Genomic DNA, 72089 nt, shown 5'->3' on the forward strand with positions numbered 1-72089 from the left:
TTTCTGGCTGGGCTTAAAAGAAAAATCAGATCTGGCAACTCTGAGCCAGAGTTTCAAATAGCACCAGAAAACCAGAGCTGTGTCAGGACCCACCCTTTCAAAAGGAGGGAAGAAGAAATAAAGGGAGGAAGAAAGAAAGAAGAGAAGGACAGACAGAGATGGGGAGGGAGACAGAGTGCTGCTGAGAATGTGGAAGCAGAAGTATGGATTTGTGGCAGAGGGGATAATTTTTCTGTGGCCCATACTTGACTAACCAGCCAATCAAATGTATGCCCAGGCAAACTCCAAAAGTCCCATACCCCTGTTTTGCCCATAACAATGTTCAATAATTGTGTGTGAGATGAATAAGAACAGGAACAAAGAATTTTACCCCAGAAGAGATTATTTCATGGGTGATTTTACGAATGAAGAAGTAGGAGTCTGGAGAGGGCAAGTAATTTGCCTGAAGCAATTCTAACAGAAGCCTGTAGTGGTTTTCAGATTGTACGTAAGGCTCGAGGTAACATAACAGAGAGGAAATGCAACATGGAACAGCATAGTGGGCATCTGCTGTTTTACCAACACAGCAGCCATTCCTCTTATTTTTGGGGGGAGCCACCATTCCTCCTAATCCCGTGTGGTCCACCTGGTTTCTGAGATAGTATAAGACTTAAGCATGGCCCACCACACTCATCTTCCTAGAACAATTTAGAAAGAGACATAAGCCTTCCACTGGGGGCTACTGAAGAAGAAAAGATGCAATTCTGAATGATACTATTAGTACCCAACCTAAGATGGCATGATGTGACAAAAAGATGATAAGCTACATTTCTTTGAGTAAATTGCTTGACTATTCTGAACCTCAGCTACCACATCTGTAAATAGAAGTAACAATTCCTTACCTCAAAGGGCTGTAAAGAAATAATGTATGTAAAATGCCTGGCACACAGTAGGAACTCATTAATGCTGGCATTTTTCATTCCCTTCCAAATAATGTCAGATGGATGCAACATTACTGTAATTAAAATGTAAGAAGTGCATTGGCAGACTTTCCTTACAACATACTGAGAACAGTTTTTTCAGTAGCACCTTATGTGATTTCAGGGAATTGTGGAGGGAAAATAAAATAAAATGCAGTTTGCTTTCCTGGAACAATTCAAGCCACATCCAATGCTTGCCAAGTGTAGCCTTTAATTCTATGTCTGCATTCATCTATTATCTCACCTCTATTTAGATAAAGTGGTTTTCCTCCCCACTCACTGGCCTTTTTGCTTTTCAAATGGGAACTCTTTTCAATCCCTGGCAATCATTTAGCTGACAATTTGGATCATAATATAATAACAACATTAGTGAGCAGTTGTATGACACTTCCCACTTTTAAAGCACTTTACAAATCTGGGCTAATTAGCATGACTACTAACATGCCAGCTTTTTATGGATTAATATTGCCACCATACTTTGCTTTTTCAATAAAAATGCAGTGATCTTTTTTTTCACCAGAAATGGGAGAAAATGAAATGAATAAGCTATCAAGCTATCTCTCCAATAAATTCAAACACAATGTAGCAGAGATATGAGACAGACACTTGATTGATTGTTCCTCCAAAAACTCAGGAAAATTTACAGATATGGCAACTCCTGCTAATTCTGTTTTAGGATCAACAAAGGAAATAGAGTGTATTAATGAGGCACAGAAAGTTTGTAAACCCAAGACAAGTTTCCAGGCTTCAGAATACACTTTCCATTCATTTCTAGCCCTAAGCACCTCAAAGACATCAGAAATACCTGATTGTGATTTATTCTTAAACCAAGTGAGAAAATATCATAGTAACACAAAATACCCTATTCTTTCTGTGGTAAATGAAAATGTAACAGAGTAAGGGTAGAGTGGGAAAGACTTGTGTTGGAAACCCAGCTCTGGTACTCAACTATGTAACTATCTGAAACTTAGTTTCCTCATCTCTAAAATGAAAGTGACTATATTTATTTTATTTTATTTTATTTTAGGCCACACCTGCAGCATATGGAAGTTCCCAGGCTAGGGGTCGAAATCGGAGCTACAGCAGCTTGCCTATGCCACAGCCATAACAACACAGGATCCAAGCAGCGTCTGCAATCTACACCATAGCTCACAGCAACAACGGATCTTTAACCCACCAAGTAGGGCCAGGGATCGAACCTGCATCCTCATGGAGACTAGTCAGATTCGTTTCCTCCGTGCCACAATGGGAACTCCTATATATTTTTAATTTTTAAATTTTTTTTGTCTTTTTGCCTCTTATAGGGCCGCTCCCGCAGCATATGGAGATTCCCAGGCTAGGGGTCTAATCGGAGCTGTAGAGCACACAGCAACGCGGGATCCATTGCTCACGGCAATACTGGGTCCTTAACCCACTGAGCAAGGCCAGGGATCAAACCAGAACCTCATGGTTCCTAGTCAGATTTGTTAACCACTGAGCCACGATGGGAATTCCTCCTATATATTTTTAAATAAATAGTTAAATTTAAACAGTAGACCAGGCTTCGGGAGTGTATTCAACTGTGGGGTTATAGCCACTTCCTTGCAGGTAGGGTTGAGCTATACCCTTAAGGAGCCTCGTTCACATAAAGCCAGCAAACCAGGTGCATAGGCGCATGTGTGGGGAGGATTCATATTAGTCTCCCTGTTTAGGGAGGCCTTTATGCCTAAAGGCCTTGGGGCATATTGGAATTCTGTGCAGGACTTTCCTTCCTTCCATATATATTTTAATGCCTATTGATGCCTAATACTGGGCCAGAAAGACTTCAGTTCTGTATTATAGGAGACACTGTTCATATGGTATTTTGTGTCTAGGAGACATTTGATACCCTGTGTGTCCAGGTAGTACTACAAGGGTTCCTATCCCACTTGTTTTGTAAAGATCAATGAAAGGCATCTATATTCTACAGCTCTGACCATCTGGCCATGTCCATCTTTCTAACCTTGCTATTAATTACATCTAACAAATATCTTAGAAAGCCTACTCTGTGCCAAGCATGCCAATTACCACTGAGACTGGTCACAGGATAGGCCCTTTAGCAACAGGATAACTTAAGGATGGAGCACTATTCAGTTTCTGAGCACTGGATCTCTCTCTTTACAAAACTTTCTCTCCATCTTTGGCCACACAGTTGTATTACAGCTCCTCTTATGGCTTGAGTGCAAGGGTGCATTGGGGCCAACTCAGAATATTGTGGGAAGTGAATTCATTCCATTAATTGATTGATTCACTCATCAGTTCAATATTTATTGAGCACCAACTGTGTCAGACATCATGTTGAATGTTGATACCTTAAGGACTAGTCCAAAGACTAGCAGATACAGCCTTTGTCCTTAATGAATTCATAGTCAGATGGTGGAGGCAGAAAAATGAATTAACAGCTACAATAATGTGAATGATAGATGCTAAGGTAGAAGAATACATAAGGGTAATATTTAATTTCTTAAAAAGCCTTAAGTTCTTTGAGAGAAATGGTGTTTGTCTCTCACAGTTCCTAACAACACAATTTGTACAGGTAAACACTCAGTAAAGTGTCAAAAGGTCTGGATTTTGGTCCCAGTTCTGTCTTTGACTAGCTGTCCATCCTTCTCATTAGTCATCTCAACTTTCTGAGCTTCAGTTTATCTGCAAAGGGTGACTGATGTTATTGGTCCTGCTTATCTCACTGGGTTTTGGCGTTTTCTTTGTTTCTGTTTTTTTGGCCACACCCAGCGGCATGCGTAAATTCCTGCGCTATGGTCAAACTCTTGCCACAAGCTTCTGCAGCGACAACGCCGGGCCCTTAACCTGCTGTACCATAAGGAAACTCCCTCACCAGGTTATTGTGAAGATCAACGGTGATGAGTGATTTTTTAATTAACTGTAAAGATATCTACGAAATAAAATACACAATCCTAAGTTATATTCTAAACTCTTTCCTGAATATTAAAACAGATGTTCAGCATTTTTATAAGTGCTGAATGATTCTATTCTAAAAAATAAAAACCAGCAGATAAGGGTCGCTGTTGCCACTTTCACATTCAAAGTCCGTCTGGCTTGATCTTTTCAGCACTCCAGGTATTTAGTATAAACCCCATTTTACAAATTAGAGAAGCGAGGCGCCAAAGAATTTATCCAAGACCACAACGTCTTCAAAATCCAAGCCTGGGCCACTTGCCAAGGTCTTTACACGTCAACAAAAGTCAGAAGAATCCAGACCCAGGACGCTAATATCTTTTCCCCGAAAGCCCCGCTTCTTGAGCCTGGGAGGGGCCGGTCGACGCCTCAACTCCGCCCCGTGACGCACGCAGCCCCGCCTTCACGCCCTCCACCTCTCGCGGGATCTCTCGAGAGCACGGCTGGGGTCAGGTCCCATCATGGCGGCAGAAGAGGCGGATGTGGATGTCGAAGGGGACGTCATGCCAGCGGCGGCACAGTCTGGGTGAGACATAGAGACCGGGTTTTGCAGAGACGAGGAGGGGCGCGGATGTGAGAAGGGTACCCTAGAAAGGCTGGGGTTCCGGAAGGGTCCAGGGGAGCGAAAGACCATCCGCTGGGGCCGGGGTCTCCCAGAGGCCTGGGCGGCGCCGCGCCCATCCCGCCGCCCGGCTCTTCCAAAGCGCAGCCGGCGAGTACCTGAGACTTGGGGCGGACAGCGTTTTCTCCTTTTGCTTGGATGCTGTGAGGGCGCCGGTCGCCCCTAGCACATTGCGGGCTCTTAAGCAATTACTTCTTCCGTTAGTGTCACCCTAGAATCCGCCCCCTTGCCACCGCCCAATAATCATGAGAACAAGGGCTGTCCCTAGATGGGACCTGAGCGTAGGGATTCTGGTACCATCGCCTGCAAGCCCTGTGACCTTGGGTGTGTCGTTTTATCCCTACTCCCTATCGATTTTCTCTTCCACATAAGGATAGTTGTGAAAAACTTCCAGAGAGGTATCGTGACTTAAAGGAAAGGGCAGGACGTAGAGTTAGACAGCTTTGGGTTCTCTTGTAATGGCTGGTCCTGCGAGATACTAGTAGTGTGACCTTGGGCCAGACTTTTAATTTGTCTGAGCCTCAGACAGTTCGTGAGTAGGCTGACGATCATGTTAGGTACCTCGTATGATTATTGTGAAGAAAAAATGAAGTGATTATGGGATAGGTGCTCTGTAGATGTGTTCTTTACCGGCCCGTTATCCCTAGGGGTGGTATTGTGAGGACTGCGGCGGGGGGGTGTCACAATTTATTTAGTATCTCTACCTGCAGAGCAGGCCAGTGGGGTTTTAAACAATAACCTTCAGCTTGAGACATCTAGCCCTTTGACTCCTTGCTTGCAGGGAATGAAAGCAACCATTTTTAAAATATGCTTTCAGAATCTCCTTTTAGTAATGGAAAAGGCCCAGATGGGTCAGGAATTCTAAGACCTCAGTTCTAAACTCAGCTATGTTGCTTGTACCTATAAAGAACGTTCGAAGTCTCTAGAACCATGTGGATTTGCCAATCTTAGACGGTTTTGACCTATTAAAAAGCAATTTCACGTGGTCGAACCTAGTGATAGGGCCTCTGTAAATTTTGAAGTGTACTGGCCCTGCCCATGAGGAACTAAGATAGTGGGTTTAAAGTTCTTCTGAACCCTAAAGCACTGTGAAAATGAGTAACCAACTTCATGTAGTCATTCTCCCTCAAATCTTTAGGCAAAATAGTCCAAAGCTATACAAATGGATAGGAAGGGTTTACTAACAATCATTGTTCACATTTGTGTAGACCTCGTTAATCTTGCACAAGTGCTTTTGCATGTGTGATTTAATTTGCTTTTCACAAGTCTGTGAAATAAGTGGGAGGGATTCTTATCTGCAGCCCAGAGAGAAATGAATTGGCCTTGGAAACACCAAAGATCAGCTGAGAGCATTGGCTCTATCTATCCGTTTTCCATAGGTTCTTTATTTTTCTGATTGTATTTTATTTTTATCCCTTTTTCTCTCTCTCTTTTTTTTTTTATTATTTTGCTTGAGCCTCAGTTTTATTGGTGGCACCTGTGATCATCTTAGTCTCATGTAACCAGTAATAGGGTTATTGGTTCCTGATGGTTAGAGCCATTGCCTTACAGAACTTCAGGGAGCATCAGTAACATATCCTGGTGAAAATTGCTCCCTGGTGTTAGGGCTCCAATCACATAGAATTTCTTGTGAATAAACACTTGAATTGTGTAGTTACAGCTGATAGCATTTGTGGAAGCCTTGAGGATTAATTAAAAACATGTTTAGGTCTCGCTAAGTGCTAGTTACCAAAGTTAGAAGATGGCGTTGCAATGGTTTGATTTCCTTTCTACCTATCCTGCCTCTCTTTCTCATTCTTGTTTTCTTCTGCTTGTTCTTTAAATCTTAATGTTTTGAAATTCCCTCTGTGGCATAGTGGGTTAAGGATCTGGTGATGCTGCAGCTGTGGCTCAAATTTGACCCCTGGCCTGGGAACTTCCATATGCCACAAATGCAGGGAAACACACACAAACAAAAAAACCTTTAATGTTCCAAGGGATTTTTGTCATAAGACTTTTCACTAACCACACAGTCTGTCTCTCAGGATTTAAATTTATTTGTTAGGTTGGACAGTATGAAATTTTGCCAATGTCCCACCATTTTTGACCTACAAAAATGATGTTTCCCAAATTTGTCACCAACTCAAATCTCTCTCCTGAGTTTCAGGTCCATTTATACAATTTTCTGAATCTCTCTGCCCTTGGGTGTTCTGCAGTCTCAGCTTATAAACTTTCTTCATCCAACCTGCCTCTCCAAGTTCTCTAAGTTCAGTCCACCCAGTCACACAAGGCATAGACGTAGACTTTATTCCTTTTCCTTACTTCTCGCATTCTATTCAGTCATTTATTAAGAGTTTATCGATTTTGAATATCCTCTCATATGTGTTCATTCTTCCTATTCACACTGCTTGTTCTTCAAATCTAAGTTATCATTGCCTCTCTCAAGTATTTATATAATCACTCTTAACTGTTCCTTGTCTCCTTGGCCCCCTTTTATTCTTTCCTGAAGTTAGAGCAGTCTTTTCTTAACATGCAGATCTGATCATGTTATTCCCCTTAATCCTCAACTGGGGAAGGAGTTCCCGTTGTGGTTCAGCGGAAACGAATCTGACTAGCATCTGTGAGGACGCAGGTTCGATCCTTGGCCTCACTTAGTGGGTTAAGGATCTGGTGTTGCTGTGAGCTGTGGTGCAGGTTACAGATGTAGCTCGGATCTGGCGTTGTGGCTGTGGTGTAGGCCAGTGACTGCAACTCTGATTCGACCCCTAGCCTGGGAACTTTCATCTGCCGAAGGTGTGGCCCTAAAAAGACAAAAAAAAAAAAAAAAAAAGAATCCTCAATTGGCTTTATGATAAGAAATCTTTATCCCTTAAGTCCTAGAAACCTGTGTTTCTGCTCTACCTACTTTGTTCATTTAATCATTCAATGAATATCCGTTATTTTCTATATGCCAAGTCCCGGCATATAGAGTCCTTGTTCTCATACAACTAACATTCTTATTGGATGAGACAGACAGTACACCTTATGTGTGTCCCAGAGGGAGATAAACTTGTAGAGAAGTTTTTGCAGTCTTAAGAGCTACAAAATTCTTATCACTAGACTACGTCTGAGAAAGGTCAGTAGCTAAGAAACTTTATAACTTCAAAGTATACAGAAGCAAGTATTAACTTTAATTATAACATAGATTGGACTGTCCCAAACTTAACCATTCAGCCTTTTTTCATATGAAGTGAACACTGTGACTTTAGAGACTTTTTATTAGTGAAAGAAGTGGAAATTAAGTTTAATCACCAGTGGATGTAGAAGAGCCCCCAAATAACCCAAGCTAACTTTTTTTTAATTGTTATTAAAACATCACATTTCTTATCTCTGCATTGTACTGTCCTCCTTTGAGTATTTTCTTTTTGGTTCTTCCATCTGTTCTTATTTTTCTTTTGAGGAAGGTGCTGTTGATGGGTAGCTTTTATGCTTTAGATATAACCAAAACAATTAATTGTAAAATTGAATTCCTATATCCACATTCATATCCATCAAAGAAAATCAGAAGAGTTGGTTCATAGCCACAGGACATATTGTGGTTGTGGCTTTGGGGTATTTTTTTTCCTCAGGAAGTTGTTTATTCTTAGGAAACAAAAGAAGTGAACAGACTTGATCAAAATAGCGTGGCTTAAAGCCACTTATATATTTCATAGGCCAGACATAGAGTAGACATCTGCAATGTTAAATCTCTTAAGGGGAGAAAGGAACTAAATTATTTGCTTAAGATCTGAAGCCTACCAGTCATTGTACTGTGTAAATCACATTCATTAACTGGTATAATCTCACTCTTATACCCATTTTCTTTATTATTACAGAAGTGATGAAAATACAGCATCTGTTTTACAAGACCACTATCTTGATTCATCGTGGAGAACTGAGAATGGTCTTATTGTAAGTATTTTGTGAAATTATCAAGTCCAGTGCCTAGAGAACTTTTTTTTTTAAACTTGGTTCTAGTTCTCAGCACAGAAGTAATACATTGAAGTATTTTTTCATTAAAAATAGAATGAACTTACTTCTACCTCTTTTGACTTTGAAAAATGGTCTTTTGGAAACAACTTTGGAGCCAGCTAGATTTAAGTACACATCGGTGCTCTCCCACTTATCAGATTTGTGAACCTCAGTTGGTTCATCTTAAAAAAAATGGGATCATTGCATGGTTCATTTCTTCATTTAGCAGTTATTTATTAAGTACTTACTATGTGCCAGACATAATAGGCCAAATTTGGGGGATACAGCTCATCAAGACAGACATGATCCTGTTCTCAAGGTGCTTATATTCTAAAGAGGAGTCAGGTAGTAAACAGACAGACTAATTATAGATCATGTAGAACATAAGCAAGATGCTGACTGAGAGTATCAGGGTGGGGAACCTACTTTAGATAAAGTTTACCTCCTCTGTGAGATAAACTGAGGAGGTGACGTTTCAGTTGAAAAGTTAATAGGAGTAGATAAGTGAAGAGTTGAGGATAAACATTATAGGTAGAAAGAATAGAAGTAAGACTCTGGTTGAAACCCAGTGTCTGGAGCATGGTAGGAAAGGGGAGGGGATGACAGCTAAGACAAGGTTGGAGAAGCAAAGGACAGCTCTGTCATACCTGTAGGAAGAGGAGGGGAATCAAACTAGGCAGGAAACATTTGTACTAATCTAGACAAGATTTGGTGGTGGTTTGGCCTGAGGTTGTGGTAGAAGTTGGCAGATTTGAATTATGTTTTGGAGATGGCACTGCTTGGTGTACTGGATGTGGGGATTGAGGGGAAAGGAAAGAAATCCGGGATGATGCCTGGGTTTCTAGCTGGAATAGCTTGGTGACTGGAAGTGTTCTTTACAAAGTTGGGAAGGCAGGAGGAGAAGCAGGTGAAGGTATACGCTGGTGAGTTCTGCTTTGAATATGCTGAGAATAAGAAGTCTATTGGATATCCAAGTGGAAATTTTGAGTGGGTAGTTAAAATAGTCTAAAAAGAACTTGGAGAAGAGACCTGAGCTGAAAATTTTTAAGTTTTGAGAGTTGAAAAGGTGTATGATTGTTTAAGAAGAGATTGTGGGCTAAGGGAAAAAAAAAGAATTGTGAATTTTGGAAATAGGTGAAGTATCTAGCAAAATGCCTAATACTTCATAGTTCCTCAAACACGGTAGACAGTATTACTTTATCATCGGTAGGAGCCTGAGCTTTGGAATCTAAGCCTCAAGTCTCACCTTTTCCACTTGAAATGTTAGTGAATGCATCTATGGAAGTAATAATGCCTATCATGGCATTATTGTGGGAATCAAAGATAAGTTTGTGTGCTCACTAAGTGGTAGCTTTTTTAGTTGTAATCATTGCATTATTTAACAAGACAGAAGGTAATTTTAAAATGCAGAAAATAAAAACTATTCTTCCTTTTTTTAAATAGCCTTGGACTCTGGACAGCACCATCAGTGAAGAGAACAGAGCTGTCATTGAAAAAATGTTGTTGGAAGAAGAGTATCCTTTAATGATTATGAGGAAAGTAAAGATTTCAGGGTTAAAAATCTACACATGTGCAAAATTTACACATGAGACCATTGTTAGCTACTAGACAGATTTTATTTGGCCCCCAACTGCTAGTATATAATGCTTCTGCCTGTTTTGTTTTACCTTTAAGTCTGAGATCTGACTCCGTGTTTTTGAGCCAACTCTTTATACTGTTGAATAGAAATTAGAGTGTTAAGAAAAATCAGCTAGACTCTTTAGTCTAAGTCAAGTCATACAGTCCAAACCTCCATTTTCATTTATATAAGCTGAAACCCAGAGATGGTAATTTGTTCAAGGACAGAGAATTAGAATATGTAAAAGTTCTCACTTCTCACTCTGCCAATTTACAGGTGTTGAGTGGGAGGGAATCTAAGTAAAAAGCCAAAATTATAGAATGAAGATTTTTCCCATAGAAGTTGTAGGTCCTTATTCACAGCTCAGCAGCTTCTGGCTTCTTGTCCTTATTTCTTTCATCCATTTGCTGTCTTTGCAACTTAACTTTTTTGGGACTCTGTTTTCTTGTATATAAAATGAAGGGATTGAACAAAATGATTCCTGATTTTATTATTTATGAAGATTATTAATACTAGTCTGATAAGTAGTGGTTTATTAACCCATCTGTGTTGCATGCATTTTTACCTCTTTATTTATTTATTTATTTTTTGTCTTTTTGTCTTTTGTTGTTGCTATTTCTTGGGCCGCTCCCGCGGCATATGGAGATTCCCAGGCTAGGGGTTGAATCGGAGCTGTAGCCACCGGCCTACGCCAGAGCCACAGCAACGCGGGATCCGAGCCGCGTCTGAGACCTACACCACAGCTCACGGCAGCGCCGGATCGTTAACCCACTGAGCAAGGGCAGGGACCGAACCCGCAACCTCATGGTTCCTAGTCGGATTCATTAACCACTGCGCCACGACGGGAACTCCTTACCTCCTTTTTAAAGCCAGAATTTCTGTTCTTTTTATTCCCAGTTATTGCTGTGTTGTTTTCAGGGTTTCTGTGTATCTTTAATATCATAAGTTAAACCCTTTTTTAGGCTTTCCTGTTCTCAGACTCTCCCCAAACATTGCAGTTAAAGCCTAGATCATTGCTTTTCAGTAGAAAAATAGTGCAAGTCACATATATCATTTATAATTTTCTAGCAGTCACATTTAAAACAGGTGAAATTAATAACATTTTATTTAACCTAGTAAATTTAAAATACTAACCATTTCAACATTTAATCAGTATATAAATATTGAGGTATTTTGCTGTCTTTGTTTAGTACTCTTTGAAACCCAGTGCATTTTTTTGTACTTAGAGTACATCTCAGGTTGTGCTAACCACATTTCAAGTACTCAGTAACTACACATATGGCTATTGGCTAATGTATTGAACAGTGCAGTTCTAGATGAAGGAATACTTAAGTAGTCACTGGTTCATTTCCAGATTTGGAAACAAAATGCTGAGAGTAGTAGAAGCTGTATGAGCTCTTTGAGGACAGGGATAATGTTTTCTTCTATCTTTTTCTTCAGCATCTAGTACCTAGCGTAGCGGCTGATGCACACAACACACAGTCACTATTTAAGTGAAGAATATCTCCGACTAATCTAAGAGTGTATCCATATAGGCCAGTTTTAAGAAGTCTGAGAAGGAGGCTCCCTGGTAGATTTGACCTGAGTGTTTGTTATTTTTATTAGGGTAGAGAGTAACACTGAACTCCTCTGTTACCTTCAGATATATGAAAACAAATACTTCCAATTATCCTTGCCAACCAGTTAGATTCATCTGCTACATGTTAGAAAAAAGGATTGTAAAACTCTGAAAATATCTTCTCTTAGCCACTTCTAATAGGGAAGAGAAACTAGCATTTATACAGCACACATTCTGTGCAGGCTCTGTGTGTGACTTCAAGTGTAATGTTTAATCCATGTAACAACCCTGTGAAGTGTATGTAAACCTTTTTATGATAATTTTTGCAGACCTGGACAGTTTTTGAGAGGAATTGTTTCAGCTAGAATTCAAGTGTGACTTTCATGAGTATATAAGTGCCTACTTTAAGTCCCATAAGAATTATATGATTTACTGTTTTAAAAGTTTCTTTAATAATTACAAAGGTATTATTTATCCAAAAAGTCACTTCCAGGAAAATTCTGGCTTGATCAAAAGGAGGATGATAAGAAATATACGAAGAGGTAAAATCAATTTATAAAACTTTTTAAAGTCTGAATTGTATTTTAAAAACTTCTTCACAAGCTTCCTTATTTTTTTTTTTCATGTGGTGCAGTCTGCAGAAAACAGCAAAAATCATGTATGTACTTACATTTTATATTTTAAAATCCTTTTGGTTAGTTAAAAATTATGGGAAAATTAAACAAAAAGTTACAGTTGGCCTGTGGAAAAGCCCTCTTGACCTTGGGTTATATAAAAATATAAAATCAGAATTTCTTGTGCAGGTGTTGGAATGTCACAGGTAATTTTATGATATTATTTGTTTGTTGGAATTTCTTCATGGCCCTACAGAATTAATTCCTTTGGATTGTGGAAAAGATGTTTTTATGGGATTTGTGGTAAAATTAAAGCTGCTTTCTAATATATTAGAAATTGACTTGATTTCTCTTGCCCTGTCACTTAACTTTCAGTCATTTCAAACAAAAATTTGAATTGTCTAGAGAAATTAAGTATTAACTATTTTGTAAACATCCTTTCCCTGTAATAGAAAAAAATTTGATGTTTTTTAGTGTTTTCTAAACTTGCATGTTTATAGTCCCTTAAAGGTTGGGTTTGCAAATTTGCAATTGCTAACAGTTTGAGCAGTGAGCATGCTTTGGCATTTGCATTTTGCTAAACAAACAACAATAACCAAAATGTGAAGTCAGTGAAAAGATTAATGGTTTGCTTGAATTAAATTGATGAGCTTCATGACTTTTATTTTTAAATTCTTAATGTCCTGAACTTCAAAAGCAATAAATGTAATAATGTCTTAGTATTTTTACCTCTTTTCTGGCTTGATATTTACATTGATTAACAAAGAAGAATCAGAGAGATGATATTTATGGAGCCAAGTTTAAACTCTGACATGCCTCTCAGGATTTGGAAATGTATTAACATTTGCTGTTTTGTGTCCAGTCTAAGGAAGCCTATTTATCTATCATTGCATTGACTTCCTTTGATGTCTTTTAGTGTTACCTCCACTCAGACCCAAAGATTATGTCTTTTGAGGCTCCTATCATCCTGAGCTAGAGAAGTATACAAGTCAGGGTAAATCTGTTCCCCCAGGTAGAGGCTGTAGCCACCTTCTTCTTCTTTTTAATTCTTAGACTCAAGGTATTGAATTTAGCCCTTGGCTATCTATAACCTTTAGCTGTATAAATATAGAATGTTCCATTTCAGAAATTTTTTTTGCAATTCCTTTTTTTCCCCTCAGGGTACACTCTCCTACAAAACCAGCCAGTTACTCAGTAAAGTGGACGATAGAAGAAAAAGAGCTGTTTGAACAAGGGCTGGTAAATAGAGCAATTTTTAATTTATAGTAAAATAATTCTAGAAGCAAATATGGATAGAATTATAAGGTTAAATTAATTTACAGAGACTAGTGATTTCTTTTTAATTGCAGTGATCACACCTATAGTTTTTCTATAGTTAAGTGGTGTTTGTAGTATAGTATAAGAGGATTCCTTTTAATTCATATCTAAGTTAATAAAATACTAAGATAGATTTGAATTGATATTTTAGATAGTTTTTCACCCCCCCTTTTTGGTATTAATAAAATCCAAGAAAGTGAGCTGTATCTGTGTATATGTCACCAGCTACCTGGATTAAAAGGCAAAATTATTTAGTTACCTGATCTTTTCACTTGGAAAAAACTTGTATGTTTGGAACTGTCTGGGTGTTCAGCTGAGTTGTTTTAATTCAGTTATTTGGCATTGTGCACACAGTCTTAATACTTCAGTGGGTATAATTTAAGACCAGAAACATTTCTTTTGCATGAATGTTTCACTGAGATCTATTTAAATGTTCACAGGTTGCTTAATGGAAAAAATATGTATGCAAGTTTGTAATTATGGAAAAAACTCCTTAATGTAAGGAAACTTAACAAAATGTTCAGAAATATATATTTTTTTAACTGTCAATAGTAGATTATATCTTTGTCTTTAAGTTACATGTTATCCGTTATTATACTAAATTTGAAATTCTATGTATTTATATATTACATATGTAGAATAATTAATATTTGTATAGAATTCATGAATGCAAGTTGACACATTGCTAATACTTTTTTTTTTTTTTTTTTTTTTGTCTTTTTGCCATTTCTTGGGCCGCTTCCTGCGGCATATGGTGGTTCCCAGGCTATGGGTCCAATCAGAGCTGTAGCCTCAGGCCTATGCCAGAGCTACAGCAATGCAGGATCTGAGCTGTGTCTGCAACCTACACCACAGCTCACGGCAACACCGGATGCTTAACCCACTGAGCAAGGCCAGAGACCGAACCTGCAGCCTCATGGTTCCTAGTTGGATTTGTTAACCGCTGAGCCACGACGGGAACTCCCATCGTTGCTAATACTTCTACAGATTATGGGAAATAAAATGTAGTTGTATTTTTATAATTAGTCATCACCATGACATCTATGTTCTATGATGTTTTATATAAATACATAAACCATCTTGAGGGTTTTATCTCCTTGTGAGATTTTTCTTCTGTACTATTAATTTTTTTATATTGGCATTTTGGTTTGTTGCATGATTATCATGTATATAATCTAATTAACCAATCAATTATTTAAAATTGCTGATAGCTTTAGTTTTTTCTATTACCAAAGACTAGAATACACACACAGACAAATGGGTTGTGAATTTTTCAGTTATTATTGTTGACTTTGGTGTAGTTATAGGGGCTTTATTTGCATTGTTCAAAATTCAAATGGTACCTAAGGTTGTATGTAAGATGTTAGTCTCCCTCTGACTCCTGTCTCAGCCTATAGATGCTTTATTTATTTATTTATTTATTTATTTATTGCTTTTTAGGCGTGTATCCGTGGCATATGGAGGTTCCCAGGCTTGGGGTCCAAATGGAACTATAGCTGCCAGCCTACGCCACAGCCACAGCAGCGCTGGATCCAAGCCGCATCTCTGGGCTCCACCATAGCTCATGGCAACACCATATCCGTAACCCACTGAGCAAGGCCAGGGATTGAACCTGCAACCTCATGGTTCCTAGTCGGATCCATTTCCTCTGTGCCACAGTAGGAACTCCAGCCTATAGATACTTTAAACTTAGAATGTTTTCCCACAAAAATGCAGGGAACCATTGCTTGTATTACTGCCTTTTTAACCTACTGGTATCATTTGCTTATAGATTGAATTTTCTCAGGTTGAGAAAAGGGAATTATGTGGTACTTAAATGATGAGGGAAGAGTTTTTCTTTCCTGTCTTGGCCCTTTGCTCTATTTTGAAATTGGTGAAGGTTTTCTTCACTCTTCTCATTAAGGTCCCCTCTCCAGTTTTTATAGTGCCCAAGCCCCTACAATCCTAACAAGTCTAACTTTATCTAGATCTCTCCTGTCTCCAAAAGTGCTCCATGTTACAAGTTACCAATTTGCCTTCATCACATGATAGAGATAACTAATTTTTCAGTAAATTGATCTCAGCGAAGTTAAAAGTTTTTTCATTTTTTTATTAGTTTTTTTGAAATATAGTTGATTTATAATCTTGTGTTAATGTCTGCTCTGTAGCCAGGTGATTGTTAAACATATCCATTTCTTTTCAGCTTCTTTCCCCGTATAGTTCATCACAGAATATTGAGTTCTCAGTGCTATACAGCAGGTCCCTGTTGACCATCCTTCCATGTACAGTAGTGTGCATATGCCAATCCCAAACTCCCAATCCACCCCCTACCCCATTTCCTCTTGGTAACCATAAGTTTGTTTTTTAAGTCTGTGAGTCTGTTTCTGTTTTGTAAATAAGTTCACTTGTATCATTTTTTTTTTTTAGATCCCAGGTATAAGTGATATACGATACTTGTCTAAGAACAATCTTAAATAATTTATACACACTAATAATTTTTGCAGAAGTACCTTCAGTTTTTTTTTTTTTGTCTTTTTGCCATTTCTTGGGCCACTCCCGTGGCATATGGAGGTTCCCAGGCTAGGGGTCTAATCAGAGCTGTAGCTGCCAGCCTACGCCAGAGCCACAGCAATGCGGGATCTGAGCCGTGTCTGCAACCTACACCACAGCTCACGGCAACGCCGCATCATTAACCCACTGAGCAAGGGCAGGGACCGAACCTGCAACCTCATGGTTCCTAACCAGATTTGTTAACCACTGCGAGTCCCTTCAGTTTTAAGACATTTCCCATATGTCAGATTTTCTAGTAAATACCAGAAGTAAATGTATAAGTTAATCATTTAGGTCAGTGACTTACTACTGTGAATCATGACTGTCTAGCCTGTAAATCTGGCCCTGGGATCAGCTTCTTCGAGTTGTGGATTTTTTTTTTCTTTAGTCTTAAGAATTCTTTTTTTTTTTTTTTTTTTTGTCTTTTTACCATTCCTTGGGCCGCTCCCATAGCATGTGGAGGTTCCCAGGCTAGGGGTCTAATCGGAGCTGTAGCCACCGGCCTACACCAGAGCCACAGCAACGTGGGATCCGAGCCGCATCTGCAACCTACACCACAGCTCACGGCAATGCCGGATTGTTAACCCACTGAGCAAGGGCAGGGACCGAACCTGCAACTTCATGTTTCATAGTCGGATTCGTTAACCACTGTGCCACAACGGGTACTCCCTTAAGAATTCTTTAAAAAGGCTTGTTGAGTTACTTTGAGAAATAGAGAGTATCTTGTGTTGGAGATAATATAAAGGAGATTTATGTGTCAAATGATAGACGATACCTAAAAATCCTATCTAGATTTAAGATTATATTGCATTCCTGTCTGTACTTCAAACTACACCAGAGTTCTCAGTTTTTCACTCCACAGCCTCAGTGTCTGCAGGTACCCAGCCTTTGACAGTGGAGGGGTGTAGGGAGGTGTTGGTTGAAGGTTGCTTCATTTGTGATTTTCTGTTGTAAGTCAATTTACTGTGATACGTAGTGTAAGAATATCCGCTAAGGAACATTCTTAAGGATGGAATCTGGGTTAAAGGAATATTTTGAAATTCTTGTCATAATATATTCAGATGATTCTATAATTGGAATATATAACTTGCTTCCATTTTGGGCACTTTTTTTTTAAGTTATCTCAAATTTGGAACATCATAATGTGTAATACTAATAGGACACTGTTAGGAATATTCAGGAGTGACAATAACTATAAAAAGAAAACAAGTTTCTAAATCATCTTGGTCTCTTTTCAGAAATCAAGATTCCAAAAGAAGATTGTGGGCTTTGATTTTAAGAGTCTTAACTTTATATGAGGCTTCATTGTGTGCTTTAGAAAATAAATAAATACGGGTTCTAGTTTTTGTTTTGTTTTAAAATATGGCAGTTGTTTGGAATATTAAGTAACTTAAAGCAATTTATTTCCATTTTTAAAATATAGGCTAAATTTGGCCGAAGGTGGACTAAAATTGCAAAGCTAATTGGAAGTCGCACTGTTTTACAAGTGAAGAGTTATGCCAGACAATACTTTAAAAATAAGGTAAGCAGAATATAAATGTCCTAGTGATAATATTTAAAATACAAGTCAGCAAAAATAGTTTTTTAATTCAGGCACTAATGTTTTAATGTTCAGAGTCGTTATAGTAAAAGTATTTTATACCCATAAAGTACCCTATAAATGTTTGTCTTCAGAAATCTCAAGGCGTATCTTGAGTATATTGAATATTGCTAGTAAATAGGTATTAGATTAACTCCACTTTATTTCATACAGTTAAATAGAAGGACAAAATATTAATTGCTCAAAAACATCCTATAAAGCAAGTAGTATTCCAGAGAGAAAACCTTAGAGTTCATTGTTTCCAGGAAAATATCTTTTCTTCGTAAATATTTGCATTAAACTTTTAAGAATAATTAGCGCTTAGTGGCCATAAATGCTAGTAACATTAATCTAAAATCTTTTTAATAGCAATGAAACTAGCACAGTTGTTTTGAAGAATTGTCTTTGGAAACTTTAATAAATTTCACTGGTCAGAAAGGTATAGTCTAGTTCTTTAATCTTTCAAGTAATTTGTACTGTATTCAACCATGTTGTTTTGACATTTAGAATTATTCCAGTGTGTTCTCCCTGACCTCTGGGAACATAATTATACAGAATTTGAAAGTGTCTTAAGCAAAATTTGATGTTTTCTTTTAACGTAAGTACAGTTGACACTTGAAAAACAGGCTTGAACTGAGCAGAACCACTTATACACGGATTTTTTTTCAGTAGTAAATACCTCAGTGCTACATGATCCGCTGGTGTGGAATTGCACATATGGAGGAAGTTCAAATACTGACGAATCCCATACATGGAGGGCCACCTATAAGTTATACCCAGATTTTTGACTGTGCAAAGGATGGTGTCCCTAACCCCCTTGTTCAGGGGTCCACTGTAAAGGGTTTTTACCCCATATACCAGATTTATCTGACTTAGTGTCATTTAGGCATAGGAAGTAATGGAATGGATTTGTTGTAGATCTGTTGTCTCCATATTTTAACCATCAAAAGCATTTTCAAGACAGCTCACCAGGTTACTTTCATAAAGTACTATGAAACAGAATAAGCTTAATTTTTCATTTCTACTTCCATACCCCTCAGACCAGAATGTGTAGGGTATTTTGGAGAAGTGAAAGGGTACATTTTAATATTAAAAGAAACATTAATGTATAATGAAATATAATGCAAAATTTTATCTAACTTTAGAAAATAAACACAGACTTGAAATAAATAGGGTTGTTGAAGGCTATTTCAAGCTAAATGGCCAAATCCCCATTTCCCTCCTGTTGCTCTTTCCTTCTCCTCTATGTATAAAGCCAGTTACCCTCAAATACAGGATTGTGGGAGTCTACTGTTATAAAAGATCTATAAATAACCTCTTGGGTGTGTTTGTCATATGCAAGAGTTTTCAAAAACTCTGTATATAACAAAGATTTTATTTCAAATCCTACCCATTGCCATTCATCTTTTTTTTGTTACATTACCAGATATTTATGTTTATAATAGATATAAAAGATAATTTCAGGCCTTAAATTATAAACTCTGTAATATTAGAGGTACATTAAATGAACATGTGAAAACCAGTTTGTTTCTATTGACTTCATATTCAAATGAAAGATAGTTTTAATTTACTAATATATACGAGATAAATTCCTTTAAAGAGTTTTTTAGCATTATAAAAATGATTAGTTGAGATATCAGACATTTTGAGAACTAAGTCTTCACAGTGTTTTGATCTTGTAGAGAATACCTTAGTGTGACAATTGTAAGTTCATCATCTATGGTTGATACAAGCCAGATTCCTACTTTAAACTTAATATTGAAAAATAAGTAGTAGGCTTATATAGGTCATAGGTATTTGCTAAAAAATTACCAGACCATGAATGAGTCAAATATATTTATGGAAATTTGAAATTATGGTCTTTTATATTTAAGATGAAGCTTTAAACCCTTCAGAGAAAAGCACAATAAAGGTGTAATATTCCATTGACATGCACTTAGTTTTACAACTTGGTATCCTATTTTTTGTGTGCCAGTGATTATGTTTTAAAATGTTAATATTATGGGGGTTTTATTGTATTTTTCAATAAGGTAAAATTAGATGGTCCAGAGAAGGAAACACTAAATCAGAAGAACAGCAGTGATTTTCAGATGAAAAATGATGTTGAAGGCACAGAGGTGTGGACACCTTCAGGTTTAAGGGGACGTGCTGATCCCAACTTGAATGCTGTAAAAATTGAAAAGTTATCTGATGATGAAGAAGAAGAAGTAGACATCACAGATGAGGCAGACGAGTTGACATCTCAAGCTCCCCCAAAGAGTCTTAGCCGTGATCTCTTATTAGACATCCCTAATAATAAAAGACATGCAGCCAGTCAAGGGGAATTCATTGCTTCTGGCAGCCAGGAAGATCCCATTTCTAAATCTTCCAAAGAGTGCCTTGAGAATATAAAGCAAGGTGCGATGGATACACGGACAAGTGCAGGAATTACATTTTGGACTGAAAATCAGAATACCAGTGACCAAAAATCAGTTGAATTAAATGTTCAGAAATGTCATAAACTGATGAAAAACTGTGATAAGCACGATGGAAATGGAATAATAGACGATACCAAGCAGTTGCCTTCTCCAGAGCCTTGTGAAGTTCAGAAAGACTTGAGTGATAATGAATTGCTTTTTCATTCTTCCTGCCAAATGGAGGCGGAGAGCCATGAGGAAGAAGAGCTTAAGCCACCAGAACAGGAAGTAGAAATAGATAGAAATATCATTCAAGAAGAAGAAAAACAAGCAATTCCTGAGTTTTTTGAGGGGCGCCAAGCTAAAACACCAGAACGCTATTTGAAAATTAGGAATTATATTTTGGATCAGTGGTAAGGAAAAATTGTGTATTAGATGCTGTTTTAAAACTTACGATATTTGATTAGGCCTGTGTAGAATTTAGTATTTTACATTCCTAGAGTTCCAAAGAGCTTTAACATAATAATATATTTCAGTAGGCAAAACTTAGAATTTTTCAAAGTGAAAGGAAAACTTTTGAAAGTTTTGGTAGGTATTGACTTCTGTGGCTTTCTTAACCCATGTGTCTGTTCTTTAAGAGTCTTTGGTCCTAGAAGAAAAGGGATAGATGATTGCCTTAATTCGTACTGTTTCAGGAGCTACAGAATTGTTTAGAACCATCTTTTCAGAGGGCTTCTGCTGTAGCCTAGGAAGATTACCAAAGGAAAACAAATAACCAGGCTTATTAAATCAGTAACCTTCATTTTACCCACACAGTGTTAAGTATTTTGACATCTAAAGATAGCCCTATTCTAAAAGGGTTTTTTTTTTTTTTTTCTTGTTCTTAACTCTTGGTTATCTTGTAGATTGTTGAGATTGGGAAAATATTTAGGTAAGGGTAATATCAAAGTGAAGAATATCTATAAGGAACAACTCTTGATATTTGCATCGTGTTTTATAGTTTACAGGATCATCTGACTCCTCACAATGATCCTGTATAATAGGCGGGAGGTATTTTCTCTATTTGATAGAATGATTTGAGGTTAGGAAAGGTTTCTGGAGCTGCCTTTGGTTATACAACCAGCTGCTGACAGAAGTGGGACTTCACTGCACATCTCGACTTTGTAAATCACTCTTCCATTATTCCGCATTGTCTAATTCACACTATTAAAAAAGATGAATTAAATTAGATCTCTATTGGTATCTAATTTTTAAATAAAAACGTGAATGGCCAAAATTAAAGTACTTCAAAATAATAACCAACTCAAAAACGCCTATATAAATTGTCAGTGATTACTTAATGTTACTTTAATTAGATATCATTTGTTAATTTGAATTTTAGATTTATGAGGCAAAATAATTTATATAGATAGCATAAATTTGGCAGTAGTTTTCCTAATGCCATTAGTTCATGAAACCAGTTAAGTATTGCTGATTCAATATGATGATTTAGCAGAACAATGTGAAAGCAAAAAGGAATGCTTTGAACAGAAACTCACACCTATTCAGAAATAAAGAGAATGTTTAGAGACTAGAGGTGATGTTACAAAAGGGGCAGGGGAAGGAAGAGTTAAGTTTTAAAGATTAAAAAGTCTTGCTAGATTTGTTCGTAGCTAAAAGATCCTTTTTTTTTAGAAGCCTGTGCAGTTGACTCCCTGTTAAGACAATATTTCATCAAAATAGTAACCAGTATCATTACTGAATGCTTACCAAGTGCCATGCGTTGTATTTAAATCATTGCTAGTCCTCTTGAGAACCTCATCCTCATTTAACAGATAAGAAAAATGAGGTTCAGAGAGGAGAAAGGACTCTGTTCCCGTTCCAGTTCACTTTAGGTGAAGGTGATTCCAGAGTCTTGACCCATTATTTTCATACTTCCAACTCAAGGCCTTGACTGACTTCAGTCGGCCTTGGATGTTTTTCTCCCACAGATCTTAGAGAATCTTCTCTTTCAGTTTGCTCAAGGGATTTTAAGAGGCCTTCTGTGACCACCGATTGTGTACAATATCTCACATATCTCCTCCCTCTCATTCTCTTACCCTGCATTTTATGTATCTTAAGGAATTTATTACCATTGATAATGCTGTATTTTTATTTGTGTATTGTTGTCTCTTTCTCCACCCCGACCTCCACCCCATTGACATGATAATGTAGGTTCCCTAAAGGCAGACTCTTCTCTGTCTTGTTCATTGTTCTTCCTATTGCTTAGAACAATGCTTGTAATACAGAGGCAGATTGAAAGAATGAATTATTGTATCATGAACAGGTACTTCTAGAGGCCTTACCCTTCAGTGCTGTACTAGTAGACTCTTTGTTTAAAGCTTTTTGATGTGGGTAATCGTTAATTAAATCAACACAGTTTATAGATTCCTACAGTTTTTTAGTTGTTGGGTATAGATAGCATGCTCATTCCAGCTTTCTTGCCTTCATTTACACAGTTCGTTTCCTTTTCTTTCAAGACACACTGAAATCTCACCTTTTTAATGGAACTTCTGATACTCTCACGTCCCAAATTACGTTTTACCCTTCCTGAACTTCTGTAGAATTTATGGTTTAAAATTTAGTTTTAGGCCTTCCCAAAACACACTAAGATATTCTTACCTATTTGTCCTACTCTGTCCCCTTATCCTTTTTTTTTTTCTTGTCTTTTTAGGGCCGCACCCTTGGCACATGGAGGTTCCCAGGCTAACAGTCGAATTGGAGCTGCAGCTGCTGTCTACACCACAGCCATAGCAACATGGGATCCAAGCCACTTTTCCAACCTACACCACAGCTCATGCAATACCGGATACTTAACCCACTGAGCAAGGCAGATTCATTTCCGCTGAGCCATGATAGGAACTCCTCTCTTATGCTTCTCACTCGATCTCCCTAGCACTTAGCACTACTTAACAATATAATGTATATGATTCATTAATTTATTGACTATTAAAATGTAAGTTCAGGAGCTGCAGATTTATCTCTATATCCTTAGTGCCTAGAAATTGTTCTGGTATGTAGAACACAGATATTTGTAGAATAAAAATTAAATACCTGTGCTATATGATATATCTGAATACTTGGTTTATAAAGTCTGTTTGAATCCTGTCACTTCCTTAGGTACTTTAATCTCTCTTACCTTCCTGTTTTCTCATCTCTAAAAATAAGAGTAATAAAATCTACTTTGTAGAATTGTGTATAACCCTTAGTTGGGCATCTGCTATAAGCACTGAGTAATTGTTTAATACTATGACAAAGTTCTCTGAGTTCCGTTACTCAGATTTTATGATACATTAAATTATTCAGTAAATATATGTTTTATTATGTCAACCTCTTCTTTCTTTCATATCTCTTTGGGCATTTCTCGATTCCTTTTGAATGCCCTATTGTATCTGTTTCTCTTTTCCACTTAGAGTACTTAATATTTGTTGGCATAATCATTAAAAACTAATATAAACCTTTTAAGGTTGTAAAAGCTAGCTTGTAATTAAAAGATTCTATCCAGCAAAGTAAAAGTGTATGAGCATAAGTAATGTATTAAAAATTGGAGCATCTAATACTAAATACTTTCAACATATTATGAAAATTCTGTTTTCATTCAGAGATTCAGGCTTGCATTTGGATCTGTAGATAAATAAGCTTTTACCTTCAGGGTCTTAGGATAACAAATCTATTGAATTTAATATTGGTAAAGAAATGATACTAGTAAAAATCACATTAAGTTTGTTTAAAGATATTTTATTTCAGGAAAAAAGTGCACTTGGGTATTATGTATTAGCATTGTACTTACTACACATTCACATTGAGAAGGGGGTACCTTTTTAAAATATTTCAGTATTAAAAGTTTCCCCCAGAAATCTTTGATGCTTTTATTTATCCAAAATAATTGTACTTCCATCTCTTAATTAGGGAGATATGCAAACCGAAATACTTAAATAAGACCTCAGTACGTCCTGGCCTGAAGAACTGTGGGGATGTTAATTGTATTGGACGGATTCATACATACCTCGAATTGATAGGAGCAATCAATTTTGGATGTGGTAAAAATAAAAACCGAACAACGTCTTTTACTCGACATTTTTTATCCTTGCAACCCCCATTACTTTCTTTGATACTTAAAATTCAAGTAGGTTTATTATAGATACAGAATACAGAAAGATGCTGTCATGTTATGGCATAAATACGTTATCAAGGTTTTGTTTTAAAACAGATTTCTGTTGATTAAACTGTATTTCCGTTTAACCTCCAGTAAAAATTGGTGGTGTGATTTAAAGGAACAATATTCAATCTGAGTAGTAGAAATGAAGAATGCAGTTCTTTGTCAAGTAAAAGTAATTTTCTGAAAAGTCTAATCAAAGCCCATTTAATTTGGAAGTACTGTGTTAAATGCTGGAAATAATTTCTAGCAGTGTTTAAATAAAATAATTTATGAGCCTCTACACTTAAATGTAATAAAAGTGCCAAAATATTTTTCATGGTAGAAAGTTTCTTTCACCCTAGTTTTTCTCAAATCTGAAGTCAATGAATATGCATTTTTTAAATGTATTCTGCCCTTTATTGAATTAACATGACAGAATTTTGGAGAAAAATTGTAGTTGCAAAATGATAAGGTAATTAGAATCCTGTAACCCATGGTTTGAGAGGAGCGTATTCTGTATTCTGTGTCTATGAAAAGACAACCAGAGATTATTTTATTTCATGTACAGATAGATAGAATTTACAGTCTGCCCTGGAATCTGTCCTTCACTTCAGTGTCTTTGTTTGCCCAAAGCACCGTAATAGGACTGGCTTTATAGGAAAACAAGATGTCGTAGCTTGCGTAGCCACTAAAGGAACTGCAAAATCATATTTTCTGTATTAGACTTTTAAAGTTAGCAAAGAGGGCCTAGCACTTATTTAATCAGAAATTAAACAAAAGACTTATTTCCTAAATGTTTCATTTTATTGAGATTTCCTTATAATAATAGAAATACTTTTATGTGAGAACTACCAAGTAGCACATCACGTGTATTATGGAGTAAGACAGAAGCTCAGGTATTAAAAAAAAATTAGAAATTGGCTTATAATTAATAGGATAGCTGTGTCTTCCTATTTAACAAATGAGTTCTATAAAATTATAATAGATTGTTTTGTTTTTCCTGGACTCCAATAGAACAGGCTGTATATAACAGGCCACAACCAGTTGATAAAGTACGAATCAGAGACAGAAGAGACACAGTAGAAGCCTACCAGCTTGCCCAGCGTCTGCAGTCCATGGTAAGCAGCCCCCTCTCTTACCAAATGATCTCGCCAGATTGCTCCTCACCCTATTAGGTTAGGTATGCCTATTTCTCTTCACCACTTTAACAAATGGCCATCTAGTGGAAGAACACCTTTTCTCTTGTGTTTCATCTATCACTTTTCTTGTTTCCATTCATGTTGATTTATAAGGCAAAAGACAAACCCTCAACATTTCCTCACAAACTTTACACAGAAGCATGATGCTTCACTAAAACTGCTTGGTTTTGATTCCTATGTGTAATGTATCTTTTAAAAATATACAGTTACGCTCTTTTCTTCTTCTTCATTTGTGTTTGCTTAAAATCCTTACCACAAGATTTAGCTTTTTGGAATAGCTCTTCAAAGTATTTTAGTCTTTATTTTTTAATTCTTTTTTTTTTTTTTTTTTGTCTTTTTTGTCTTTTTAGGGCCGCACCCATGGCATATGGGAAGTTCCTAGACTAGAGGTCTAATTGGAGCTACAGCTGCCAGCCTACGCCAGAGCCACAGCAACACCAGATCCGAGCCACGTCTGCAACCTACACCACAGCTCATGGCAATGCCGGATCCTTAACCCACTGAGCAAGGCCAGGGATTGAACCTGCAACCTCATGGTTCCTAGTCAGATTCGTTTCCACTGCGCCACGACGGGAACTCCTATTTTTTAATTCTTAAGGTTAGTGAATTTTGCAGTATTCTTATTTTAAAAATAAGTTTCCTAAAAGGCAGAGTCAAATTGTGGTCTTGCTGGCTTTACTAAAAAAAGAGGTTAAATTGGTTAATAGGTGAGATAAATGGAAAAGGAGTATAGATGATTAGAGTAGGTAATTTTCTGAGAGTAGCCTGGACACCATTTCTGTCTAGTTTATTAAGGAAGGATGTTTTCATATACAGTTGCTGGAGTTGGTGCTAGTCACACACTGGCTTCTGGCAGCCAGTCTAGTTTAAAAGCTTCAGTACTATTTTTGTAAAACTGGATGTTACTAATCCAGTAAACCAACTTTATAAGTTTTTGCTATTTGTATTAACTAGGCAATGTCTTCCTCTCTAAGCCTGAGATATAATTATTTTGCTTCTAGTTTTCAATATTTTATATCTCTTGCTGTGTGTTCTTGGAAGTTTTCCACCAAGTCATTTTCTGGGTGGTTCTTTTTGATCTTAAAAAATATTTTTGTCTTTATTGTAGAGCAGAAATTATCACAGCATTATGTCAACTATACTTCAATAAAATTTTATAAAATGAAAAAAATATATTTTTTTGTCCTAGAGTTTAACTACCAAATAGTGAAAGAAAATGAAAACTAAGGAAAAAATTGGGATGAAATTTAGTACATTATCACTGATTTATTTCTGAGCAGAGTGCCAACTATTGAACATAAATGAATAAAATGTAGTCAGGCATTGCTGATCAGGGATTATAATATTTTAATAGGAAAAAAAGATTTTTAGAATACTATCATTTTGGTTTTGAGTATTAATGTGCTTTGATTTCTCTAAGCTGATCTTGTTATCTTGTTACCTTGTGCTTTGTTTTAATTCCATTGCAGCGCACAAGGAGACGCAGGGTCCGAGACCCATGGGGAAATTGGTGTGATGCAAAAGACTTAGAAGGGCAGACGTTTGAGGTAACTTTGATCCTTTCAGATGGCTCAAAAGTGAAAGTTGTCTTGTCAGTATATATTTGTATATCTTAACATCACATACATTATACTTGTTGTATATGTGTATATGTAGATATATATAGTTCCCATTTTATGTATTATATAACATATATACACACACAGATATATATATATGTGTGTATATATATGTATATATTTCCCATTTGTTTAGAAGTCACTAGTAAGCAACGAAGTAGAAGGCATTGAGGATGCAGTTAACTAAGAGTTTGGGCATTTTCAGAACTCGGATTATCTGTCTCTACATTCTGGTCTTTAGCTCTAGAGTATCCGCCAAGGTGCCAGGGAGTTGTGCCCTGTTCATTTCAGTGAAAAGTCATTGAATGATGTTCTGATCTACCAATTAAAATATTGTTCCAAGCATTAGCCGTAAAATTGAATTACAAGTATTAAAGTATTTCTACTAATAAAAATTATGGCCCTAAAAAGAAACATGGGGAGTGAATGTTCGTGTATACGTACATGCTCACACACATATATTCTGTCTATATGCAACATATGAACAACCAGTCAGTCAAGTGGAAAGAATGTGTGAAGGTGTACTTATTGGCTTTGTTTATATGTGTAACCACATCAAATCTCAGGATTTTCTTTATAAAATGTGGATAATAATACCTCCCGCAGAGATTTGCGTGAGTTAAGTGAGGTAAATGAAATAAAATGTATGAAGGTCCTGATACTCAGAACTCAGTAAGCGTTGCATGCACCAAGAACTCAATAAATGTTCTTTCTTTTTTCCCCATTCTGTGCCTCTAACCGCACACCCGAGCATTGTTCTAGGCACAGTAATTAGTATCACGTGGTTCCTGCCTAGAAGAACTTATGTTTCTAGTAGGAAAGATAAATCCTGTGTAAGTTCCATGAGATTGAACTCAAGAGGTATAAGGTCCTCCCAAAGGGCTGTGATCAGGGAAAGTTCCGCAGAAGATGCGACGTTTGTCATCTGTGACTTGAAGGAAGAACAGAGAATCTCAAAACGTGGAAAAATAGAGGAGGGAACTCCAAGCTGAAGGAGAGGCTGAAGCAAAGGAATATAGGCACGGGAAAATACCAGATATATTCTGGAAAATGTGTAGTCCATTTGGGCTAGAGTATAAGGTTGGTAGTGGAAGTGAAATGAGAGAGATCCAATTCATTTTGTATTTATAGAGGCCTTAGTATATCAGACATTATTGTCAATATTTTACAAACATTAACTCACTTAGGCTTTACAGAAACACCTTGACATTGTTATTAGTACTATTATTATTGTTCCCATTTTAAAGATGCAGGAAACTGGGAGTTTACTAGTGGTCTGGTGGTTAGGACTCCATGCTTTCACTGCTGCGGCCTGGGTTTGATCCTTGATCTGGGAACTGAGATTCCCTCATGAAGCCATTGCACCCTACATACCACAGCTAAATAAATAAAAATGAAAGATGTTTTTAAAAAGTACGGAAAACTAATACACAGAAAGCTTCAGTAACTTGGCCAAGGTTGCCCAGGTTGTAAGCAGCAGAACCAGGCATTCTCTCTGCAGAATCTGTGATCTTTAGCTTTCTGCTGTGATGTCTCTCTATTAATTCTGCCTGCCATGGTTGATGGACCCTTTGATCAACTGGTGCTTATGTTTTAGCATCTCTCTGCTGAGGAGTTGGCAAGAAGGAGAGAGGAGGAAAAATGCAGACCTGGTAAATCTTCAAAAGTGCCAAGACCAACAAAAAGGTATACTGTGATACATAAGTGTGATTTTTTTTTTTTAACATGTCACAAGTGATTAGAAAATATATGGAAGGAATATCTGATACTACAATAATGTATTATTCACATTGTTTAAAAATACTGCTGAAATGTTTTATTTTACTCATTAATTTGGGAGACCTTGAGCAAGAGTTTTATTTAGTTCATGTTGAATGAATGTAGGATCCAACATATGTTTTAAAAGGGCTTGGTTTATGACAAGTGGTCATTGAATTCCTTAGACCTGAACAGGTAACCTCATGAAGTAACTAGTTTTCTCTTTGGTTGGTACTGACTGTTAGCGAGGCTTTTTAAAAAAATAATATAAAATTTGTAACTTGAAACATAAAAGCTCACCAAAAGTTGTGTCTTCCCTCCCTCCCTCCCTCCCTCCCTTCTTCCTCCCACGGCATAAGTTCCCAGGCCAGGGGCAGAATCAGAGCTACAGCCACAGAGACACTGGATCCAAGCTGCATCTGTGGCCTGGGCTCAAAACTTGTGGCAATGCTGGATCCTTAACCCACTGAGCCAGGCTAGGGATTGAACCTGCATTCTCACAGTGACAACATCAGGTCCTTAACCCACTGAGCCACAGTGGGAACTCCTGCCTTGATTTTCTAGACCCTTACTTCCTAAAGATGACCCCTGAAACAGGTTATAGTTTTTATTAGTGTCCCTTTTATTTTATTTATTTTTTTTTTTTGTCCTTTTAGGGCCGTACCCGCAGCATATGGACGTTCCCAGGCTAGGGGTCTAATCGGAGCTGTAGCCGTCGGCCTACGCCAGAGCCACAGCAGCGCGGGATCCGAGCCGAGTCTGCAACCTACACCACAGCTCACGGCAACGCCAGATCCTTAACCCACTGAGCGAGGCCAGGGATCAAACCTGCAACCTCATGGTTCCTAGTTGGATTCATTAACCACTGAGCCACGACAGGAACTCCAGTGTCCCTTTTAAAATAAGATATCCAGGAATACTACTCGGTTATTTTCAGTGGAAAGAGCCCTAATACTCAACCAGTTGTATATCCCTGGGTAAGTTACATAAAGCCTTTATAAACCTTGGGTCTTCATTTATATAATCATAATTGTAATAGCTAACCATTTTATAGGTGAGGAAACTGAGAGGCACAAAGAGGTGTATAACTTGCCTATGCTTGTTAGTGATGATGGTGTGATTTAACCCAGGCATTAAAGATTGAGTCCATACCCCTGATTATTATGTTACATATTACCTCTCTAAAATTAAATCAAATGAAATCAACTATGTGAAAAAAAAAAAAAAACATACAGTCATCCACAAGCTGGGACTCTTCATCAACTGTCTAGACATTTGATTTTCTGAGTCTAAATGTAGGACATACTTATTATAATTTTCACGTCACTTCAGTTTATCAGGCTCTTTTTGAATTCAGATCCACTTTTCTCATGTTAGCCTTCATAGTTTTGAGTCATCAACATTTCATTAAGCTTGCCTTTTCCACCATTGACCCCTGACCTTGTTACCACTGTGGCCTGGGTCGCCCACTGCTTTGGTGCAGGCATGGCTAAAAGTTTTACATGTGTTTTTGTGTCTAGCCTTGCTTAGGTGTCCCTCTTTTTATCTTTTTATACTTTTTCATTTTAAAAGATGAGTCTATCATAGATTTATTTAACAGAACTGTTTCTCATTTATTCATTCAACAAACACTGAGTCCCTACTCCATGCTGAACACCTTATTTTACTGACAAGGGTTTTTGAGAAACTTCCCGTCTCTTGAATTTTCTTTGCTGTATTATGTCAGGGTTACATTTTCATTGAACTTTTGAAACTTGATTTCAGTGTAAGACACATGTCTAGCCATTTATAATGTTCTCCTCTTTGGGTGTTAAAAGTAATTAAGACAACAGAATTGCTTTGTCCCCCAAGTTCTGTTTCCCAGATTTTTAATTGAGTCCAAAAGAACAGTGCTTCTTCCACAAGGATTGTATGGAATGTCCTAAGAAATTCTCCTAGTTTAATAATTTTCTCACTTGTGCAGAATTTAGGTTTATGTTATTGATACGTATTTTCAAGTTTGTAAATAAATGTTAGCTTCCTAATTATGTTTTTGAGATTATATTAGGAATGATTTTTTTTTCTTTTTCCTCTTTTCAGCTCATTCGATCCCTTCCAACTGATACCTTGTAATTTTTTCAATGAAGAAAAGCAGGTACTACTTATGCATCACTGAATAACCATAAATGATGCTCTCCTCTCAAGAACTGTTTCTCTTTTCTGTGTAAAAGGCATGTGAATATGAAAGATTGGATAAGGCGTGTGTATATGAAAGATTGGATAAGACGCTCAGTGTCAGCTAAGTGATACAGATGGAAAATGAGAATTTCACCATGCTAGGGGTTTGAATTCTATTATATGTATTTTTAAGTCTTATTTTTGCTGAGCTTTGATTGATAGAATTTGATGTGATAGGTAAAGGAGAAAAGGGTGGACATTCCAATTAGGAAAAACAAAATCTCTATTTTTATGCTCCCCCATTTTTTTTTTTTTATATTTCAGGAGCCATTTCAGGTGAAAGTGGCTTCAGAAGCACTTTTAATAATGGATTTGGTAAGGATATTATATTGTGTTTACTTAGTTATTCTGATTTCTATTCTTGTGTATTTTTATTGCAGGCATAAGAGAGAGTATGGAAGACGTGTATTTTGGATCTTAACTATCCTCTTTTACAAGGAATCTAAAAATAAGTCTTTTCTTTTGGAGAAAAGCCAAACAATTGCATGTTTCCATATTTTAGAGAAAATAAATTAATGTGAGTTTTTGCAGACTGTTTATTCCATTAACCCTATTTTAATCTCCTAGTATTCTTGTCTGCTGCCTTCTAGATAACTGCAACAAAGAGAACAACTCTTAGCATTTGGAGGCTTCTCGTTTTGTGCTAAAACACTGAGACCTCCAATAGTTGTGTGTGTGTGTTCATGATGTTTTTCCATAGGAGGACCCAGAGTGATTTTTCTTTGTATCCTTATGATACCTTTCCTCAGTAGAGAAAATAAATGTTATTTTCATTTTGTAAATGAAAGAAATGGCATCTTGGAGGGTTTTAGTGTTTGGTTCAAAGTTTCTTAGCCAGCAGTGAAAATAGATCTAAAATCTTAAGCCTTAGTATGCTGAGCCTAGCATCTGGTTCCTCTACTCTGCTACTCTACTTTAGAAAAAAGTAATTACTGCTATTGTAAATTACTCTCCTATGATAAGTGGGATTTTGATTTTTCTTCAGGTGGGTTTTATCTCTGTGTTTGAGTTGAGTCTGTTTTGTATTTCTTCTAGCATGCTCATGTATCTATGGCAGAAGTGATTGGTCTGTTAGGAGGAAGATACTCAGAAGTTGATAGGATAGTTGAAGTAAGTTTTTTTCTTAAAATTTTAAGAATTATTTAGTCCTGCCATACCAAATATTTTTATAGATTTAAGTGCATATAACTAACATACAGAGTTTATGATATAAATGAGAATATGCAAATGTGGAAAGTTATATATTCCCAGAGGTGGGTGGACATTCTGTGTAATGAGCATCTGTTTCCTTTTACCACCAAGAAAAGGAAATGCTGCCAGGCCTTGGTTCCTTGTTGGCCTTCACAATAAAAAACTTCAGCTGCTAAGAGGCTATGCTAACCTTATAGTTGAAACTTGCTCTATATCATTTGCTAGAAATTATCATCATAAATTATTGGGGTCATCAAAAGAATGTACAGATATGTACATTCTTAATTTGTTTAGGTAGAAAAATGGATTTTGAATTCCTAGCATACGGCCCCAGTTTTGGAGAGTAATTCATTTGCAGTTAAAGGCTGCCAGTGATATAGGCAAATGAAAGTTTCTTATCTGTGTATGAAAGGACTAAAACAATAAAGTAAAAGTGTAATCATTTAAGGATTAATCCTTTATAGGTCTGTGCAGCAGAACCATGTAACAGTCTGAGTACAGGACTGCAGTGTGAGATGGATCCTGTCTCACAGACACAAGCCTCGGAAACCTTGGCTGTCAGGGGCTATAGTGTTATTGGATGGTATCATTCTCATCCTGCCTTTGATCCTAATCCTTCCTTACGAGATATTGACACTCAAGCCAAATACCAGGTGTGTTTATAGGTCTTTGTGTATGTAGTCTGTAAATAATTGCATATTCTCACATTCTCTCAAGAGTAATTGTGTTTGTTTAAATTTAAAAAATTAGCTACCTTAATACACACAGGCCATCAAAATAACAGTGGTAATTCCTTCCAGAGCCTTCAAAAATAATGGGAATGACTGGTACAGGGACTGGGTAGAATTGAAATAATTTGGGAATATAATATATTTTGCATCTTTGGAAGAAACAAGATTTTGTTTTGTTCTGCATTTTGTATTGGATATTAGGATGTTTTTCCCACAGGCAGCTGTTTATAAATTATTACCACATTGATAAAGATTACAGCTGAGGGGTAGTGAATATGATTTGTAACTGTATTGATGCCAAATATAGATCTTGCAGGCCAGGCAATCTTTTTTTGTTTTATTTATTTACTTATTTATTTATTTATTTTTGTCTTTTTAGGGCCACATCCACGGCATATGGAGGTTCCCAGGCTAGGGGTCTAATCGAAGCTGTTGCTGCCAGCCTACACTGCGTCTGTGACGTACACCACAGCTCATGGCAATGCCAGATCCTTAACCCACTGAGCAAGGCCAGGGTTTGAACCTTGCAACCTTATGGTTCCTAGTCGGATTCGTTAACCACTGTGCCATGACGGGAACTCCCAGGTGATCTTTTTAATGGTGATCTTTTCAAGTTGGTTTGAACATGTTTTGGCCTGAAAAATTTAGGGTACAAAATGAATATAAAAGATGCTTAATTTCGTTGCTGTTTGGAAGTGAATTTTTTAACACATCTTTGCATTCCCTTTTCTTCTATTAGATGTTTAAAATGTTAGTATGGGTAAATACTAACTTGTAAATGTATGTAGTTGAAACTAATTACACTTTTTTTAAATTGTAGAGTTACTTCTCCAGAGGCGGTGCAAAGTTCATTGGAATGATTGTTAGTCCCTATAATCGAAATAATCCTTTACCTTATTCTCAGATTACCTGCCTTGTTATAAGTGATGAAGTTAGCGCAGATGGCTCTTACCGTAAGTTTTCAACAAAAACAACTTCAACTTTATCCTACTTCTGCCTTCCTTTTTTTGAATCACTATGCAAAGCAATTTTATGGAAAAGTTTGTGTCCTCAGCTGGAGCATCACTGCTTGGATACCATGTAGTATAGCCACCTGCTTTCCTTTTAGGATTTCCTTCTATATTCAAGTCCCCACTGTTACCATGGCCACTGGGCAAAAGGATTACGACATAGAGAAAACTTATTTATGGCCTTGGAGACATTGCAGTTAAAAAAAAAAAAAAAAAAAAGACAAAATCTCTGTTCTTTTAAAATTTTTTGATAAAGGCAGACTGGCTTTCTCTGTGATGGCATTGAAATGAAAAAAATACAAAGAATAATGACCACCCTATCACCAGCTCTCCTTGACCTCCCAGTGTAGGCTCAACAGTGCCTAATTATTTTTATATCTCTTAGTTTCCATTCTATCTCAAGAAATAATTTGGTTGGTTCAGCCCATCATATGACTTGGTTCCTTTGGGATTTATACCCACTTCTGGTCTAGTCAACTCTGGCTGGATAGAGAGTTAATGTAGCAGACCAGGAAAAGTAGAGGGGGCGTAAGAAACAATAGCATCTCTAGCATATTGTCTTCATCCTTAATACCTCTGCTCTGGGTCACTGCTGTCTCTGAATACTGTCACTCTACGTTATACTTTCCCCCATTAGCTCCTGAGCTCCTTAAAGGTAGATACACTATACTTCTTTTTCTATCCTCAGTTTCTAGCACAGGGCCTGGCATAAAGTAGGTAATAAACTAATGTTTAACAAATTAATTTCTTCATTTTTAATGATACCATTTAGATGCCCTCTCTTTGGTAAAGACCTCAGAACTACCACGCCCCCTCCCCCCCATGTCATTTATTATTAGTTGCTCTATTTGTGTTCTTGCCTTCATGGTCACTTTCGTCTCTCAGTGTAATTTATCTCCTTAGCCCGTCTCACTAAACTCTGAGCCCCAAAGAGCAGGAACTATTTCATCTTTGTATCTCCAGTAGCACCTAATCAGTTGCTGTCCACCTAAGGAATGTCGGTGGTCTGTAGGATTTTATTGGCTGAATAGTACTGACGTTAACTGTAGTACAAAATGCTCATTTTGAACATAGCACATGTATACATCATCTTACCCCAGTATAATTTTACAAAAAGTTACAAAAGGAATCACAGTTTACTAGTTTTTAATTTAAATCATGTCTTAATATCACATTGTGCTAGATTTTGGCGGTGAGCTTCTATTCTTGCTGTCTAACAGATGTAGCCACATGTGCTGTTTAAATTAATTGGAATTAAATTTAAAATTCAATTCCTGGAACCCTACTTCTGTCCCAAAAGAAGTAATAAGGACTTGTCAGAAACAACCAAAATACTGGACAAAATATATGAATTAGTGGTTTTTATGATATACCATCAGGCAGTGAAGGACTATATAGAGAGATGAAAAAGGGAACCCAAGTTACCCTGGTTTATTAACTTAAAAGAGCTTCTGAGTATGGCCTAAGAAGGAGAAACCCACGCCAAGCCTAGCAGTCTCTGAGTTGAGATAATAGAGGTGAGACCAAGGAGACCAGGGCAACTAAATTTGTTAAACAGAACAGGAAGCCAGCTGCCTAGAGAGCAAACTCTGAGATCTGTAGACAGTTCGAATATATAGATAGAGACCAATGCTTGTGTGTGAAGGAAAAAGAATCACTCAAGATTAGCAGGCACAGTGGATGCTCACATCAGACAGCGTACAAGTATTCCACGTTGTTACCGTTGTTGTAGAAAGTTCTCTTGGGCAGAGCTGCCTCTTTCCTGACTTGATCATTGTCAGTACTGCTTATTAGGTCTTAATCCTTGGTCTTTCTCTTTGTTCCTCTTGGAAACCCTGCAGTTAAAAAATTAAAATTTCCTTGGGATTTCCTGGTAGTCTAGTGATTAGGACTTGAGGCTTTCACTGCTGCAGCCTGGGTTCAGTCTCCCGTCTGAGAACTGAGATCCCGTGTTGTACACTTTGACCCACCCCCCAAAAAAGAATTTCCTAGAACCCGTGGGATACCTTGTGTTACAGTACCTTGACTGAGTCCATTATTTATTTGTTCATTCATTGATTTGTTATTTCCCCCCTGTGTTATACACCCAAATTCTTTCAGTACAGTATCTCTAATGGTTAATCAGTTTCTCTATTTGTAATAGGCAGGAAATGTACTTGGTGATTAATTTTTTTCTGGTGTTTCAGTAGCCAAAAAAATCAGTACAAAAGGAGATTTTTACTGGTCTAGTGCCATTTTTTTTTAACTTAGAAAATGTTCTTAATATCAGATACAATGTGTATACAATGTGTGTGTGTTATTTTTTTTATGAGCACAGACTGAAATCTTTTAGTCTCATTTTTTAACTTTCATTAAGAGTAGGAGTTGCTCACCTATCCCAACTCTCACATTTATTATTTTGCCTTGGACAGGTTATGTAAGCCCTCTCATTCTCCTTTGCCATATCTGTCAAATGAGAAAAAAATTTTACCTTGTTTAAAGGGGGGGTTGTAGAGACTGTCAGTAATATATATATATATATATATATAAAGTGCTTAGTAAATAATAGGTCTAAAATAGTATTATAGGCTGTTGCCTGTGCTTGGTAGGTAATCGAAACATATTAAGTAAATGATTGTTAGCACAAAAAGAGTTTGCTTAATGGCTTGTACACTGTAATGTGTCTCTCTTCTTAAGTTCTTGGAGGGAGAAAATGAAATGGAGAAAAGACCAGTTATATCTTCAGGCTTGCTGTTCCCTTCTTCCACACACCCGAAAAAATAAAGGGGAGATGAAAGCCTTTTAGGAGCATACTGACAAATTACGGTTGTATTGTGAGGAAGTATAGTTATGACTTTTTCTTTGTCCCCCTGTAATGACTTCTGATTTGCTAGCATTTTGTTTACTTGAAAAGCTTTATGATAGCAAAAACCCAAGTTGAGAGGCAGTATAAAGATTTAAGAATATAAATGCGAGTCAGACTGCCTAGATTCAAATCCTGGCTCTACCTCTTAGTAATTATATATGTCCAAGAACAGGTTATTTAATAACCTCTGTGTGGCTCAGGGACCTCATCAAAAACAAAAAAAATGGGACAATACCGGTAGCTAGTGCCTTTAAGAACCTAAAGCCTGGCACATAGTAAGCATTATGTAAGAATGACTATTATTATTGTCACAGTATTAGCCTTTACGAATCAGCTGAGCTTCTCATACACCACAAATGCAATTACATGGGGATTTTGAAGGGTATGTGAGAAATGACTAAGTAGGTGCATCCTTTGTTTCTAACTTATGTATGTGATACTCACCCCTTAGACTCGTTTCCTCCAGAGTTTAGTGTGACTTAAATGCAGTTACACCTCTCTAGGATTAAACCTATCCCCTGTCTAGTCTTGGGTCAGCACACAGAGGCAGGTGGAAGAAATGTGGGCTCAGAAGTCAGGCAAGCCTCCTGGGGTTTAAAATCCAAGTTCTAGGGAGTTCCTCTTGTGGCTCAGCAGTACCAAACCTGACTAGTATCCATGAGGATGTGGGTTTGATCCCAGGCCTCACTCAGTGGGTTAAAGATCTGGCATTGCCATGAACTGTGGTGTAGGTTGCAGATGTGGCTTGGATCCTGCATTGCTATGATGTAGGCTGGCACCTGCAGCTCCAGTTCAACCCCCTAGCCTGGAAACTTCCATATGGGTGTGGCCCTAAAAAGACAAAAAAAAAAAAAAAAAATCCATGCTCTTCTGCTTTACTAGCAAAAGCAGCTTGTTCAGTCTGTCTCAGCCTCAGTTTTATCTGTTAAATAGGAATAATGCTGCCTACCTTACTTATGACGTTGTAAGCTTGATGACCTATGTTAAAAAAAAAAAAAAAAAAATCCCTGGGATAGAATATGTCTTGGTTTGCCTAGGTCAATCCCACAATCCCAGTTTAAGCCTGTGGTTCTGGCACAATTATCGATAGTGCCCACTTTCACTCTGAAAGTCTCTTGGTTTGGATGATAAATTATGTGATCATCTTATCTGTCCCAGTTGCTTGCATAGAATTGTCATGCAAATGGCACTTTTATTTATTAATTGTTTGGATTAATAATGCTTGACGGACCAAGTTCAGCCAGGCAGTGCATATTTAATGAATGCCCACTATGTTTAAAGTGCTGTTTGGCTGGTCTGCCAAGCTGCAGTTATGAAAACACTGAAGGGAATTTTAAGTAATTAAAAGGAGATTGGAGATTTAAGAAATAGTTGGTAAAAATGTACTTCTTTATGCTCTTCTAGGTTTACCTTACAAATTTGAAGTACAACAGATGTTAGAAGAACCTCGGTGGGGATTAGTATTTGAAAAGACAAGATGGATAATAGAAAAATACAGGCTATCCCGGAGGTATGTACTGTGGTTTGAGATGGCTACACATCTGCAGTGTTGCTCATTAAATTATGTTTTAGAGAAAACCCAAGTTAAATATAAAATTGTGATGCATGGCGTCAGTGATAGTCTATTACAAAACTGATTTGTTTATAGCATTTGTTTCATCGGTTTGTTTTCATATTTCTTCCAACAGCAGTGTCCCCATGGATAAAATCTTTCGCCGGGATTCTGACCTGACTTGTTTGCAGAAAGTAAGCAGCCTTCATTTTAATTGGTTTCATTGTTCACAGATTCTAAAGCTATTCATCTTGATGTGTTTTCCCATGATGCCTAATGCTTTGTGGATACATTTTCTGTGTATTTTCTTTATTGCTTTTTCCTTTCTAAAATTAATTTCCAAGAGATAATTAGTAATTTGTTTTTGTTGCCCATGCTTGCATATAGTAGTGATACTATTTTAGAATAAATTTGTCAATGTTGGGTGATAAATTTCTTAGCAGATTATTATTGTACACAATGGAGAACATTTTTCTCATTTTATTAAATTCAGAAGCTCCATGTTTCCATTTAGCTTTAACAACTGATCATTTTTAAGAATGATAATATATATATCGAACCATTAAATTTAAACAGTCATTTTATTTAACTTTCCAGTAGGAAATAAGTCTTAAGTTCCTTTATTTTACTTCTAGTTTTATTTCTGTGAAAAGAATGAATTAAGACCAGTAGTATCTAACTATTAAATTTAAATAGTTATTTTATTTAACTTTCCAGTAGGAAATAAGAGTCTTAAGTTCTTTTATTTCACTCCGAGTTTTATTTCTGTGAAGAGAATGAATTAAGACTGGCAACATTTGTTTTTCTTTCTTTTTTATAACAATTTGAAAATAGAAAATTTAAACATACTGTTTCTTTTTATCCCCTCCTATTATATAGCCACTCTGTGTTCTTTTAGGAGGTTAATATGAGCATTTGCCAGGAAGTAGACTCTAGCATCCTACTTTTGAAATGATAGACTCCTGCATTGTACATAGATTTTTTTATCCCATAGGATTATTTTGCTTTGTAAATAAAACTACATGTAAAGTCTTGGGTTTATCTCCTTATATAAAATCAGAAAGCACCTAACCTAAGCATTCCCTAACAGTGGCTTCTGACACTTCAGCTGTATGGTTGTTGAATACTATTTTATCCTTGACCACCGTTAAGGAGACTGTTTCTTTTTTGTGCATTAGAAATTTGGAAAGGGATAAAATAATGATAGTAATGCCCTTTTACACATTTTTGTGTATTTAAATATAAAACTTTTCTTTTCAACTAGCTTTTGGAGTGTCTGAGGAAAACTCTGAGCAAAGTGACCAATTGCTTCATTGCTGAAGAATTCTTGACTCAAATAGAAAATTTGTTCCTTTCCAATTATAAAAGCAAGCCAGAGAATGGAATGGCTGAAGAGAACACTACTGTGGGGCCCAAGGAATTGTTAATGTGATGATTTTAAAGTAAGACATTTTACTCTTGACACAATAGATCCTGCTTTCAAAGTTATAAAGTTGAAATTATTGCAATTTAGTTAACAGTGGCACAGCTTTGCTTTTTGGTTAGTTCACAGAATTGAAGCTTGCCACAGAAACCGTGTAGCATATGGCAATGATCAGAGTTGTGTGAAGCTGTGTCCCCCTTAGCTGGCAGTCCTCTAGGGCCAGTAAGCAGGGTGTGGACTGAAAGGTGGCCTCACTGCTGCCTTCAAGTTGGTACGTGGAGTGTGTCTCTGATTTTCACTTCTCCCGGAGCTAGTCATCTCCTGTCTCATAAGGAGTACTTTATTCTTTTCTTGTGTTTTCCTCAGGCTAGTTTATGGTTGCAAATGAGGCAGGGGTGGGTGGTCACTGAGGTTATTAACATGGTTGAGAAGTGCTGGTGTAATGAACCTGACAGCAGCTCTGGGAGGCCAGGGCAAGCATCAGGAGAATATCTTAGCAACTGAAGATACCTAAAGGAGAGAATCAAATTACCAGTTTTTTAATTACAGGTATTTGCTTGCATTTTATTTTGTAACAACACTACTAGAGGATATGCCATTTTCTTGCCATCTGAAACATTTTGTATGGATTTCAGATACACAAAATAAGTAGCTTCAACTGTATGCCCACTTAAGTTAGTATATGGTAAAGCTTTGGTTAACTAGATAGAACACAGGTAATTATAACCCTTTAACTGGATTTTTTTTCCTACTACCTGCTATCAGGAGAAAGAGGCAAATTACAGTAAAACTTAAGTAAGTCAGAGAGATGTAATTTAAAGACAAAAAAATCCTTCTAGGACATAACAGTATATTAAGCACAGTTTCATATACTTATTGAAACCAGAACAGGGGCAGTTAGTAATGTAAGCTTTGCAGACCACATACCATCTCTGACCTTCTTTATATTTTTTAACAATGCTGTAAAAATATACAACCGTTTTTAGTTCATGAGCCTCACAGAAAACAGGTTGCTGGCCATTATCTTCCAAGCCCTGTTCCAGGAATTGCAAACAGTTTTCAAATGCATGAGGCTGAGACACCGTGAACGGTCTTCCATCTTCAAAACAACAGTAAAACTAAAAATTGTGATTTACATTTAAGTATATTTTCAAATGAAAGTTAGCAGTCATGCTGCCTGATTTATTCTGATAGATTTTAGTTCATTTCTATTAACTAAAGAATTGACTTATGCCAATTCTTTATTAATAACGATATTACATCTAATCTGCGTATACTTTTACTTTTTTTTTGATTTAATGAATATCTAAGGAAAATAAGTCAGTATTGGAAGGAGCAGTGAGCCAGTTTTAGATGACCTGGGTCCTAATGCAACCTGGTGATTTGGGGGGATGTATTTGACCTTCTCTGGGCCTACATCCTCCTGGTAACTGAGGTCCAGGTTATCTCCCTGGCATCCTTCCAGGTCTAAAATCTTAAGATTCATTCTAATTTATTAGACTAAGTACCTGGAGATTATATTTTTTAGATGGTATGGTTCCCGAATTAAATGTTTCTAAAGAAAAGTGGTAGTATTTTCCATTTTTCTGTATGCATTTAGGATAAACAGTGAAACATAACTTATAGAGCAGTTACTTTTGGGACTGGACTTATTACAGCTAGAGGCCAAAAATTAGGAAACCTGAGTTCTTACCCCACTTCCATTACTAGCTTTGTTGTGTGACAGTGATAAAATCACATAATCTTCTGGACCTCAGGCTGGCTCTTCATCTGAAATTCCAGGGCAGAAAGTCTGATTCTGCTAAAGGGAGTAATTCATTCCTTACTGCTCTTCCTTGTGACATGTTTTCTTCACTGTACATCAGGAACAGACCCTAGAAAGTGGTAATAATTAGCTCTCTTGATGGGCGTTTCCCTCTCATCCTTCAAAGACAGGCTGCAGCAGCTAGTTTTAGTTTTCAGGTGGATATTTTGTGCTGGTTCCTAAGCATTAGTTTTTTGTTTTGTTTTTATTTAGGGCCGCACCCAGGGCATATGGAAGTTCCCAGGCTAGGGGTCAAATCGGAGCTACAGCTGCTGGCCTATGCCACAGCCACGCGGGATCTGAGCCCTGTCTGCAAACCACACCTCACGGCAATGCCAGATCCTTAACCCACTGAGTGAGGCCAGGGATCGAATCTGAATCCTCATGGTTCCTAGTTGGGTGCGTTAACCACTGAGCCACAAAGGGAACTCCCTTTAATCATTAGTTTTGAAACTCATGCCACATGTCCTGCTGCCTTTTCTTTCTGCATTTCCCTCCAGCCCTTTTTTTCCATCCTCACTCCCTCACTTCTTAACTCGCAGCGTGTAGGCGCAAGACCCTTCGTTCTGTCATGTGTTGAGACCGGGGCCGGAAGGATAGAGTTGAACAGACCCACTCCTCTTTCCCAGAAGTGCACTAATGCTGCCCCAGCCTTCTCTCCAGAACTTTCCTCCCCACGGGCATGCCTGGGCAGCAGGGGAGACCACAGCCTCAGTGTGCAACCTGTGGGGGCCTCCTGTTCTCCATTTACCTTCTTCCTGTTCATCTGGTCCAAGGGATGTGCCAAGGAGGACCTGGTGTAGTCAGGCTGCCCGAGGACTGATGCAGAGGAACCATCCGACACGTGACCGCCTCAGGTCATCAGCTGGCATCCAGTTGGTGGGATTCTCCGTAGAAATTAAGTCAGGGTACCCGAATTTTGTGGTCCCCTCCCACCTGTAGTCTTCTCACAGCTGGAGACTTAAGTCTGAAGTCACACGTCTTGACATTTAGGAACACTTCCTTCACACAAGCACAACAGAAAAAAGCACATACATTTGTATCAGCATCTGTTCCAGCAGGTTAGTACAAAATGTAGCAAAGAAATTTGAACTGCATCTCCAATTTACCAATAGTGTAATCGTTTTCTTACAAATTAATACCGTATTTTGCAGTATTTCCAGAAAATCACCATGAAGAATAATGTAATATACTTGAGCTTAATTCCTGATCTTAAATGTTTTTATGTATGCTATTCCCCACATTCTTTTTTCATTTACCCTGTAATTTGTGCTTTCTGGTATTCTCTAAATCTTACCTTTTAAGCCACCTTAACCCTTTTTGGAACAAGACGAAGAATAAATGTTATCCCTTTAAATCAGGTGAAAGTCAAAATATCCCAGAGAAGGTCTGATTATATCAGGACTCTATATGAAACCAACTTGGAGAAGGTAAAAATAACTCATGATATCTTGGTGGTTTTATTTTATTCCTTTGACTGGATTTATGAATATATTCATAAGAACTTTAATTTCAGCAAAAAGTGCCAATCTGCTATCTTTGAGGTTTCTGTGGAGTACTCTCTTAGGAATGAAGAAATATTAAGTATGATTTTATAGTTTGCATTCCTGTTTCATAGGTTATTGCAGAACATTTGTTTGAACCTATGAATTATAAAATAGTATTTAGATTCTAGCATGATTTAAAAATAGGTTATGTATATCTTTAAAGTTGTGGACTTGATGTGTAAATTGTATATATTATGTGTAAGTTTACCATGATTATTAGTAAACCTGTTGCTGTTTTGTTGTCCCCCAATGGTATCAGTGTTTATGGATTTCTTTTATTGCTTTGAATTTTGGAATATTCTGTTAACAAAATATGATTTAAATGATTTTATACATTTAAATATGCCATGTTGTCTATATTAAAGAATATTGTAAATATTAATGTTTGTATAGTCAGGAAAGCTTTTCCTGAAAATGATTGAACCTTCCTCCCTGTACCTAACTGCGACATAAAAAAAAAACTGATTTTAAGCTTTGGGGTTTTATCTTGTGAGAATTAAAGGAAAACATTCTGAAGATTCTATATAAATAAAATTTTGAAATAGTGAATCATTTGGTCTCTGAATTACTAGCTGCATGCACATAGAATTCCATCCAGTGCCCCATTAATTCAGCATACATTTGTTGAGCATGTGGGAGCACAAAGATAAATAAGTCTTGGGCTTTTTTCCCCACAAGCATCCTAATATCTAATAAGTGGAAACACTGAAAACCTGACATAGGAGCTAGGACACTAGAGTACAAACTGAGACTGATTATAAATACCTGTAAGACTTCAAAGAAGAGGTGTTTAGGTAAATGAGAAATAATCCTCTAGAATGTAAGCAGTGAGACTGATTTCTTGGAAGAGATGGCCTTTAAACAGACTGGCAGTTTTCATTTAAATGACATTTGGGGAGAAGAGTGACCTTAGCATAGGCAGGGAGTTAAGGAAAGAGAAAGCTTTAGAGAAAGGCGAGTCTGGTCAGAGGGTAGGGTATAATGAAGATGTTACTTAGGAAGGTAACTCACATTCAGTCAGTTAACGACGTGGAAAGTATAAATTGTGAGAAGAAAACTCACCTTAGAATAAACTCATTAACTGGTCTTTAACTTTTTAGTCCTTATTTGCTAGCCTATGCAAAACCTATCAATTAAAAAAAGCAATAGGGAAAAACAGGATCAGACTTTATATATTCAGCACATATGTATCTTCAATTTCTATCATTTCATTAAGGACTTTCATATCAACACATAAATGTATTCATTCTTTGCAAGGATGCATAGTATTCTGTAATGCGGGTTTGCTGTAATTCGATCAGTTTGATAAACAATACATTTTTCTATGAAAAAATAGTTCCCCTTTTTCTGTGCACTTAGAATTTCTCCAAATAGTTTTAATTGCCAGATGAAGATCTATGTACCCTTTAAATTTTGTTAGTATTTGCAGAAAAATTTTCAATTTCCACAAGCTAATTTTCCTCATAGGAGTACAGCCATATTCATCATGTTGTTTACAGAACCATTTTGAATTCAGGCTCCTAAATGAAAATAATTTAGGCAGCAAAGTGTAATAAAATCCTAAGAATCCTAATTTTACAAGGCATTTATTTCATGGGAAGTTCACCCCTCTGTACAGCTGTAATGGATTCTTGCTAATTAAGCATTTGCTATAATTTTCTGATTGTGGCCTGCGTAATACTCAGCCTCTGGCTTCAGACCAGCATTGTCCTGCAATCCTGTTTGTACTCTAATAATGGTTTTTCTTTCTGTTGCTGATGTGTTTCTACATCAGTGACTCTCAATTATCTTCCTATAGAAAGCTGGCTTAAATAAAACATTGTCAGTATTTGCAGAGAGATACAGCTAAATAAAAATTTGCTTTTGTCTTCCGTATTTTCCCTGCTATCAAAAACAAGCCTTACCACGTTGCAGCAGCTGTGGCATAGGTCATGTCACAGCTCCGGCTCAGATTTGATCCCTGGCCTGGGAACCTCCATATGCCATGGGTGTGGCTGAAAAAAAAATTTTTTTAAAAGGCTTATCAATTAAAAACGGACTTGTTTACTCAGTATAATCAATGATTCCTCTCCCACCTTCCCCTGTTAAAAAGTTCACCTCAAACCGTAGAATTTGACAGTTTCTGAAAGCAAATTAACTGCTTAGTTCATTTTGTTTGATGAGTGACGACTGGACTTTCTTTTGTTTGAAAACATCTGATATGACTCAACACTAATTGTGGGATCCTGAGCCATCAGTAACCAGAAGATTGTCCATATCTGACTTTTTGTGAAAGAAAATGTAGTAGTTTAAAGGAAATCTTGATAAGGCCTTTTTCAGAACATACCTTCCTAACCACAAAATGAGTGGCCTAATTCTCCCTGCACCCCCCTCCCCCACTGCCAACAGAGAGAGAGAGAGAGTGTTTCTTTTATGCAATATCTTAAAATAGATTGCAACCTCATGGAGCTGGAGAGTATTAGGATAATTAAAGCTAGCTGCTGTAACAAGCCACCCCTAATTTTTAATGTCTTAACACAGGTTTCTCACACAAAGTGCACCGCAAGTGTTCTGAAGATTTGGCTTTCCTGGACAGCTTGACTCCCATGGGTGATTTCTCCTTTCACATGTGGCTCTGTCATCTTGTGACGAAGTAGCCCAGGTGCCCTCCATTTCAGCACAGGTGAATGAGAAAGAACAGAGAGGCTCACACACGTGCTATTTACCTTGGCTTAGAGTACACATTTTGTTTTTGCTCACATTTCTTTGACCAGAACTAGTCATACGGTCCCACCTGGATGCAAAGAGGGGCTGCTCACTGGGGTCCTGATTGGGCAGCTGCTTTGCAAAATTCTACACTTTGGAAAGAGAACTCGAGTCTTTGTTAGTGATTAGCCATCTCTGTTACATACAGATGGCTACCCTCGGTTTTATAAAATGTTAAACTCATCTTCAAATAGGCTTTAAATTATTGTGCCAGGAGTTCCTCTTGTGGCTCAGCACTAACGAACCTGACTAGTATCCATGAGGATGCAGGTTCCATCTCTGGACTCCCTCAGTGGGTAAAGGATCCCACATGGCTGTGGCTGTAGCCCACAGCTGCAGCTCCAATTCGACCCCTAGCCTGAGAACTTCCATATGCTGTGAGTGCAGCCCTAGATAGATAAATAAATAAAATTACTTTGCCAAAACTCTAATACTATAAGAAAAAGGATTAACATATACCCCTCAAAGAATCTTAAAGTTGGAAAGGAATTTGAAAATGTTTAGGCTTAGAATCCTATTTTATATGAAGAAATTGAGGTCCACAGAAATGAAGAAATGTGCCCAGTCTCATAGTCACGTTTGTAGCAAGGTTACCTCTAGAAAAACCCGTTTGGCTACTGCACCATCCTTTTGAGTTATTCCAAATAATTTTAATAAAGAACTATTCTGAAGACTTTATGTGCAATTCCAATGTTCAATATAATTTATGTTTTAATTTAAAATGTAATTTTGTCTTTTAGAACTGCACAATCTAATAAATATACAGAACATGACTTTTATGGAAAAATTGAAGAATTACTTTCAGAAATGATATAATTAATGGCACTTTATTATCTTTATCTAAGATTAGCTATATTAGGTTTATCTAAGATTAAAAACCCCCAAATCCTTGCTGTTTGCTTATAAATCCGCAAAGCAGTATTTGTTCTTCATTTTAAGGAAAATGTTAAAGCCACTAGAGGGCGCTCTGTCACAGTCTATGAGCATGGTAATCTCAGCCCCGCGCTGCTGATTGGCTTTACAGAGTCAGAGATTACACATCTAACTGAATTTGCAAACGTTTTAAACATTCAGTTGCCTAGTTCCTTGACATTGTGTGATCTTGGGGTAAACTTCCTTGTTTCACGGTATCTCCAGGTTAGCCATTTTCATTTTTGAAGATACTAAAATAATAACATCCATCCATTTATAGATAATGTTCTAAATGCTATAGAGTATCCATTTAAGCTCCACAGCAACCCTGAAAGAAGTTTTATTGTCCTCATGTTAAATTTAGCTTTATAATGTTTAAGTAACTTATCCAAGGTCTTGCAGTCAAAAGTGGCAAAAACAATTCAAACTGACATCCACATGATTCTACAGTCAGCTCACCAGGTACCATGTTGTTGGTTTCCGAGCTGAAAGAATCCCAAGGAACAATTTAGTTCCATCTCCTCATTTTTGGATGAGAAAACTAATGCAAGAAGATGAGAAGTGACTTATCCAAGTCACAGACCCAGTTAAGGACAGAATGGAAAATCAAGGTCCCCCCGTTGTCAGGGCTCCTCATGGGAATCCCTGCCTTTTCTGGGCAACTAAAAAATTCCTGTGCTCATAGACTCTGCACTGCACTATTGCCTGACACAGCAGATGAAGCCATGGGGTGATTAGTCTCTTACCTCAGCAGTAGAAGAAAGAAACCTTATGGATTGAAATGTGTTCCAACATGGTTCTCTGTGTTTTGCATTATGGCCAAGCCTGGGAGAAATGAATTCAGAAAACACCTGGCATTTTCAAGAGTAAATAGCATCTCGGAGTTCCCGTCGTGGCGCAGTGGTTAACGAATCCGATTAGGAACCATGAGGTTGCGGGTTCCGTCCCCGGCCTTGCTCAGTGGGTTAAGGATCCGGTGTTGCCGTGAGCTATGGTGTAGGTCGAAGACTCGGCTTGGATCCCGCATTGCTGTGGCTCTGGCGTAGGCCTGCCGCTACAGCTCTGGTTCGACCCCTAGCCTGGGAGCCTCCATATGCCATGGGAGCGGCCCTAGAAAAGGCAAAAAGACAGAAAAAAAAAGAGTAATTAGCATCTCTGCCTCCAACAGTTGCCCCTGCCCTCTCCATACTGTAGCCAGAGCGATTTTTTTATGAAGCATGAATCTGAGCATCTCATTTCTCTGCTTTAAATTCTCCAGTGGCTCACCAAGCTTTCCACACCAAGTCCACCCTTATGAAACGCTCCTATCTGTTCATCAGTCTCACCTCTTACAAGTCCCAGCCCCCCCTTTTCAACCCAGCCTGTGTGCACACACACATACATTTGCACAAAATCAGAATTCAAACGGATATCCATATGATTCTACAATCAACTCACCAACTACCATGCTATTGGTTTCAGAGCTGAAAGAAACCTAGGGAACAATTTAGTTCCACCCCCTCATTTTTGGATGGGAAAGGTAATGCCTGAAGATGTCTTTGCTCTAGTCATACTGAACCATTGGGTAAATCCAAACACATGCAGCTCTACCCTGCGGGCCTGTCCATGTCTTTCGCTCGGCATGGGACACCTGCCCTGGTCCCACCATTGTCTCAAGTCTTTGGAAACTTTCAACACTCAAATACCACTTCTGCCTGGAAGCCTGCTCTTCGCTCTTCTATTCCGCCGTCCAGACTGGGCTGATCCTTTCTGCTGAGCCTCTCTGACACCCTGGTCTTACCTCTGCCACAGCAGCCCCAGGCATGCTGCCTTTTGTTTGTCTCCTTGTTTTTCTGGACTGTGATCATCTGAACAGCAGGGACTCTAACTCTCTAAACTTTGTATCCCCAGTGCCTAATATGATACCTATCATAGATTAAGAAGGCACTTGATGTCAGTTTGATGAATGAATAAATGATGGAACGAATGAAAGAAACAAAAAGGAAAAACAGAAGACAGATCCTTTAGGGGTGAATCAGCTCTGACACTCAGATGTCAGGTGTTTTTGTTTCCTACTAAGAGGAGGGAAAAGAACTGGGGCAGGACTGATTATTTTGAAAAATGGTCCCAGTGTCTGGGTGGGAGCTGAGAGCCTGGGAGAAGCAGCATCTCTTCATTAGCTTAAGTGCGACAAGAGCTTCCGGAGACATGAATCAGCTGATTAGCAGGGGCTACTTGTTCCAGAAGACATGTCCTCCTGCAGTTTCCTCAAAAACGCAAAGAAAGGTGGGATTATAACACAATACACATAATTGCATTTTCTAATCGAAAGTGCAACAGATCTTGGTATTATGAGGCTTCGGTAGCTTTACTATTTCACATCCTGAGCGTTTTCATCACTGAAATCTGGGGGATGGGGCGGGGGGGAGTGGTGCTCAGTCATTTTGATCCATCACCCCGTGTTCTTTTCTGCAGCACCTACACCTGGAGAAAAGCAGTGGCAGCAAAAAAGCAGGCAATGAGGTGGCATCCATCTCAAGATGACAGAGATGCTGGGGCACTTTTCAGTCGGGCAGTGAAAGGGACTCTGGGTTCTCTGGGCAAGTGGAGAACTATTGTCCTCACACCTACTGAGTGGAGCGGGAGTGGCGCTGGCTCACGTCCAAGCCCTGTCTCCACTTTGATAGATGCCCTTGAACTGCACCACCTTTTTATCCAGGGGGTCAACACAGCCCCCAGGGGCAAAGGGAGAGCAGAGGGTGCTCTGGGCAGACCAGCTCTCTGGACCCGAAATGGACTGACCTCTCCTCCTTGGGAGAAAGGACAACTACAACAAAACACAGAATGACAAAACCGAACAGGCCTTTGTAGAACTGGAGGAGGGCTTTTGTTGTGGCTGCAGAAGGGGAACAAAAAGGATCTCGCCATGCCCGTCCCCCTCCCCAAGGTTTGATGTGCAGCCATCCTTCCTCCTGGCCCTGGGCCACAAAACTCAGCTGTGCACCTTGCAAGGCTTTGCAAAGTTGGTGGGGTTTTTCTGATTTTTCAAAGAGATGGGACCACATGGAGGGAACTGGGGCTTTCTTTTCTTTTTTTGTCTTTTTAGGGCCGCACCTGAGGTATATGGACATTCCCAGCCTAAGAGTCAAAGTACAGCTGCAGCTGCCAGCCTACGCCACAGCCACAGCAATGTGGGAGCCGAGCCACGTCCACAACCTGCGCTCAGGCAATGCCAGATCCTTAACCTACTGAGTGAGGCCAGGGATCTGCCCCCATCCTCACAGTTACTAGTTGGATTCGTAACCTGCTGAGCCACATTGGGAACTCCCAAGCTTGGGATTTCTAGTCAAAAGATTTCTCTGTAAGATGGAGGTCAGGATTTGGAAAGTAAAAGACAAAAGAACAGTATTCTGAGAAGAGGGTGTGGTGGCAGCGGTGACACAGTGACAAGAGAAGACAGTGCCATATGGTTCCATGTGAAGGGGCCACAGCACGAGATGTGGAAATGGGGTGAGCTCTTGCGGGCAACAGGTCATTCTAGAGAGAGGTGTCAGACTCAGGAAAAGCCACTCAGGCCATCAATAGCCACTGTCTTCAAATCCTAAAATGAAGGGGTTCCCACTAAGTCAGTAGTGTTCAGGCTTTTATTTAGCTCAAGATCTCTATTTAAAGAACAGCTTATGTAGTTGGAAATTCCCCATGGGTCTAGTGGCCTGGGTTCTTCCGTCCCTGGTCGGGAACTGAGATCCTACATCAAGCTGCTTCATGCTGCAGGAAAAAAAAAAAAAAAAGAAAGAAAATTGCACAAAGAAAAGCTAACGTAAAAACCAAGCTATTGTGACAGATAATAAACCAAGTATTATCTGTAAAACAGATTAATAGTCCCAAAGGAGAAACAACCTTGGCTGTCAACTGGAAAATGCATATAACAAATGTGATCTATCCACACAATGGAATGATATTCAGCCATCAAAAGGAATGAGGTACTGGTAGATGCTACAACAGCAATGAGCCTGGAGAACATTATGCTCAATGAAAGAAGCCTATCATAATCCACACACATGAAATGTCCAGAACAGGCCAATGACAGAGACAGAAAGTAGACTAAGGTTTCTGGGGGCTCCACAGAGGGAAGAATGGGGAGAGACTCTAATGAATACATGGTTTCTTCTGGATTGATGAAAATGTTCTGGCCTTAAATAGTGATGATGAGGAGTTCCCATCGTGGGGCAGTGGAAACAAATCCGACAAGAACCATGAGGTTGCGGGTTCAGTCCCTGGCCTTGCTCCGTGGGTTAAGGATCCGGCGTTGCCGTGAGCTGTTGGGTAGGTTGCAGACACAGCTCGGATCCCCGTTGCTGTGGCTCTGGCGTAGGCTGGTGGCTACAGCTCCATTAAACCCCTAGCCTGGGAACCTCCCTATGCCATGGGAGTGGCCTTAGAAAAAGACAAAAGAAAAAAAATTAGTGATGATGATGATGGCTGAACAACCTTGTATATTATATTAAGTATATTAACATTGTGAATATACTAATAACTGAACATACTCAAAACCATACTTTAGGCATTCATGTTGTGGCTCAGTGGGTTAAGGACCTGACATAGTACCCATGAGAATGTGGGTTCAATCTCTGACTCAGTGGGTTAAGGATCTGTCATTGCCACAAGCTGCAGTGTAGGTCGCAGATGTGGCTTGGATCCCACATTGCTATAGCTGTGGCACAGGCTGGCAGCTGCGGCTCTGATTCAACCCCTACCTGGGAACGTCCATATGCTGCAGGTGTAGCCATTAAAACAAAAAAAACCAAGAACTTTAAAATGGTGAATTTAACAGTATGTGAATTTTTGCCTCAAAAACAAGACAAAAACCAGATAAAGTATAGGAGGCACTGTAGCTTTCACAGCTGCCCAAACATTTCTGGTGTCCCTCCCCATTTGCTAACCAAGGGCTTCCAGCTGGCCTCCAGAGTCCTGGGGAGCCAAGGAGGAGAAAAAATGGCGGTCTTAAAACTGAAAGTGTGAACTTTCACTTAATTCTCCTGTTTGTCCCCAATCCAGAAAAATTCTGCTTTCCCCTTTCCAGACGCCAAACAGGTGGTGACTTAATGGGGTTGGGGAGGCTCAATTGACTGTCATGGAGCAGGAAGACACTGAGGGGGACCTGCTTCTTGAACAGGTATTTTACCAGTCGTCACCTGTCTGGGCCCGGCTTCATCCCCATGCCAGATGTGCTAGGTGCTGTAAATTCCTGAGCCTTGAGGGGTGGGAGAGGTTCTACAAGGTAAATGGGTTACTTCTTGCATCTCCTGACTCTCCTGGGTCTGCTAAGTCAGGCGTCTCCTGCCTGTCTGCTCTGTCACATCTGTCAGTACAAATCAACCACCCTGCTGTGATTTACTGATGGTCTGGGAGAAACGGAGGTTCACCGAGCATATTCAATCTTCTGTCTTTTACCCAGAGTCTGCCATGCTGCTCTATTTTCTTTTCTTTTTGGCCACTCCTGAGGCATGAAACAAGTTCCTGGGCCAAGGATGGAACCCACGCCACAGCAGTGACCTGATCCACAGCAGTGATAAAACCAGATCCCTTACCTACTGAGCCATGAGGAACACCTCTTTCTTTTCTTTTTTTCTTTTTTGGCCACCCTGTGGCATATGGGGCTCCTGGGCCAGGGATCAGATCGAAGTCTCAATTGCAACCTATGCCACAGCTGCAGCAATGCCAGAACCTTAAACCCACTGTACGAGGCCAGGGATCAAACCTGTGTCCCAATTCCCCAGAGACACCACTGATCTCGCTGAGCTACAGCAGGAACTCCTCCTCCATATTTTTAAAATTCCCTTCCATTAGAACACATTAACTGTATAATTGGGGGAAAAAAAAAAAAGAGAAGGAGAGAGGGAAACATTTTGGAGGCCAGCTTGAAAGAGGCACTTGGAAACTGCTAACAGATTTGAGAGCAAGGCAGGACTCCAGAGAGGTGGGAGGCAGGGGTGCCATTAGCAGGGAGCTGAATCAAAAACCAGAAAGAGGTTCAATGATGTTGGCCAGTTGTGTGGCCCCATTCTTAAAGGAGGAATTCGCCTTTGAGCTATGACCATAGGACACACAGGGAAAGACCAGCTTTGCAGAATGACCAGTTAGGTGTGCAGTGCAATTAGGGCCTGACCCAACACCCCAAGTGCCTCTGACCTTGGAAACTGGAGCCACTTGACACCCTGCTGCAGGGCACCTAGGCTCAGTGCTTCCCTAGATTTGGGAACCAGTTCCGACTTTAGCAAAGGCAGGCAATCCAGGGCACCTCAGACCCTAGAGCACTGAGCATCCAGTTGGCCCAGCTGCAAATTCCCCTCTGACTCACACTCAACCTTAAAAACCATCCAGCGGAAAAGGCCCCACCTTTTACCCCAACTCCGGCACCAGCCTACCCAACGTCTCCTAAGTCCAGATGTTCTTAGGCCTTCCGCCCAGGCCTGAAATCTAAGCCAGAACACACACCTGGTAGCTAGATCCCTATTACCTGCTGCCAGTCGTCTCTGATAGGCCCTTTGATGTTTCTTGAGACCCACCACCACCATCCATCCCAGAACCAAAGCACTGCTCTCCCCAGGGACATTCATGGTCAACAAGGCAGTTAAAGTAGCCAACACCATCCCCACCCCTGGAGGCTTGAGGTAAAGATGCAGGTGTAAGAGAAAGAAGCATGTCACACTTGAGATAAATGCTCCAAATTTATCCTCAAATGGATCTCAACCCCTAGGCTAAGCCCAGACCTGGTCTATCTTTCTGGAGCTTCCTGGGGCACTTAAAAGTTTGGTGATTTCTTCCCAGTGTCAACAGATGCATTTCCCTATTGCCCAATTTAGACTTGACTTTGGGAAGTCCCTGCCTAGAGCTGCCTCAGCCAGTTTTGCAATGTAAATTCAGAGGAAAGACTGGATAGGAGCCAAAATAATGAGACTGCCTTTTCTGCAACCAGATCTTACTGGTTCCCTGCTAGTAATTAAAACACATGCTTTGAGAAGGTAAAGACAATGAAGGGCCAGGGAGTCCTAGGATCAGGTGGGAGAAAGAGACAAGACATCACCTTGTGGCTATCCTTGTGGTATTAAGGCCAGCACTGCCCAGATTTAAACCCACTGCCACGACTCACTAAGTGTGTGATCTTGGGCAATGATTCTGCATCTCAGGCACCAGTGGCGACCAGCTTGTAAGGCTGTTGCAAAGAACATGTGAATCAATATGTGCAAAACACTCAGAACAATTCCTGGAATGAAGCAGGTGCTCAATGAATGTTAGTTATCATCGTTGTTGCTCTTCTCATTCTTATCATGATTATTGGTGACATTTGACATTAGCATCATTACTTAGATCCTGTATCACTCAAGTTTCAGTGTGGGGAACAGAGACCACTGTAGGTGTTTTATGCAAGAAAGGATTTAACCCAGGAAATTAGATGCTCATAAAACCACTGGAAAAGGGATGAAGGTATGGGCTCCGCTCAAGGCCTCCAGGAATGACCAAGGTGTGATCTGTCGAGGTTGCCAGGACCTCCGAGGCCGCCACTAGAGCCTGCCAAAATCAAATCCCACCAATGTTGGCTCTCCTCCACACTTTCTGTAGAGTCAAAGCAATTCCACACTGTGGAAAACAGTATGGAGATTCCTCAGAAAACTAAAAATAGAACTATCATTTGATCCAGCAATCCCACTCCTGGGCATCTATCCAGAGAAAACCATGCCTCACAAAGACACTTGTACTCTGATGTTCACTGCAGCACTATTTAGAATAGCCAAGACATGGAAACAACCTAAATGTCCATCCACAGAGTAGTGGATCAAGAAGATGTGGTACATATCCACAATGGAATATTACTCAGCCATTAAAAGGAACGAAATACCGGCATTTTTAGCAACATGGATGGACCTAGAAATTATCATACTAAATGAAGTCAGCCATACAATGAGACACCAACATCAAATGCTTTCACTGACATGTGGAATATGAAAAAAGGACACAGTGAACTTCTTTGCAGAACAGATGCTGACGCACAGACATTGAAACACTTGGTCTCTGGAGGACGAGAATACTGAGAACAAAAACACTGAGAAAAAAGGGGGTAATAACAAATATGTTAATGTTCTGCTATTGTGTGTGTGTGTGGTGTGTGTGTGTGTGTGTGTGTGTTTGGCAGCACAGAGATATGGAAGGTGTGCTAAGTGTGGTCTCCAAGGCAGTTTCCTATGAGTTGATGAGACCAAGGAAAGATTTTTATGAACCCATCACAACCGTTTAATGTAGGGACCTAGGAGAAATCAAGATTTGCTTTGATTGAAAAATGAGGTGACAGGAATATGGTATCCAGAGCCAGAACCTTTTTCTGACTTGCCTGGGAGAAAACCTCTTCTCTAGGTCACCATAACAATATCCTTTGATTACTGAGAGTAACCATCTTAAGCCTTGAGATTATTGGCATCCCCAGTTCAGAAATCAGTGGCCAAGGAGGCAAGATCCTTGAAAGAGCCTTCAACTGATAATGAGCTCCTCTTGGACCCAGGATGGCCAATGGCTACCCTTTGTGGGACCTTCTGATCTCAGCTTCATCCAACAGAAGCCCAACTTATATCCATTGTAAAAACCTAAGAAATTGGAAGAGAAGAAGCTAAGTCTTGCCTCCAGGAGAGGAAAGCACACAAGGTGAAGCTGGTATTCATCAGGTAAGAGCTTACGAGCTAAACACACAGGCCATATCAAGGAGGTTAGAAACCATACCAGCGTCCATGCTTCTGGAGGGCGGTGGGGCTAAAGGAGCTCAGGTGATCCATGAAGTGAGCCTGATGCTCATAGGAGAGCATACAGGTAAAAGCACCCCCACATCATCAAGTACAGAGGGGCCCTGACAAAGCTAAGACAGGAACATCCCCCACACGTAGGTTGACAACTCATCACCCTAACGTCCTTGGAGCACCAAGGGAAGCAGACCAGGAATGAAGGTGAAGATGTGGGAGAGGGTCTTGGGAGGCAAGCTCCCTGATGCTGCAGCGTCTCCGCATCCATGTACAACCCTGCTTTTTTTTTTTTTTTTTTTTTGGCACTTGAATGATTTTTTTTTTTCCATTATAGCTGACTTACAGTGTTCTGTCAATTTTCTCCTGTACAGCAAGGTGACCCAGTCACACATACATATATCCATTCTTTGTCTCACATTATCATGCTCCATCATAAGTGACTAAATATAGTTCCCAGTGCTATACAGCAGGATCTCATGGCTTACCCATTCCAAAGGCAATACTTTGTATCATCTAGACAACCCTGTCAACTTTGACTGGTAGGAAGCAGAAGAGGGGACAACTCAGTAGGAGGCCTGGAGAAATGAGCAGCATCAGATAAAGAAAGCAAGTGATAGCACGTTATGTCTTGGCCCATTCAGACCTTCAGGGAACCTGAGAAAATGTCACTGGTTGGTTATATACTGCTTCATACGCAGTCATGTCTCTCCCAGGGAAAGAAACTGGGAACAAGAACTTGGTTTCCACAATGTGCAGGATCAGCAGTACCATCAATCTCATTATTCTTAGGAGTTAGGATGTATAAGGTTGCTATGAACACTGAATTAGCAAACACGGAACCGCTGCTCCTAGGGGAAATGCAGGGTTGCATTCCTGCCAGCCCCTGGTCAGAAAATCTTCATCAATCGTTACACTATTGTGTGTGTGTGTTTCTGTTTAAAGACAGCTTATTGGAGTTCCTGTTGTTGGTGAAGTGGAAAAGAATCCAACTAGAAACCATGAGGTTGCGGGTTTGATCCCTGACCTCGTTCAGTTGGTTAAGGATCCGGTGTTGCCATGAGCTGTGGTGTAGGTCACAGATGCAGTGTGGATCCTGCGTTGCTGTGGCTGTGGTGCAGGCTGGCAGCTATAGCTCTGATCGGACCCCTAGCCTGGAACCTCCATATGCTGTGGGTGTGGCCCTAAAAAGCAAAAAAAAAAAAAAAAAAGAAAAAAAAAAAGACACCGTATTGGTATACACCATTGCTTCATTAACAGTGAGCTCACAGACTACAGCACTGCAACTCACACCTGGCATAAGTTTATCTAGCACATGCATTTTCTCCATCAGACACATGCCAGCCTTCGTATACACAGGAATATTTTATTGAGCTTCAGCACTGCTCTTTGGGGGCCCTTTTAAACAGCAAAACCACCAATAAAAAGCACAAAAATATGAAAACGTGGCACTAAATAGACTACAAAAAGGACATTTGTTTACAATATGAACTGAAAAAAGGCGGCAGAGCCTGGCCTAGCTCCACCTCAGCTGGGAACATGAAGTCTGGGCAACTCAAATTTTTGGCTGCTTTATGCAGGTCTGCAAATAGCCACAAAAGCACCTCAATTGCTTTTGGAGTTATAAATACATTTTAGCGAGCAGGTAAGTTTACAAATACGGAATCCATGAATAACAAGAATGGACTGTACATCTTTTGCGGTCACATGGGGATCGCCTGCAAGGAGAAATAGATGCTCCAGAGAACTGGGGTGGGGTCTTAGACATCTCAGCGAGGAGGAGGCACAGTAGGGCAAACCCTTGCTCTCAGGTTTTGTGCACAATGAGAACCTTCTGCAAACCCTCCCTGGAGCTGGTAGACACACACTCTTACAAGTATAATAACCAGGTTTCCATCTATTTCATATTATAGTTAATATCATTCATAACTCTTCCTCTATACTATGCAAGGTCCTGAGGACCAGAAAATTATATATTTTGTGGTTCCCCCCCCCATGCCTTGTACATGGCAGATACACAGCAAATGACTTTTCAGTAAATATGAAGCTGGGAACCTTTTTTTTTTTTTTTAAGGGCTGCACCTGCAGCGTATGGAGATTCCCGGCTAGGGGTCAAACTGGAGCTACAGGTGCCAGCCACAGCCACAGCCACGCCAGAGCCAAGCTGCATCTGTGACCTACACCACAGTTCATGGCAACACTGGATCCTTAACCCACTGAGCAAGGCCAGGGATTGAACCCGTGTCCTCATGGATACTAGTTGGGTTCGTTAACTGCTGCGCCAAGATGGGAACTCCAGAAGCTGGGAATCTTAAAACTGAGTTGCCCATGAGTAACTATCCAATCTTGTACAATAGCACAATATTTTTCACTTTGCAGTGTACCTTCACATCCACTGTGCTATTCAATCCTTATAGTCACCTTGCAGGAAAATTATTGTTTTTCCTCTTTGTAGGTGAGGAAACATTTCCAGTCCAAACTGCTCTCTTATGCACTCCAGGACCATGTTTCAGACACCAAAGAACACCTCATCTGGACGACCCACGAGCATTCCAAACACCATGGATCCAGAAAGGAGCCCGGTGAGCTCCCATCCTCCATTGATCCAAACCAGAACCTGCTCATCTTCTACAACTGCCCATCTCTATGATCAGCGCCACCACCCACCTAGTGAGCTAGGCAGAAACTGGCAGGACAGCCCACGCTCCTCCTCCCCTTCCCACCCCTCACGCCACCTGTCTGTGAAGTTTCCTCCCAGTGCCCTATCTCTCAGCCCACCTTTCCCGAATCACACTGCCTGTGTTAGCTCAGGCCTGGATCACCTCTCCTGGGCTAACGTGTTAGCCTGGATGCCATTTCAACCTCCTGTCTTGTTCATCACACTCCTGCCCCACCCCAGCCCTAGTACCCTTCCCTTCTAGACCACACATCCCCATATTGATGGCATGGTCTTTTTTTTTTCCTTTCTTTTTAGGGTCACACCCGCAGCATATGGAGGTTCCCAGGCGAGGTGTCGAATTGGAGCTGCACCTACCAGCCTACACCACAGCCACAGCAATGCGGGATCTGAGCTGTGTCTGTGACCTACACCACAGCTCATGGCAATGATAGATCTTTAACCTGCTGACTGAGGCCAGGGATCGAACCTGCATCCTCATGGACACTAGTTGGGTTTGTAACCTGCTGAGCCACAGTAGGAACTCCCGACAACATGGTCTTTATAAGCATCAGTTTAATGGTGTCCCTGTTTTCCTTCAAACCATTCAAGCTTCCATTATCATTAGGACAAATTCCAAATCCTTTAGCTTATCATGGCTCCTTTTGGGTTCAACTCAGCTCTCCTAACTTGCAGTTTGTATCCCAGTCTTACTCAGCTATTCATACCTCATGGGCCCCAGCTCTCAAGACTCTATCCCTCTGAGTATTTTGTTCTTTCTGCCTGGAATTTTATTCCTTCTCTTTCCACCCGATTAACTTAGCATCAGCTTCTCCACCAAGTTTCCCCTGACTTCTCTGGTCCCAACACAGGACTAAGATCCACAGCCTGTTTGGATATGAATTGTTGTTTTCTCTCTTTTCCACTAGGGGGTGTGCTCCAAGGGCTGAAATTGCTCATCCCTATCTTTAGGGTCTAGCGGAGTGGCTGTCACTTTTAAGTGCTTAGTAAATGTTGAATGGGTGGAGGGTGGATGGATGGATGCCTGCAGGCATGCATGGATGAATAGGTCCCCTCTTCAAGATGGCATAGCCAGCAGAGAGAATGGCAAGGACGCAAAACCCAAACCTTCTTTTCATATCCTTACTTCTGCACTGCCTATCTTTAAAACCAGTTCTTCAACCTCTCCAGTTTCGCAAATTACCCCTGCCATGGCAGGCTGCTTGCTACAAATGATGATGATATGCCCTGAGAGCTCCAGTTGCTCAGATGAAAGGCTCTGGGCCCGGTGAGTACAAGGTGGTAATTTGTCCAATGGGCTTCTTATGTCCTGGACGGCACATTGCAGAACCAGCTAATGAAATCTACATGGTCATTAGGCAAAATATTCCAGCACCAGGTTGGAGGGATCATTACGGCCTAATTGTATTTTTCCCCAGTATTTTAGCCCAATGGCCTAGAAAAAAATCATTTAGAATTGTGATTTTTATAATTATCTTTTTTGAGTGATCTGTCCACAATTGTAATTATCATCTAACAGGTTTGAGAATTAACTCTGGTGTAGGCACTACGCTGAGGGTTCTATATGCGTTATTTCATTTGGTTATCTCCAAAACCCTGTGAGGTAGGTTCTATTTGCCCTGTTTTACAGATGAGGAACTTGAGGAGAAGATGGGCCAAGAAACTTGCAGGACCTCATCCCTGGTAACTGGGTTGAACTAGAATAATCAGTTTGCTATCCAAGAGTGTGATCTTATCTACAGCTTTCTGCTGCCTCCACAGTTTTCGAAAGATTCATTTATTCAATTACTTTTTTTTTTCCTTTTCTGCCCATCCCCATGGCATATGGAAGTTCCCCAGCCAGGGATTGAATGTGAACCAAGCTGTGACCTACACTGCCGCTGCAGCAATGCCAGACCCTTAACCCACTGAACTGGACCAGGGATCAAACGGTGCCTCCAGAGAGACAAGCCAGGTTATTAACCTGCTGTGTCATATTGAGAAAGCTTATTCAACTAATTTAGAAATCCTTTTTTCTTAAATTGGGGCAGAGACTATTGTAGGTGCCGGAAATACAATAGGGACCAAAACAAAGTCTGCGTTTACATGGAACATATGCTCCAGGGACAGAGGAAGGCAAATAATGAATAAATAAATGTATATTTTATATTTGTAAATGCTACATACAAAGGTTAAGAGAATGTATAGAGAGAACTGCCTAAGGAATGGATGCATCTAAATTCTGAAATACTCGTATTTGGTCTAAATTCCCTGGAGACTCACTCTGGGTCTGGGATTGCCTGCAGATTGATTGGGAAGTGTTCTCAGGAAAGGAACGTGTAAGGAAATGAGGACAGCAGGACCGGGCAGGGGAGAAGTTGAACCACAATGTGACTGCATCTGGGCTCTCGGGAGACACTACAGAGAACCTGCCACTGAGAGGGCTCCTCAGGGTTGTCCAGATTGAGGCAAAGGAGGCTGTGAGCCCCCCTCACCAGGCATTGCTGTCACTGGGAGGGTTAGGGGTTGGGGTTAGGGTTAGGGTGAGGGGCACTTTTTGGAGTCCTGGGTGTTGTTTCTGGACAGTAGGTATTTCCTGTCAAGTCTCTCTTGTAGCGTTCTTGGCTGATGCCAAAGAATTAACTGCCTAAGCCTTTGTTCATCTCTACAAGCCAAGATAATAATACCTCTGCCAGAAGGGTTGCTGGAAGGATCAGAATGATAAAATGATAAGTGACCCAGTAGAAATATAAGAGATTAAATGAATTAAGGTCATATATGCTGAGGAACAGTATAGATCATGTGTGGGGGGAAAAAAAAAGAGTACTATGAGCTTTCTAATGAAACACAGCAAGCCCTTGTCCATCCTTGGTACTTCATTCCAAAGAAAGACTCATTTAACTCATTAAGCTGTCTTATGAGACAGCTACCTCTATATTTATAATCAATATGCTTATTTTGCTGTTGCCTGTTTTATCAAATTTAGACATTACCTATGGCCTTTTTATTATGACCCAAGCACTTAGCATCCTTATACTACCCACTCATTGCCCATCTGCTACCTAGTTTAAGTAAAAGTGAAAATCAGGGTTTCCATGATAATGACTGTGTAAACAATTCTACAAATCAAAACTACAATGAGTCAGAATGGCCATCATCCTAAAATCTACAAACAGTAAGTGCTGGAGAGGGTGTGGAGAAAAGGGAACCTTCCTGCACTGTTGGTGGGAATGTAAGTTGGTGCAACCACTATAGAGGAGAGGAGGTTCCTTAGAAAACGAAATCTTGAACTACCATATGGTCCAGCAATCCCACTCTTGGGCATGTATCCAGAGAAAACTATCATTCAAAAAGATACATGCACCCCCAATATTCATTGCAGCACAATTTATAATAGCCAAGACATGGAAGCACCCTAAATGTCCATTAACAGAGAACCGGATAAAGAAGATGTGGTACGTATATGCAGTAGACTATTACTCGGCCACTAAAATAATAAAATAATGCCATTTGCAACAACATGGATGGACCTAGAGATTGTCATACTAAGTGAAGTCAGACAGAGGAAAAACAAATATCATATGAGGTCACTAACATGTGGAGTCTAATAAAAATGATACAAAAGAACTCATTCACAAAACAGAAACAGATTTAAAGTTTTTGAAACCAGACTTATGGTTACCAAAGGGGAAAGGTTGAGGGGAGATATAAATTGAGACATTGGGATTGACATCTACACGCTATTATATACAAAATTGATAGGTAATAAGGGCCTACTGTACAGCACAGGCGAATCTACTCAATATGCTGTGATGGCCTATATGGGAAAAGAATCTGAAAAAGAATGGATATATGCCGGACAAAACTCTACTTAAAAGAGACACATACACCCGCATGTTCATTGCAGCACTATTCACAATAGCCAGGACATGGAAACAACCCAAATGTCCATCAACAGATGATTGGATTCGGAAGAGGTGGTATATATACACAATGGAATACTACTCAGCCATAAAAAGAATGACATAATGCCATTTGCAGCAACATGGATGGAACTAGAGACTCTCATACTGAGTGAAATAAGTCAGAAAGACAAATACCATATGATATCACTAATAACTAACTGGAATCTAATATACAGCACAAATGAACCTTTCCACAGAAAAGAAAATCATGGACTTGGAGAATAGACTTGTGACAGGGAGGGAGTGGGAGGGATCGGGAGCTTGGGCTTATCAGATACAACCTGGAATAGATTTACAAGGAGCTCCTGCTGAGTAGCATTGAGAACTATGTCTAGATACTCACACTGCAACAGAACAAAGGGTGGGAAAAAATGTATACATGTAAGAGTAACTTGATCGCCGTGCTGTACAGCAGGGGGGAAAAAAAAGAATGGATATATATATATATGTATACCTTATTCACATTGCTGTACACCTGAAGCTAACACAACATTGTAAGTCAATTAAATTCCAATAGAATTATAAGAATAAACCCTCCATCAGATTGCCCATCTACCTATTTTTAGGTCTCATTTTCAAACGTTCTTATATTGAATACTCATTTATCTCATTACCTGTTCCTTTTGTTTACATGTGGGGCCATCTCGCAGGAGCTTCCGTCCTTCTGCTGCACACGAGATGGGTTGCTCTCCAGGGCTATCACACAGCGGCCATGCAGGGGATTCTCCCGTTGTTTTCCTGGGGAGAGTCCTCCGTTGCCTGGATTTCACTTCTTCTCTCCCTCCTTTTGCTTAGAAAAGGAACTGGGCAGGAAGGAGCTCATGTTTCCTCTTCACATCATTCTCTGGATACCCTATGTATTTGCACATGGCCAATAGCAGGATGGTTTTCTTCCTTCGAAGTTAAACAAGTATAAATTAATCATTACATACTAATCCACTTACTTAACAAATATGGACTGGAACCGAGGCCCTGTCCAAGGATCTGAAATCTGTAAGGCAGGGATTCTGCTCTTAAGACATTTTTTTTTCCACTGGGGAAATACAAAACCAGGCAATGACTTACTGTGATCAATGCATTTTTTTTTTTTTTTTGGTCTTTTTGCCATTTTCTTGGGCCGCTCTCACAGCATATGGAGGTTCCCAAGCTAGGGGTCAAATCGGAGCTGTAGCCGCCGGCCTATGCCAGAGCCACAGCAACACGGGATCCGAGCCGAGTCTGCAACCTACACCACAGCTCACGGCAACACCGGATCCTTAATCCACTGAGTAAGGCCAGGGATCGAACCCACAACCTCATGGTTCCTAGTCAGATTCGTTAACCACTGAGCCATGACGGGAACTCCTGAATATTATAGTAGAAACTTCATAAGGTTTTATAATAGCACTCTTCCCAACCAAAAAAAAAAAAACCGCTTAACCCAACTTGAGGGATTTTTAAAGAATTGAAACTACTTAAATTGAATCTAACAAATGAGAATGCATGTTGGTTTGTAAAATACATAGTTAGATAAGATATTTTGCAAAATGCTTATAATTGTTCTGGTATACTGAAATTCTTCCAGTTTCCACAACTGTGTTTAGATCTCCTTGGTCTTCTGAGTTTCAACATTTTTTTCCCTAGTGAATTGAATAGTGCCTGTTACATAATACATAGTTATTGAATGAATGGATGTCAGATGTGGCATTACAAATCAGTGAAAGAAGAAAGGTTTTTTTTTTTTTTTTTTTAAAAAAGGACTTTATTAAATGGTCCTGAATCAGCCATTAACACACATTGAAAATAATAAAATTAATTCCTTACTTTACTTTATTTACCAAAATAAATTCCAGGTGGACTAAATATTAAAAATTAAAAAAAAAATAGAACTACCGTATGATCCAGCAATCCCACTCTTGGGCATATATCTAGACAAAACTTTCCTTAAAAAAGACACATGCACCCACATGTTCCTTGCAGCTCTATTCACAATAGTCAAGACATGGAAACAACCCATGTCCATTAACAGATGATTGGATTAGGAAAATGTGGTATATATATACACAATGGAATACTACTCAGCCATAAAAAAGAATGAAATAATGCCATTTGCAGCAATTCGGATGGACCTAGGGACTCATATTGAGTGAAGTAAATCAGAAAGAGAAAGACAAATACCATATGATATCACTCGTATCTGGTATCTAATAAATAGCACAAATGAACCTTTCCACAGAAAATAAAATCATGTACTTGGAAAATAGACTTGTGATTGTGCCTGGGCGGAGAGGGAAGAGAGTGGGAGGGATTGGGGGCTTTTGGTTAACGGACGCAAACTACTGCTTTTCGAATGGATTAACAATGAGATCCTGCTGGTGTAGCACTGAGAACTATGTGTGGATACTTACAACGTAGCACAATGGGAGAAAAAATTTATGTATACATGTATGTGTAACTGGGTTCCCATGCTGTACAGTGGGAAAAAAAAGTGTGTTAGGGGAAATAACAATAAAGAATAAATTAAAAAAAATAAAAAAAACTTTTTGAAGACAAAAGACTATTTTTATGACATGAGAGTAGAGAAAGATAATTAAATAGGATAATGCATAAATCAAAACATTAAGATTGACACCAAACGATACTTCACAGAATATTGTCAAAAATTTCTTTTCTCCTATACTTTGAATGTCACCTTTGTCAGCCTGATAGACTTTGATTCTACATGTGACCTTGGTGTTTACTAGCTAGATGAGCTTGGTTAAATAATTTAACTTCTCTGAATTCTGGTTACCCCTTCTGCAAAATGAGGTATCATTTTGGAGCATTAAGTGGTTGATGAATGTAGAGGTCTTAGCAGAGTGCTTGGTTCATGATAGGTGTCTGGTGGCTAGGTATTGGAGTTCTCTGGAAAAATGAGCTATGATCCTATCCCTCATCCTTGAAGAACTTATAGTCTATTGGGCAATTTAGACAAATAAACAGACAGTTAACTATCCAGTGACAAGTTCCATCACAGTTGTCTTCACTTTGGTCTACAAAGAAGCAAAGGCACCCCAGCCCAAGGGGAACCCCTCTTGGCCTCCTCTGTTCTGTACCATTCCTCAGGGCTCTATCTCAGCTCCCCTGTTCTCACCAAGCGCTCTCTTCCCATTTGATCTCATCCACTTCTACAGCCATGAATGCCATCTCTACGATGACAACTGCAAAAATTATCTCCCACCAGGACCTGACGTAACGACTTGAAAGTCCAATATATATTTCAGTCTTAGTATGTCAGAAACTAAACTCTTGATCTTTCTATGACCCTAAATAAACTCTTCCCCATTGGCCCAGCTCAACCAATGGTCCTCAACCCACTCAGTAATGCCAATTACTCATGACAAAAACTCAAGGCCAGTCTTGGTAACTCTTCCTGACTTATTGCATAAACCATGTTCATTCATCCTCTCACCAAAATACTTCTTAAATACATTCACTTCCAGTCACCTTGACTTTAAGGGCCCTGGTTTAAACCATCATTGTCCCTCACCTGGATTTTTGTTCTAACTACCTAACAAACCTCCATGAGTCCCCTCCTAGCCTTCTTCCCTTCCTCATTCTTCATGCAGGTAGTTTGAAAATGCAAATTGGATTGACATTTCCCTACATGAAATCCTCAGTTGGCTTCTCATCATGCTTAAAACTCTTAATCTCTTGCCCTCATCCACAAAGCCATGGATTACCTGGCCTCCACCCACTGGCACTGCCCTGTCTCATTTCCTTTGCTCATGAGCTTCAGCCAAACATTTGTCTTCTTCCATTTTCTGCATCACACTACCTTCTGCCTCAGTCCCTGGACAAGCAGTGCACTCTCTGCCTTAAAACAATCCCTGCCTCCCCCTTGCCTAGTTAACCCATCTCATCCTTTTGGAGCTCTCTCTCCCTCTTTTTTTTCTTTTCCTTTTTAGGGCCTCATCTGAAGCATATGGAAGTTCCCAGGCTTGGAGCTGAATGTGAGCTTCAGCTGCCAGCCTACACCACAGCTACAGCAATGCAGGATCTGAGCTGTGTCTGTGACATACACCACAGCTTATGGCAATGCTGGGTCCTTAACCCACTGAGCAAGGCCAGGGATAGAACTCACATCCTCACGGATGCTATCAGGGTTCGTAACCCACTGAGCCATGATGGGAGCTCCTGGATCTCTTCTTAAATGTCATTTTCATAAAGGAAATTTCCCTGTTACTCTTATCAAAATAGTTTGTAATAACCTATTTGGGAAAAAAGAATAGATATATTTATAGGTATGACTGATTCACTTTGCTCTACACCTGAAACTAATACAACATTGTAAGTCAACTATATTCCAATAAAATCAAATAATAGTGATAAATTATTTAAAAATCAAGTATTTTAACTTTATAATCATCTCCTTTTAATCCTTCCCTGTGCTTATCAATTTAAAATTATCTGTTTATTTTTATGATTATTGTGTATGCTTATCTCACCTAAGAGACTAAAAGTTCTCCAAGGTAGAAACTATGTCAAATTTGTTCCCTGTGCTATTTTGTCCCTTGTTGTAGCTCTTTTCTCCAGCGTAGTTGACTACACAGGGTAGGAAACTGGTTATCACCCTGGCCACACAGATTTTAAAGGGTATTGTTATGGGCTGAATATTTGTGTCCCTCTCCCCAAATTCGTATGTTGAAGTCTAACCCCCAGTGTGATGGTATTTAAGGGTGGAGACTTTGGGAGTAATTAGGTTTAAATAAGATCATGAGGATGGGAGGCTCATGACAAGATTAGCACCCTTATAAGAAGAGAAAGACAGAGGTCTCTCCCACAACACACATGCACAGAGAAAAGGCCATATCTACAAGGAGGCAGGCCATCATCTGGTACTATATCTGCTGGTGCTTCGACCCTGGTCTTCCCAGCCTCCAGAACTAGGAAAAAGAGATGCTGTTTAAGCCATCCAGTCTACAGTATTTTGTTATAGTAGCTCTAGCTAACTACGAGAGGTGTTTCATAAATATATTTATTTGGGTGTTTCGAAAACCTATTGAATCAAGAACTTTTAAGAGAGGAGCCCAGAAATCTGCATTTAAAAAATAAATTCCACAAGTGATTCCTATTTAGACAACCCAGCTCTGGGATGTTTGCAACCTGCTGATCTAGAGAAAGGGGCCCAAGATTAGAAATCAAAAGACTGGTTTGAATTCCACTCTGCAAATTATTGGGTATGACACTTAGTAGGAAAGTTATTTCCTATCTCTGATCTTCAGTCTCTTTTAATGGAAATTTGGAGTGATGAAAATACCTGCTTTAAAGTGTAGCTGGGAGGCTCCAGTGAATAATATATTCTAAAACTTCCATCAACTGCAGAGCAAAGACAGAGATTTTCTACTTGCTGAGGATCTCTTCTAACAGTGTTTGCTCATCATCTCTGACAATCTCCCCATGCAGCCCACACTTCTCCAATGAGATAACATCCCTTTCTTCCTACTTCTAAAGAAGGACTAATAACCATGATTCACTGAGTGTTTTGCTTCTCCCAAGTTCTGGGCCGTCATTATTTAGATATAGATCGTAACACACCCACAGCCTCAATAGCCCATTTGCTTCTGGGGAAGAAACTGAGATCAGGCAACGGCAGCAAAGCTGGGAGGAGGAAGCATGGCCTCACCTCGATGGGGTGAGGTTGAGTCTGTGGAAAGGAGCAAGGAAAAGCCACCACAAGGAATTGAGAGACCTCTGAGCAGTTTCTTAACTCACATTCACATGCTCAATCTTTTTTTTTTTTTGATTGCACCCGAAGCATGCATGAGTTCCTAGGCTAGGGATCACATCAATACCACAGCAGTGCTCTGAGCCACAGAAGTGATGACGCTGGATCCTTAACCTGCTGAGACACCAGGGAACTCCTTTGAAAGCTTACTCGTTGGGACAATGGCAAAATCAAGACAACTGGATTCCCTAGCTGAAGTGTAATTAAAAAGAAATGAACTCTCAAATTTAAGCAATTTTCTGGGTGAATTTAGGAAAATCCCATCAACTTGGTCCTCAGGGATCTTATATGTGGAATCGGTAGTACATATAAATGAATAAAGGTAGTACATATAAATGAATCTTTCCTGCCTGCAAGAAAGATTTTTGTTGGGAATATGGTATCAACACCTAGTCACTGAAGCCAGACACCTTGATCTGATGGTTCCTCCCAGGTCATCTTAATTTCCCTCATCTTCCTTCGCTTCCCCATCCCTGCTACATTGAGCTGATTCAGCCCATCGCTATTTCTCACCTGGACAATTTCTCCTGTTCCCAACAGGTCTGCCTCCTTTCATTCATTAACTTACTTGTTCCCACATTCATTCATCTGAAATACATTGAATCAAGTACCTCCTCTGGGCCAGCCATTGTTCTAGTGACTGGGGATCTGACAGTGAAGAAGACAAAGTCCTAGCCTTCCTGAAGCTTACGTTGTCATTGGGAGCAATGACTGAAAACCTAGTTAATACACATGAAAGTTCACTTTCAGTTCTGGAAAGTGTTAATAAGAGAATGTGAAAGTTGGGAGAAGGAAAAGGGAGAGTGGCATTGGGGGGGCTCTAATTTACTCAGGGGAGTCAGGAAAGAGCCTCTGAGGAGGAAGTGAGGGAGGGGGCCTTGTGAGGTCAGGTAGGTGCCGGGGGAGTGGTATGTGCAAAGGTCCTGAGGTGTGCACAAGCTTGGTGTATTCTAGGAAGAGCAAAAAAGACCAATGAGACTGGAATGGGGTGAGGTGAAGGATCATAGAAGATGGATGTAAGGGGTAGGCATGGACCACAATCTTGTGAGAAAAAGAGATACTACCAGTGACTTTGTGACTTTGAGCTTGAGCAACTGAGAAAGTGGTGATGCCTTCTAGTGGGTGGGGAAGATGTGGGAAGAATGCAGATAGGTGCAAATTCTTGATAGTTTGGTTCCTCCAATTTTGATAGGCTTATTAGATAACTAAGTGCATAAATCAAGTAAGATGGATAAAGAAGTCTGGAGCTCAAGGGAGCGGTGTGAGTTGGAAATGTGAATCTGGACTTACCCAACGTTATTTAAAGCCAGGGGGACAAGAGAAGGTACAGATGTGATAGAGATGGGAGGATATTGCAACAATTGGACGCTTGTGGGGAGAAAAGCATCCAGTAAAGGAAATGGAGAAGGAGCAGCCAATGAGGTGGGAGGAACTCCAGAAGAGGTGGGAGTGGCAGCCAAGAAAAGAAAGCATTTTAAGAGATAAAAATGGTCACCGTAAAAGTGCTTCTAATTTTAATGGAGGATTTAAATCCATTACATTCTTTGAACACTGGTCATTTGGCTGTCTTTCTCACAGCTGAATTTTGTGTTTCTATCTTACCACGGCTTTTTCTCTTCTGATTCAATTTGGAACTGGTTTAGAGGGAGTCTCAAATTGTTGGGTATACACAGGAAACAATTTTACTTTTGCCAAACATTGCTTCCAAACGCTGCTATGATTCCCTTCTCCCACTGGGTAATGGCTCCTTTAGTGGCGTGTGGGCCAGATGACTTGATTTTCAACAACTTTTGACTAATAGCACAGTCTAGTTCTGTTTTTAAAAACTCTGTTGTGTTTATTTAAAGACCCCCTCCACCCCCGCCCCAAAGGCATACCTTTCATTTGTAACATTTTTAGGGGACATTTTCAAGCATGCACCAAACACAGGGAAATTCTATGCATTTAAAACATCAATCTTTCAACAGGTTTGAAACTCTCCTCTTCTGGAGGCTGGATGGGGACAAGTGGGGGCCAAATGCTGTCCTGCCATCAAGCGGCTCATTCCTGCACTCCCTTTGCAAATTCGATCACTCCTCTCCCCCACTCCCCACGCTGGCGTTGCAAGGCATTCCCCTCCATGCTGTTGACTCTCTCCATCTTCCCCTCTTTCCTGGCACTGGAAATACCAGCCCTCATCCCTCTCTGCCAGTATTATCTCTGAGCCCATCTGCCACACCGCTCAGGATTTCAGAAAGGGGATGGGGCAGCACCGTCCCCATCTTGAATCACCCTCCAGTTCTCTCTCTCTCTCCCTGCTCCCTTTACCCTGTATCCCTCTGATTTCTAATGTCACTCTATCTTGTGTATTTATTGACTTACTCTTTTACTTATTCAACCTTGTTCATCGCGTCCCTACTAGGGGTCAGGCACTTGCTCAAAGTGGTGAACAGGTAGATATGCTTCTGCCTTGATGGAGCTCACAGTCCGGCAGGGAAAACAGACATTCGGTACACAGTGGCCCTAAGGGGGATGCTATTTTGCACCTTTTACACTCATAGATCCTTGTCTTTTAAATTCAGTTTTACTGTAATTGTAATGTATACATGTAAGGATAACCTGACCCCCTTGCTGTACAGTGGGAAAATAAAAATAAATAAATAAATAAATAAATAAATAAATAAATTCAGTTTTAACATCCCCTCCTCTGGGCATTCTCTCCCAATTCTCCTGGCTGGGCTAACACACTGCTGTGTGCTCAGCTGGCATCCTATCAATGTCTTTCCACAGCACTTCACACACCGCCCATCACCCTGGGCACACTTGTCCTCCCCTCAGTCAATGGTGGGCATCTTAGGGGCAGGCATTGTCACATTTATCTCTTCATCTCTGGCTCGGTTCCTGTATGTAATAGATTCCAATAAACACTAAGTTCAGGGCAGACTGAATAGCCTTTTCTTCATTGGATTCTTCCAAGGAGAGCCCCAGGAAATAACACTTCTGAACCACATGGGAAATGAATCAAGAGTGAAAACACAGACCAAGTACTACCTTTAGAATTGTTAGATGCTCTGTTGGAGCATGTAGCTTAGTTTGAGGACCCCATGGGTCTGTCAGGGAATCCTTACTTTAGGCAGATACCTGCTCAGGTGAGGGGCCAGCAGGGGCAGGCAGGGAGGTAGGGAGGGAGAATCATAGCGAGGGTATGCTCCGTGGGAAGGCTTGCTCCCAGGAGGAAGAGGGCAGGGCTGATATTCTCCCAAACTTACCATGAGAGCCATCACCCACCTCCCCAGAGGCAGAAGGAGAGAGGCCTGGAGCACAGAAGCTACACTAGTTTAGCTCTTTCACAGGAAGGAAGCACCAGATGTCAGCAAGACATAGTCCCCACAATCAACTACATCGTATTGATGAAATAAAATTCACATTTTATGGCAAAACAAGAAAAATTGACACCCCTTTTGTGTATATTAGGCATCTGTGTTAACCCAACCTCCTTAGGAGGGAACATTCCTGAATCGTGTAAGGAGTCAGGATGATCTAGTACTCGTACCTCCTCAGGAGATAACCTTCTCTCTTAACCTGGTAAGTGGGTCATGATGACCTGTTTCACGCTTCCTACATGCTGCTCTAGGTTGTGGAAACTGGCAGTACATCATCAGACCTACAACCCTTTGTCTCGAAAACTTATGTAACTGTGCTTTGACCTCTAATGGGCCGAAGAGTCCTCAGAACTTTCTCAAAGATTGGCTCCTGGGTTATAACCCTCATTGGGAAAATAGAAATTTCCCTTTCTTAGATAGACTGTTGATTAATTTTTATCATCAACAGTATCAAGTATGTTTCTAGACCCCTTTGTTTATGTTAGATTGTTCAATTCTTACAGAAGGGAGAAGTGGGTATCACTCCCACTTTACAGAAGAGGAAGCCAAGGTTCATATTGGCTAAATCACTTACCTGAGATTGCAAATCAAGGTAGTGGTAGTCAGCCCGAATTCAATTGTGTTATTAGTAATTCTGGCTGAGGTATGTTTAGGTGGTTATTATGTGCTAGGCCCCAGATAAGGATATCAACACAACAAATCCTCATGGCATCCCTAAGTGGTAGGCTTTTTGTTTGTTTTTGTTTTTTAGGGCTGCACCTGTGACATGTGGAAGTTCCTAGGCGAGGGGT

The 72089-nt window shown here is 39.5% G+C and overlaps 1 protein-coding gene across 11 annotated transcripts; it reads left to right on the forward strand.

Annotated features, from left to right (window-relative positions):
* Positions 3367-46570, forward strand: MYSM1 (Myb like, SWIRM and MPN domains 1). 11 transcript variants are annotated; one of them, XM_021096569.1, is made up of 21 exons: positions 3898-4419; positions 8349-8424; positions 9928-9998; positions 12125-12202; positions 12295-12318; positions 13435-13513; positions 17544-17642; positions 19730-20508; positions 24023-24153; positions 25266-25369; positions 26920-26997; positions 28667-28755; positions 30907-30961; positions 31309-31359; positions 32080-32154; positions 32700-32888; positions 33787-33919; positions 38226-38331; positions 38510-38567; positions 39638-39815; positions 45668-46570. In XM_021096569.1, exons 1-20 carry the CDS (start codon positions 4355-4357, stop codon positions 39803-39805), a joined length of 2508 nt encoding a protein of 835 aa, XP_020952228.1. In that variant the 5' UTR covers positions 3898-4354; the 3' UTR covers positions 39806-39815; positions 45668-46570. The 11 variants fall into 11 exon arrangements, 10 of the variants coding, with proteins under 10 accessions (XP_020952230.1, XP_020952229.1, XP_020952234.1 ...); XM_021096568.1 differs by lacking the exon at positions 45668-46570 and adding an exon at positions 42143-43608 and having other exon boundaries at positions 3899-4419; XM_021096571.1 differs by lacking the exon at positions 39638-39815 and having other exon boundaries at positions 3367-4419.

This window comes from Sus scrofa, chromosome 6, assembly GCF_000003025.6.
Source record: "Sus scrofa isolate TJ Tabasco breed Duroc chromosome 6, Sscrofa11.1, whole genome shotgun sequence".
NCBI classification, from domain to species: domain Eukaryota; kingdom Metazoa; phylum Chordata; class Mammalia; order Artiodactyla; family Suidae; genus Sus; species Sus scrofa.

Coding starts and splice junctions, on each gene's coding strand:
- MYSM1 (XM_021096569.1), top strand. CDS start 4,355: ATGGCGGCAGAAGAGGCGGATGTGGATGTCGAAGGGGACGTCATGCCA. Junction 20,509..24,022: donor AATTATATTTTGGATCAGTG/GTAAGGAAAAAT, acceptor TCTCTTAATTAG/GGAGATATGCAAACCGAAAT. Junction 28,756..30,906: donor GTGCCAAGACCAACAAAAAG/GTATACTGTGAT, acceptor TCCTCTTTTCAG/CTCATTCGATCCCTTCCAAC.